General features: G+C 41.1%; 4 protein-coding genes and 1 long non-coding RNA gene across 6 annotated transcripts; 3 read left to right on the top strand and 2 right to left on the bottom strand.

Annotated features, from left to right (window-relative positions):
* The first annotated feature begins 7936 nt into the window (after nucleotides 1-7936).
* Nucleotides 7937-10139, top strand: LOC146700461 (general transcription factor II-I repeat domain-containing protein 2-like). Its single transcript, XM_085471412.1, has one exon. The coding sequence runs from the start codon at nucleotides 8154-8156 to the stop codon at nucleotides 9651-9653; it is 1500 nt and encodes a 499-aa protein (XP_085327538.1). The 5' UTR covers nucleotides 7937-8153; the 3' UTR covers nucleotides 9654-10139.
* Nucleotides 10140-11031: 892 nt separating this feature from the next.
* On the top strand, nucleotides 11032-13626 carry LOC146700462 (uncharacterized). Its single transcript, XM_085470680.1, has 3 exons — nucleotides 11032-11486; nucleotides 11734-12210; nucleotides 12292-13626. The coding sequence occupies exons 1-3, from the start codon at nucleotides 11082-11084 to the stop codon at nucleotides 13498-13500; spliced, it is 2091 nt and encodes a 696-aa protein (XP_085326806.1). The 5' UTR covers nucleotides 11032-11081; the 3' UTR covers nucleotides 13501-13626.
* Nucleotides 13627-22679: 9053 nt separating this feature from the next.
* LOC146700463 (uncharacterized) lies at nucleotides 22680-24696 on the bottom strand. The gene is made up of 2 exons (XM_085471413.1): nucleotides 22937-24696; nucleotides 22680-22847 (listed from the first exon to the last, which is right to left on the bottom strand). The coding sequence occupies exon 1, from the start codon at nucleotides 24631-24633 to the stop codon at nucleotides 23230-23232; it is 1404 nt and encodes a 467-aa protein (XP_085327539.1). The 5' UTR covers nucleotides 24634-24696; the 3' UTR covers nucleotides 22680-22847; nucleotides 22937-23229.
* An 875-nt stretch (nucleotides 24697-25571) lies between these two features.
* On the bottom strand, nucleotides 25572-26179 carry LOC146700464 (uncharacterized). Its single transcript, XR_014922675.1, has 2 exons — nucleotides 25829-26179; nucleotides 25572-25739 (listed from the first exon to the last, which is right to left on the bottom strand). It is a non-coding gene; the product is annotated as an uncharacterized LOC146700464 (long non-coding RNA).
* Nucleotides 26180-32662: 6483 nt separating this feature from the next.
* Nucleotides 32663-44086, top strand: grxcr2 (glutaredoxin and cysteine rich domain containing 2). Of its 2 annotated transcripts, XM_085470683.1 has the most exons (5): nucleotides 32663-33128; nucleotides 33617-33800; nucleotides 35661-35770; nucleotides 40861-41088; nucleotides 42789-44086. In XM_085470683.1, the coding sequence occupies exons 1-5, from the start codon at nucleotides 33072-33074 to the stop codon at nucleotides 42960-42962; spliced, it is 753 nt and encodes a 250-aa protein (XP_085326809.1). In that variant the 5' UTR covers nucleotides 32663-33071; the 3' UTR covers nucleotides 42963-44086. The 2 variants fall into 2 exon arrangements, with proteins under 2 accessions (XP_085326809.1, XP_085326808.1); XM_085470682.1 differs by lacking the exon at nucleotides 42789-44086 and having other exon boundaries at nucleotides 40861-42759.
* Nucleotides 44087-71716: the final 27630 nt, after the last annotated feature.

The following is a 71716-nucleotide window of genomic DNA, read 5'->3' on the forward strand; positions in this document are numbered from 1 at the left end:
GATAAATGTTTATACAAAGTTGTGTAAGCATCATGATAGTGTATTTGTGCCAAACCTTTCAGTCAGTGAAGACGAGTAAAATGAAATATGACACATAGCTTGGTGAGCTAGCTTCTGACAAACAGAAAAGAGAAAAGTGTGTGGAGTACATGTTGTTGTCTTCCGCTTCACATATAATTATAAAATTAAGGTGCTGTTTACTTACTACAATCAGGTAGATGCATCTTTGTAAACAAAAGGAAAAAAATCACAAATCACAGTGGAAAACTTCACAAATAACTGGAAAGTAGAGTTCCTGAAAAAGCGCATTTGGTGTTCAGCAATCAAAGCAGCAGTGTTAGCAAGGCCATCTGACATCTGAAGACATTTGGCTGTCTGTCCCCTGCCATCGCCACAAATTAGTGCAATGTCTCACAGACAGTAAAGAACTAAGGAAATTTAAAAATAAAGAGAAAAAAGACTGCTCATCACTTGAAATCATGTGTAGTCTGTAGTTATTAGATAATTACTCTCTGTGCCAAGTGCCATTAATTAAAAGATACTAGAAGCAAAAAGATGAGAAAGTGTTATTTGTCATGCAGGATGTTGACTGTTTTCTGCCTCCCTGACTGGAGGTCTGTACCTCCTGGGCTTGTTTTGGCAGGAATAACAAAGTATGTCCATTAGAACTGCACTGATGCAGATTTCTCTTGCTGTGTGTGTCATGTGAGAAACAACAGCTTTGACCAAGGTCCTGACCAGATTTTTACCCATTTTTCTTTAGAAATGTATGTGAGAAGAGCCTGAAGAACTTATCTTTTAGCTGAGTCAGATACTTAAAGAAAGACTGGAGAAAAACAGCAGTCACAGCACAGGTACAAGATTTTACACAAGATATTTCTTTGTCAAGGGCAGACTTGGGAAAAACCCAGGAAAAACCATCAGAAGATGGGTATGCTGTGGTCATAGGTGTGGACATGTCACCAACAAGGTTGCAACAATGTTGCCGACATGTCCATGACATGGGGTTTAAACAATGCTCACTTGGTACTGTGTCATGGGATTCCCCATGTTATTACCCAACAACCAGCAGGCTGAACCACTGATACAAGGCAGGCTTAATACTGCAAAGATCATGCTTTCATATTGTTTATGCCAAATTCTGACCCTGCCGTCTTAATGTAGTAGCAGATTTAAACTATTTAGAGCAGGCAACATTTTTCTAGTCCTCCACTGTCTAATTTTGTTGAAGCTTTTGTTAGCTGATAGCAGTGGTACCCAGTGTGGTCTTCTGCTATTGTAGGCTGCATTTGATTCAAGCTCACTGGATAGTTTCTCTTTTTTCCGATCATTCTTTGTAACCCTAGAGATTGTCGTGTCGGCAAATCCCAGTAGATCAACAACTTTTCGCTAACCCATCTGGCACCAACAATCATGCCATGTTCAGAGTCATTAAAATCACCTTTCTTCCAAATTCTGATGCTCAGTTTGAACCCCAGCAGGCCATTTTGATCATGTTTACATGCCTAAATGCATTGAGTTGCTTGAATGTGATTGGCTAATTAGATATTTGCAGTTTGACAGGTGTACTCAATAAAGTGTACAGTGAGTGCACATAGGTGTGTGGTGTATAGGAACCCCATTTCAAATGTTGTCAACTCACTAAATGGGTGTTCTTAGTTATCAGTCTCATGCATATTGTCTTTAAGCCGCTTCCACTGCCTTCTAGCGCATAGTTGTCACTTGACTGGTGCTGCCAGTATGTAATAGTAGCTTCATGTGTCTTTCATGGCTCATCTGTTTCAGCTACTTTTTTAAAGCACTGCTTACTTTTTCTTTAATGGGCTGTTTGATTAGTTTTAGCCACCCTAATTACTCGGTCAGGTTAGGTGCTTTTTAAGGGTATGAGGTCGGAGTTAACTGCTAACATCTAAGTTCAGCGACACAGACTCTTACAAACTGTACTCTGCTGATTCTGTAGGGTAACATCATCCACGAACATGTACAAATATGGAAAGGAGAAGGACTAGAGGTATTGACACAAGCCCCAATGATTTGTTCAGCATTATGCTGCAGAGGATTGGCACAGCTACACAGCAGAGAACCTGGAACCTCGACAGACTGTTTCTGTACAGCTACTATATTATTTATTACTTTTAGGTTTAGATACTCATCTTTTTTTCTTTAGCAGTGTATCACAGAATTCTGTTGAGCTCCATAAATATGAATACTGCCTTCCCAGTCCTGCTCCTGAGGGACAGGATGTTGGCAGAGATGCTAAAGGCACACTAATGGTATGATCTGTCAACGTAAAAGAAAAAAAGAGAGGATGTGAGGACGAATAAATCAAAACGTGCACAAAAACGGATCAAAACCCAAGAAGAAGTTTTAAGAACAGCAGCAATTTGTTGTCATGCAGGGATATTTTGTGGACTTGCTGGAAAAAATAATATACATGTGTAAATATGCACAATAATATCAAGATAATGTCGAGAGAATCAGGATGGGACATTAAATCATTTTTCTTTCACATGTAGCACACAGCAAGCGGTAGTCGAATTCAGACATGCTCTCGCTGCTGGAATTGAACATGTGGGAGGCAGGATTCTCACATTTGCACAAACTAACATCATTGAACAACATTGTTTGTACTAGGCAGCTGACAGGCTAAATACCATTTAGTGTTAAATCTGTCTGATGTGCACATTAGCCATCTCTCCTGCAGTTCCATCAGATGATCAGGGGTGGGTCTAGAGAAATTTTCTTAGGGTGGCGTGAGGGTGGCAAAGAAATCAAATGGGGTGGCAAAATCAAAGCCTTTCCCCCCCCAAATACATATGCAGGTGGTTACATATGATTAAAATGATTCAAATGCAGTAAGTATACACGTTTTTCATATAAATATAGTCTATAACTTAATTATTGTCTGTACTCCACATAATTACACACTTTAGTTACATAAAACATGTGAGTTGTGATGTTATGTACTGTATAGCCTGTATAATAAATAAATATGTAGCCCAATAAGTATAAAATCCAGAAACCTACACAACATGGGGTGGTTTATTTACAACGACAAGTCTAACTTAAGTTTCACACTGTTTTTTGTTAGAAAACAATCAAATTGTTACATGCTTAAATTACACAAAATGTCAGAAATCTGCACTGTCATGAACAAAAATTTAAACCTAATTTTCCATGATTTGTTGGATTAACCCACTGAGGTCTGAAATACAACCGTTTGTATTTCACCCTCAGATTGTTTCATTTTATTTTTTCCTCCTTGGCTTGTTTGGTATCATTCTTTTCAGCTCAACTGAATTCAGTTGTTTTTTTCACTGACATACTGCATTAGTACTACTATTACTATTAATAGTACTATTACTGATCTGAAATCACGCAAAGAACTTAAAATCCTTTTTACTGTAAAAAACAAAACAGACATGTTGAGTAAATTTTTATAACTTGAAATGCAAATATAAATTGTACATTTTGTAAACATATACAACTATTTATCTAAAAATGCAGCCAATACACCTGCCGTTTTTTTTTTTTTTTTTCATTTTGTACAACCATTTAAAAATATTACTGAAACTAAAATGAGAGAACAATCCGGTGTTGCAATAAGATGCCCCACAAATGACGTGTGGCAGTTAAAAAAAAAAAAAGTTTGTCCACCAAAAGACAGAGGAGAACAGCACAGGGATAAACCTGCAGGCCTGACAAGAGGAGGTGTATCACTCCGCTGGTTTTCTACGCAGTGACAGTGTTTACATTGCAATGTGCCTCTGTGACATTCATTAGTGCCCTCACTGACACACAAAACAAAACGACTACACAACAGAACAGCTACACAAGACAACACAACACACTAAGTATACACTCCACAGTAAACGTCACAAATCTCCCACACTTAAAAACTCTCTCTCTCTCTCACACACACACACTCGCTCGCTCTGTCTCGTCACTCCCAAAACTTTTCCCTCTTCCTGAACAACCAAATCCCACATGTTTACTTTTTTTCTAATTGGTCGACATGGTGCATTTTTCCACCGATAGGAAAGAGGTGGCTTTTTTTGCTTTCTTTACTGTTTTCGCGCTGTCCTTAGAAAAAGCTTAAAACAGGACAGTATTTAGAAAAAAGCGGGGCTTATTTATATTATCATAACTCTGGATTTACTGGCCTGTAATTAAAATTTAAAAACTTTGAAGTCCGAACTTTCAGTGTGGGTTGAAATAGAGACTCAGCGTGGCTGCAGCTTGTTGCTATGTCAAATTCAAATTCAAATTTTATTTGTCACGTACACAGTCATACACAGTACGATATGTAGTGAAATGCTTGGACAACTGCTCGTGACCTAAAGAGAACAAAAAAGGAAAAGGCTATGAATAAGATAGGAAATAAATATGAAAAATTAAAAAGGGTAAATTTAACTAGGAAATAAAATATAAATTAAGGTTAAAAATGAAATAACTGTACAACACAAATTAGAATGAAGGGTAAATTTAACTGGGAAGAATAAGATAAAGATAAATATATAAATTAAAGTTGAAAATAAAATAACTGTACAACAAAATAGAGATGGCACGATACCACTTTTTTATGTCCGATACCGATACCGATATCATAAATTTGGATATCTGCCGATACCGATATGAATCCGATATAGTGTTTTTTTAATCAACAAAGCTGTTTTTTAAAATATCTTGCTGCATTTTGCAAGTCTGCAAGTTCATACTCAAGTTTAAAACAACAACTACACTAAAGCTATTCTGTTATACCTGTATACAAAAAAAATATTTCATAGTTCAGCAATACTGATCAATCTAATAAACTTAGACCTACACCATCCTCCCTATTCTGGTATTTTAAAGAGTACTTAGCGTAAATATTAAGCAACCTAACTAATAGGGTTCCAACTCCCAGCAACAACAAAAATAAATAAATAAAAAATAGGGAACCACCCCTCACGCGCCACCTCATGATGCTTAATCGACGTAATCAACCTTAATTTGATGCAGTGTGAAAAAAAATGCACAGAAATCAATTATTTTTCAAGAAATATTAAATAGATTCAACATCTTTCTTCAACAAAATTGCAGACTGCACAGATGGTACCTTCCCAAAGGAAAAAGTACTATAGCTTACTAGGGTATATATATTAGACTTAATAGTCACTATATACAGTAATTGACTTCTATTCATTTTACATCAAATTAAAACTTTGTGTGTCAGATAATTATTTATTAAAAGCTAGACATTTTAAATGAGAATAAGAAAGAAAAGTATGTCTTTGTGCCCCCTTTTCCCAGTTAATGCCCTATCGGCCCCCCTGGCTAAACTTTGCTAGATCCGCCCCTGCACAGTTACCAGCGTCAGCTACGTAGAAAAAGATCCTCGAGTAGAAAGTAATATTAAATAAATGATAACAACAGCTGATCAAGCTTAAACGTGATGCTGTTGTTCAGCCGCTGGTTTCCTCTTTCTGGTGCAAAGTGGGCCAAAAACAAAGACGGACTCGCGACAGAAAAGCCGATCAGCTGATCATTTAAGCAGTTTCACGATTGAAGTAGCAGCCGGAGAGCGAGAGGCAGTCGCTCGTTAAGCTTAACGCAGGAATGCTTTACAAACATTCAGAGATGGACTTACACACTTGCTTTACTTCTCTCGGGGATAACTTTGTCGGAGATGAAATGCCAGGTTGCTAGCGAAGCTCCAAATGCTATCCAGACCACAGGTCCCGCATGCCACAGCCGCTCTATCACGTGATGCATACTGCTCCGACATGCTAACGTTCTGAGGTGAGTTATGGCGTGTTGCAAGTTTTGTGAGGTGCTTTCGTGATATTTAATGGATCGGATTACATTTTTTGTTTTTCTCCGATATCCGATCCAGTCATTTAGGTCAGTATCGGACCGATACCGATACGTAATATCGGATCGGTCCATCTCTACAACAAAATACACAATACACAATATAGAACTATATAAGAATGTATGAAGAAATCTAAATATAAATAAATATATACACAATAACAGCAGCTGTACAAGTATTAACCGGAAATGAAGAATATAGTGACCAGTGTTGTGCAAAACCAAAGTCCAGAAAGTCCAGTGTGTGTGTAAGAACCATATGTGTGGGTCAGTACTGTGTGGTGGTGTGATTGAGAGACCGTATCGCCTGCGGGAAGAAGCTCCTCCTCAGTCTCTCTGTGTTGGTCTTCAGGGAGCGGAATCGCTTTCCTGACCTCAACAGAGAGAACAGTCTGTTGTTGGGATGGCTGAGGTCCTTCACGATCTTCCTGGCCTTGGTCCAGCACCGCCTGCTGTAGATTGAGTGCAGGTCAGGGAGCTCGGAGCGGATGGTGCGCTCAGCTGACCGCACAACCCTCTGTAGAGCTCGTCTGTCCTGCATGGTGCTGTTCCCGAACCAGGTTAAGATGTTTCCCGCCAGGATGCTCTCTATGGTGCACGAGTAAAAGTTCCTGAGCACCATGGAGGGCAGTTGGAAGTCTCTCAAGTGTCTGAGGTGGTAGAGACGCTGTCGGGCCTTTCACCACGGTGTTGATGTGACAGGACCATGACAGGTCCTGCGTGATGTGAACTCCGAGGTATTTGAAGCAGTCCACTCTCTCCACTGGGCACTCGTTGATGACGGGGGTCTGGTAGTTCCTCTCCTGCTTAGTGCTGAAGTCCACTATCAGCTCCTTTGTCTTACTGACGTTTAGAAGGAGGTTGTTCCTCTGGCACCAGTTCTCCAGATTCCTAATCTCCTTCAGGTAGGCCGTCTCGTTGTTATCAGAGATCAGGCCCACCACGACGGTGTCGTCAGCAAACTTGATGATGGTGGTGGAGCTGGTAGTGGCCACACAGTCATATGTGTACAAAGAGTACAGCAGGGGGCTCAGAACACACCCCTGGGGGGCTCCAGTGCTGAGAGTGGTGGAGGCTGAGACATGTCCGCCCATCCTTACTGCCTGTGGTCTGCCAGTTAGGAAGTTGGAGATCCACTGACACATAGATGAGCTGAGTCCCAGATGCTCCAGCTTGGTGGTGAGTGTGGAGGGAATTATGGTGTTAAATGCAGAGCTGTAGTCTATGAAGAGCATTTTAACATAATTCCCCCTTCTAGTGTCCAAGTGAGTGAGTGATGTGTGGAGGAGATGAGAGATGGCATCGTCTGTGGAACGATTTGGACGGTAAGCGAACTGTAGTGGGTCCAGTGTGTCTGGTAGTGAAGAAATGATGAAGTCTCTGACCAGGCGTTCAAAGCACTTCATCACTACTGAGGTGAGGGCTACAGGGCGATAGTCATTGAGAGAAGCAGGGTGGGGTTTCTTCGGGACAGGAACAATGATGGACTCTTTGAAGCATGTGGGGATCACCGACTGAGATAAAGAGATGTTGAATATCTCAGTGAACACAGGAGCTAGCTGGTATGCGCAGTCTCTTAGGATACGACCTGGGATGCCGTCTGGTCCTGCTGCTTTCCTGGTGTTCACTCTTGAAGGCTCTCCTTACTTCATGCTCGGAGATGACGAGCACGTTTCCGGTGCTGGCAGTATCTTCCTGTCTGCAGCCGTTAGCGCCGCTAACACTAGCATTGTTGGAGACCTTAGCTCAGGCATGGGCGAACTACGGCCCGGGGGCCACGTGCGGCCCGTTAAACGTTTTGATCCGGCCCGCCAAACTTGAAAAAAAAATGTAATAAATTAACCTTGTTAATGTTTTATTTCCCCTGCAATTCTGATGTTTCCTCACTAGATGGCACACTCTAGATATATTGGCTTTGTTGAGGTGAAGCGGCGTAGGCCTATTACTCCACGTTTGCACTTTACCCTGTGACCTACCGCCCCTCTATGAAGATGAGCGGACCCAAGAAAAGGAAAGTGGACAGAGAATGTCGAGTGTTCAAAAAGGAGTGGACAACTAAATATTTTTTCACTGTACACCGATCATCTGCTGTTTGCCTGATATGCCAAGAAACTGTGGCGGTTTTTAAAGAGTATAATATTAGCCGTCACTTTGCCACAAAGCACACAAATTATGCTAGCAAGCTCTCAACAAAAGAACGGGAAGCTGCTGCTGAGAAGTTGGCAGCTAATTTGAAGGCTCAGCAAAGTTTTTTTCACCGTCAAACTGCCATTCAAGAATCAAGTACCAAGGCCAGTTTTATGCTTTCATTCAAAATAGCAAAGGCCAGCAAACCACTGTCAGAGGGCGAGTTTTTAAAAGAATGTATGGTAGAGACAGCAGGTATTTTGTGCCCGGAGACCAAAGACAAATTTGAGAAAATCAGTTTATCACGGCGGACAGTGACTCGCCGTGTAGAACTAATAGATGAAGATATCACCAGCATATTAAACAAAAAGGCGAAGTCATTCACTTTTTATTCTGTAGCACTGGATGAAAGCAATGATGTCAAAGACACTGCTCAGCTCCTCATTTTTATCCGAGGAATCAACGAAACCTTTGAAATAACGGAGGAGTTTTTGACAATGGAGTCTCTGAAAGGACAAACACGGGGAGAGGACTTGTTTGAACGGGTGTCTGCTGCCATCGAAAACATGAAGCTTCCCTGGAGTAAGCTTGTTAACGTCACCACAGATGGATCTCCAAATTTAACGGGAAAAAACGTTGGCCTGCTGAGGAGAATCCAGAATAAAGTGAAAGATGAAAACCCTGACCAGGATGTGATTTTCCTCCACTGCATCCTCCACCAGGAATCTCTATGTAAATCGGTGTTACAGCTGAATCATGTTGTGAATCCTGTGGTGAAACTTGTCAATTTCATACGCGCACGGGGACTTCAGCACCGTCAGTTCATTGCGTTCCTGGAGGAAACTGATGCGGATCACCAGGACCTGCTTTATCACTCCCGTGTCCGCTGGTTGAGTTTGGGCAAAGTGTTTCAACGAGTATGGGAGCTCAAAGAGGAGATTGGCATGTTTTTGGAGCGGCAGGGGAAGACTGATGAATTTCCTGAGCTGAGCAACAAGAGCTGGATGTGTGACTTCGCGTTTGCTACGGACATATTTTCACACTTGAATGAGCTCAACGTGAAACTGCAGGGGAAGGAGCAGTTTGTGCATGACATGCACACAAACGTGAAAGCCTTCAAATCCAAGCTGGCTTTATTCTCCAGGCAGATTTTGAACAAGTCATTCACTCATTTTCCTACACTAGCCACGCTGAAAGAGGCCGGAGCAAAAGTAAAGAAATACAGTGAGTCACTGGATGCACTGCACGGAGAATTCTGCCGTCGGTTTTTGGATTTCGATAAAATTGACAAGTCACTTCAATTGGTGGCCTTTCCTCTGTCACAAGACCCCGAAACAGCTCCAGAGGAGCTTCAGCTCGAACTCATCGACCTTCAGTCCGACCCTGCCTTAAAAGAGAAATTCAGCTCTCTGAAACTAAATGACTTCTATGCTTCACTCAATGATGCCGCGTTTCCAAATCTAAGGCGAAAAGCGCAGATGATGTTGGCTTTGTTCGGCTCTACCTTCGTGTGTGAACAGACATTCAGCGTCATGAACATCAACAAAGCCAGCCACAGATCCAAGTTAACAGACCTACACCTCAGATCAATCCTGAGAATCGCCACAACAAAACTAACTCCAGACTTTGATGCGCTGGCTAAAAAAGGAGACCAACAACACTGCTCCCATTAAAATGTGTGTCTCCGTGATACGCACGTTGTTAAAATGAACAGTGCGCGCAGATCAAATATAACGCTTCACAGACTGACTTGCTGCAACTGTTTCGAACTTGCACTGGTCGTTGTTGACTTTTGGCACCGGGGAAACAAATTGAATAAAAGGAACAGGACAAGTACATCTGCATCTCCTACCGTTTTTGGAAAAAAAAAAAAAAAAAAAGTTAGGAGGAGAGTGATGTGATATCCTGAAGGATAACAGAACTTTCAGTGCTTTAAAATAAAATGTTCATTTATTTGATTTTCAGTGTTTAAAGGCTCATTTCGAAGTCAGAGATTTTATTGTAATGCTTTTCTTCATTTAAAAAAAATGAAATTAAAGCACATGTTTTCTCCATATCCCAAGATGTGTATTTTTCCCCCAATGAGGTGATGTTTTCAAAGCATGCCATCTATCTACTCCTGTTCCGGCCCATTTGTCAAATGTTAGAACTCAATGTGGCCCACGAATCAAAAAGTTTGCCCACACCTGCCTTAGCTGCAGCCTCGAAGCGAGCATAGAAAGTGTTCAGCTCGTCTGCCAGAGTCACGGCCGCGTTCGTCATACCGGTTGTTGGTGCTTTATAGTCCGTTATTGTCCTTAGTCCCCGCCACAGGCTCCTAGAGTCACTCTGTTGGAGTTGTGACTCTAGTTTCCTCCCGTAGCGCTGCTTCGCCTCTTTCACCGCCCTCCGCACGTTATATGACGCGGCTTTGTACGGGTCCATGTCCCCCGTCTTGAGTCCCGTGTTGTAGGCAGCGGTGCGGGATCTCAGAGCGTCGCGGATGGTTTTATCCACCCACGGCTTCTGGTTGGGAAACGTTGTGATTGTCATGGTCCTGGGTCGTTGACCCAGCATTTTGTGATTATTTCCCTCTGTTCTAGTTATTCTGTGTCCTCCCCCCTTGTGTCCGGTTCGGGTTCTAGATTTCCTGTTTTGTTCTGAAAGTCTGTGTCTGTTGTCATTGTGTTCAGCTTGTGTCCTCCAGTCATCATGTGTATTCAGATCAGCTGTTCTTCCCTCCTGTGTGCGATTACCCGATTACCTTGTGTGTGTGTGTGTGTGTGTGTGTGTGTGTGTGTGTGTGTGTGTGTGTGTATATATAGTGGGTGTCGGTCTGTGTTCGTTGTCGGCTCGTCTGTGTTTCTTGGTATCCTGGTCCTTGGTCTGCGTCTCTCTGCTCCGCTCCGCTCTCCGTTTTGTAAGATTTCAGGTTTGCTCTTTAGTTTCTCCCAGTTTAGGTTTCCGTTTGTAATTACTCGTGCTTCATTGCCTGTTTTTGCCACTACCACCCTGTAAATAAAACGTCATTCGTATCATCAGTTTGCTGCATTTTGGGTCCTCCTTTTCCTCCACACCACACGGCTCCCTCCCCCAGCCGTGACAGTACGAGCCGACCAAACATGGACCCAGCGGCATCCGCACCTCCCGAGGAGCTTCGGGAGGAACTAATTGACTCTGTTTCCAGGTTGGTTAACCTATGGCTCGAGCATGAGGGGGAAGAGTGTCTCCGCGCTGTAGAAGCCAGGCTACAGCAGCTCATCTCTGCTCACTCCTGGCTGCTGGACTCTCTTCACCCGCTCGCACAGGACTTCATACTCAACGAACTGCACCTTCACCCACCAGCCGCTACCGCTTCCCAACTCAGCCCGGCGGCGAAGATTTTGCCCGGCCCGCCGGAGGTTTTGCCCGGCCCGCCGGAGGTTTTGCCCGGCCCGCCGGAGGTTTTGCCCGGGAGGAAGCGACGATCGCGCCGTCGGCGCATCACCCCACAGCCGAAGACTAGGACTTTGGAACTGCCAGCTGTGGTGAGTGAAAAGGACCCTTTTTCTGTTTTGGACTGTGTGTCTGTTTATTCCGGGGCTGTGTTTTTTTGAGTCGGCTGCCCTGCCGGTAGCTCAGTTAGCTGCCCAGCAGCCACTAGCTCAGTTAGCCACTCAACCGTCACCCCCATTACAGTCACAGCCAGACCTATTAGACACTTGGTTACAATCCATAGCTCAGTCAATAGCTCAGTTGACAAGAGACTCATCCGCCTTATTATCACCTATTCAGCCATCGTTGTCACCAACTCCTCCTGCACAACAAGTTAAGTCCATCCAACCCGGAAAGAACTATTTTTCACCTGTTCATGTCAAGCAGAGAGACACACCACATAATATTGTAATCAGTCCTCAAAAGCTGGCCAGCCCAGAGACTGTGACACACTCCAGGGCCTCCCCAGAGGCTGGGTCCCAGCCCCCGGCCGACTCTGGACCCCTGGAGATTAAGAAGCCAGCTGAGGACTGTATCCGGCTGTCGCTGCCCGAGCTGGGTCAATGCTCTGTGCAGCTGCAGTCTGCCTTGTGTCTGCCAGAGGCCCGTGCGCCTGCTGGTTCTGAACTGTGCCTGCCAGAGGCCCGTGCGCCTGCTGGTTCTGACCTGTGTGTTCCAGGGGCCCCGGTGCCCACTGGTCCAGAGACTGTTTTCGCTGGGGGGCCCGAGGAGCCCGTCCAGCCTCCTGCTTCGCCTGCTGGGGGGCCCGAGGAGCCCGTCCAGCCTCCTGCTTCGCCTGCTGGGGGGCCCGAGGAGCCCGTCCAGCCTCCTGCCTCGTCAGCTGGGGGGCCCGAGGAGCCCGTCCAGCCTCAAGACTCGTCAGCTGGAGGTTCAGGAGAACCTAGCCAGCCTCCTGCCTCGTCAGCTGGAGGGCCCGAGGAGCCCGTCCAGCTGCCAACTGCAGCCTCATCATCCTCGCCAGCTGCAGCTTCATCCACGCCACGGGCAGCAGCAGCTTCTTCCACGCCTGCAGCGCTACAGTCTCCGGCTTCCACGCCGTCGCCTGCTGCAGCCTCATCATCCTCGCCAGCTGCAGCCTCCGAGCCTTCATCCTCGCCCGGTGCAGCATCGTCATCTGCCTCGCCTGGCCCGGCTGCAGCCTCGTCATCTGCCTCGCCTGGTCCGGCCTCTGCTTCAGCCTCGTCATCTGCCTCGCCTGGTCCGGCCTCTGCTTCAGCCTCGTCTGGTCCGGCCTCTGCTTCAGCCTCGTCTGGTCCGGCCTCCGCTTCAGCTTCAGCCGCGCCTGGTCCGGCCTCCGCTTCAGCTTCAGCCGCGCCTGGACCAGCCGCTGCTTCGGTCTCGTCTGGTGCTGCGACGGCCACGCCACCTTCGGGTCCCGAACTGCCGCCTCGACATCGGCGGTCATCTACCAGGCCGCTGGTGGAGCGTCATCGTCAATATGGACGACCTCCTAGACGCCGCCGCTGCCTTCCGCGCGGTCGGCCTCCAGACTTGTGTCATCGTCGCCGTTGCTGTCCGCACGGTCGGCCGCCTGAACGGTTTCCTCGTCGCCGCCGTTGCTGTCCGCACGGTCGGCCGCCTGAACGGTTTCCCCGTCGCCGCCGCTGCCGTGTGCACGGTCGGCCCCCTGAACTGCCTCCACTCCGCCACCGCTGCCTTCCGCTCGGTCGGCTTATGGATCTACGTCGCCGACGTGGCCGGCCTCAGAAGATGAACTGTCCTGGACTTCTGAGTTGTCAGCCTCCGGGCCGGCCTCCTGAACTGTGTTTTGTTCTCGTGCTCCAGCATGTGTGTTTTTGTTTTGGACAATTCTCTCGGTTCGCTGGAGCTTGTGTTGGTCCCTCCGTCCTGGGCCCCCGCCGCCCGCCCTGGGTTGGTCGTCTGTTTTTGTTTTGGGCTGTCTGGAGCCAGCCCTTGGAGGGGGGGTACTGTCATGGTCCTGGGTCGTTGACCCAGCGTTTTGTGATTATTTCCCTCTGTTCTAGTTATTCTGTGTCCTCCCCCCTTGTGTCCGGTTCGGGTTCTAGATTTCCTGTTTTGTTCTGAAAGTCTGTGTCTGTTGTCATTGTGTTCAGCTTGTGTCCTCCAGTCATCATGTGTATTCAGATCAGCTGTTCTTCCCTCCTGTGTGCGATTACCCGATTACCTTGTGTGTGTGTGTGTGTGTGTGTGTGTGTGTGTGTGTATATATAGTGGGTGTCGGTCTGTGTTCGTTGTCGGCTCGTCTGTGTTTCTTGGTATCCTGGTCCTTGGTCTGCGTCTCTCTGCTCCGCTCCACTCTCCGTTTTGTAAGATTTCAGGTTTGCTCTTTAGTTTCTCCCAGTTTAGGTTTCCGTTTGTAATTACTCGTGCTTCATTGCCTGTTTTTGCCACTACCACCCTGTAAATAAAACGTCATTCGTATCATCAGTTTGCTGCATTTTGGGTCCTCCTTTTCCTCCACACCACACGGCTCCCTCCCCCAGCCGTGACAGTGATAGTCTTTGTCTCCACGGTATCATCCGCTAGTTTCCCGATGAATCCCACAACCGCTTCCGTAAACACGTTGACGTCATCGTCGGAGCTGTTTCTGAACATGCCCCAGTCTGCGTCATCGAGTCAGCTGAAAATAGTCATGTGACTTGGAGGTGCAGCCTGTCGGTGGACCACAGAGGGTTAATAACACTCACCTTCCTTCCATTTCCAGAGTGTAACATCCAACCACCTGTGTAAAAAGCAAAATTCCCAAGGTGTTGTTCAAAATGTGCTCTGACACAGTCATAAGCATGGCTTGCTACTGAAAACAAGAAAAAAGACGGTCATGCTATGGGCTGAACCATTTGTTAATGGTGCAGGGGGAACACTATCCAATATATTCAGTTTTAGCATTTATATTCACTGTTGCAAAGATCATGAAGTCTTTGTCACAATCCATACTGTCACCAGTGTTGGTGAAAAAAGTGATCAGTTACTAATTACTGATTACTTCCGCAAAAAAGTAATACTTATTTTCAAAAGTAATTAATTACTTAGTTACTTAGTTACTTTTTAAAAACACGATTTACAACCTGAATAGGTGATAAAGCAATAGATCTTTCAGCCCAATTCTACTTTTTCTGCATAATCCATCATACAAAATGTAATCAAATGGAAAAGTCTCTTTTTAAAACTTGTTTTATTAGTTTTAATCTTTTAACTTTATGCATCAAGCAAACATTAAATTATATGCAACATTCACTCACCAGAAGAAATTTGTTTAACATTTAAACCTATTTTCTGCACATTCCAGCACATAAAATAAAAGATTTTTTTGTGTTTACACTCAGTCTTTCAAATAAATGCAAGTAAAACACAGCAGAAAATAAATAAAGTCAAAGACTAGCAGTCCTGTTGCTCTATTTTCAACTGTAAAGCAGGAGTGGGGCAGGCGGAGGTTTGCCCTGGTGCAGGTGTGCCGCAGCTGTCAGTTGAAGAATCTGCGAGTTTGTCTGTGAATTTCCCATTACGTCGTAGCGTACTGTCGGTACTTGCTTGGAAGCTAAGGGGTTCTAAACTTAGACTAAAGAAGTTTTTTTCCCACGCACAACGGACGCTAATGTTTTTGTCACTTTTTATGGAATCAAACTTAAAGTAAGGTCAGTACTTCCACGCTTTAAACGCTGCACGCTCATACTCTCTCCCGCACTCGATATATGATCCATTCTTGATCTGCACACAGCTGTTGTCACGAACGTGGCACTCGCTTACATCATTGTCATGAGACACTCTCGCAAAAAAATCATGGTTTTAGTAACGCAGTAACGCAGCGTGCTTACGGGAAAGTAACAGTAATCTAATTACCGTTTTTGCAATAGTAATAAAGTTTTACTTACTTACTTAGTAATCCCTTACTTTACTCCTTACTTGAAAAAAGTAATCGGATTACAGTAATGCGTTACTGCCCATCTCTGACTGTCACACACAGGAAGTAAAACACAAACACAGTGAAAATTATGTTTAATATGAAGGTTTCCATAAAAGTATGTCTTCTGCTACTTTTTCCTGCCAAAAGAAAAGCAGAGCAAAGCAAAACAACAAAGTAAATGCAGCTGTTTCCTGCTACAATAGACAAATGCTGTGTTTTCCTTTTTATTTCCAGACACCAGTCTACCTGCTCCGCCATGATGTGCTAAAAATTGAATGCCAGTAATTGACAGAATCAATATATTCTCATTAATTCAAATAACTTTATCTGGTTAGGGTGATATTAATGTCTGCCATGATTAGAGCATTGTCTCAGTCTGCTGAGAGTGGCTGTCAATGCAGTTTTAGAGACATAAATATCCTCAACTGCTGAGCAGGTGTGCCAAACCCTGTATATTGTTTTGTGAAAATTGAAGTGATCCAAGATTACCTGATATTTCCATGTTGTTCCATCAGCCATCCTTTACTGCTTCTTTATTAGCTGTTCCCTTCCTCATTTCTCCCTCACCCTTCCCTCCTCCCGTCCTTATATATTCTGTCATTGTGGCTTTGTGTCATGCTCTATATGCACTCGGTCGTCGTGCAGACAGCCGTGTGCAATTAAAGCTGCTTGTGCAGGAGAGTTGTATGTGTAATGCTTAGCCTTGGTTCAGGAAGACTCTGCTTTGTAAAAGAATACTCATGGTATCAAATAAATCTGTTGGCTAAGTCAGAGGAAGGCAGAGTGGCTGTGTGTTACCGAGAGTTAAAAAGAGGTGGAATACGTTGGGGGAGGAAGGGAGGAAAGAGAGAGACCGGGGGGACGTGACAGTGTGACAGACAAATCAGGCTTAGAGGGAGGAGAAGAGAGGAAGATCAGGGACTGAAGGGAGAGGGGGAGCAGAGATGGAGGTCAATGCGGGGGAGGAAGTGTGGAGCGGAAAAGAGTTAGGAGACGATGTCATCCGCCAGGGTGCTACATGAGTGTGTTCAGCTCAGCGCTGTCAAAATTCATCAGTGGCCTGGAAAGATGATAAACAGCAGCATTTTGTAATCAGCTTCAAGAAATGTAAGCAGACAGGTGTCAATTTTAACATATATTCTTAGTAGTATAAGCATTTGTTTTTAAATCTTAAGAAATTTTGACTCTTTTGGCTCTTGGTAGGCTTGTCATTACTTACTATTTAATATTGGCTATTTAACCTAGCGGTGTGGAGGGGATGGAGCCTATTATAGCTGATATGAGGGTATACTCTCCCTGGGTCAAAGCTCCACGGAGTCAAAGAGAATTATGTATAATAATTACATCATAATTACTTATAACGGAGCTTGAAGGATTTTAGAATGCATACTCTGCATTATGTTTTTCATATATTATTAACTGGAAATAACATTACAATACAACTTAATCTAAAAAAGAAGAAGTTAATAACTGAACGCCAGCCCACCCTTTCATTGACAGAGTTTAAGAGGCTTGGAGTTTTGTTGGGAGTGAGTAGGATTGACATGATGAGGAGAAGAACAGGCCGACTGCTTTGGAAAAAAATAAAGTTAGAGTGGTAAGTTGGAGATGTTTTGGTTATGTGCCCAGAAGGGATCGTGAATATAGAGGACAAAGGATGTTGAATATGAAGAGAGGGAGACCCCAGAGAAGATTCATGGATGCAGTTAGAGAGGTTATGCAGCAAGTGAATATACTAGGGTCAGATAATATGCTATGATGACCCCTAAGGAGATGAAGAAGAAATAGAAGGAGAAGAAGGATTTTCACAAAGTTTTCCAGAAGGAAAGAAGCCAGGATTTTGATTTTAGAAGCAGGATCCAATCAAGACTTACTGAATTACTGAATGTCTATTAAAACTGAGTTTGAGCTTTATATAAGTTATTTGACAGAATTCATTTTTTTCAGTGTAAGTGACATTAATATGCAAGTGAAATAAATGCCGTACATATATTTTGTGAATTCGAGACTGTTAAAGACTGCTTTGATGCCAAAGTCGCTGACAGAATTGCAATATGATGCCTGAAGCATAAACATTTGCTCAAAGGCCATTGGTGACTAAATCAATTCATTTGTCATGGAAAAATGACCAAATGCACACAAGCACGTGCAAATGGATACGCACGAGGTAAAAACTGCATCATGGCTGTTCTCAAACTCCCTTGTTAGCATGTCTTAGCATGTTTTGTCAGTTTTCTACAAAACGAAGATCACGACTCCTCTGATATGTGTTTATTTCTTTCACATTCATATTGACTGTTTTCAAATTTACACTGCACTGTCTTCAGGTTTCATTGCTTGGTGTTCTAGTCTCTGAGGTCCTTGTACATTTTCTTGTTACTATTAGAAGCAGAACTACTACATGTATGTCAGCAGCAGCATTGTTTGCTCTGTTAAGCAGTAGCTTTTGATTGCAGATGCACCAATTTGTTTTTGGCATGTCAAAATTGTTATTTTCCAGTGGTTGTATTGTTGTGGGACTCTGAATTATTTCATTCAAATGTTCTTTTGTGCATGTGTATTTGCGTTTGTTTGGCAATGTTTCTCTTGTTTTGTGCTTATCATACAGGATTCAGGAGGAGATGGACAGGCTAAGTAGACCAGACTGTGCAGGCAGACAACAGAGCCAGCCATGATGTTAAGCTGCTTTTTGTTATGCAGAAAAAAAAGATAGATAGCAGAACACACATACGGGAACACACACACAGATTGAGAGAGAGAGCACAAGTGAGAGAGACACAGAGTACAAAAAGCAGTAAACTGCTTGCCTCACTGCTCGCTCTGCAAACCAGTCAAGCATCCTGGTTCAGGGCTTCAGCAGCGCTTCTCTATTGCTGCCTCTCTGCTGTACCGATCAAGCATAGAATTTTATGCTATATATCATACATAATATAACATTAGACAATGCATGGCCGTCTATCCTGCTCCATTAAGTAACTGAGTTTACCTTGGTGTACTTTTTTATTGTTGGCTATTTTGCAGTGGGCTTTGGAAAAGTTTTTGTGGAGGTTTTAATTTCTAACATCTGTAGCTATAATATTCAACAGTGACAGCTATAATAAATATGAGGAGAGGAATATTTTGACATTTCTCTGGCCTTATCCTATGTGCCTATTTTATAAATGTACAGTGATATCCCTCTAAAGGTCACCATTAGATTTGCTGCGTCATACAGGAGTCACCAGAATCTAGGTGCTCGTGTGGCATAGAAGAGTATTCAGATTACATTTTCTTCTCAGTCGCTGTGAGATCCATGATCACATTTTGCCTTTTTTTCCTCAGAAGAAAACTAATCCAAAATTTTACCACTCACCAATATTTTCAAGGAGTAGAAGAAGAGAGTGAATTTCATGAGTTTTATGTCAGTGAACTCACACAGAGAGAAGTAATATCTGAACAAAGGGGCATGCACAGAGAGCACTATGAGTTCTGCCTATAGGAATATGGAAATCTATGACAGGTTGAAGCACCGAGTTAGAGTGAATACACCGAGTGCAGAGTCACAGCCACAGGCTGTCTACGCCATTATTAGTCCAATTATCATGCTGGATGGGAAAGGGGGAAGAGAGATTGGGGAAGACAGCAAAGATGAAAAACAAATGTGACACCTCGGGGAATTCATTTGCAAAAATTGCATAATCATAACTACATTTCCAGAACTTTGCAGACTTGTTATGGTACATTATGCACAACAATAGGAAGAGAAATGTAAAAAGGTATGAGGAGTTCATGACTAAGTTAATTATTTTCTGACATTTAATTTCCCATTCATTGTGCAACGCTTCCTTGTACATGGATCTCTTCATCAGGAGCCAGTTGCACCATGTGCTCACTTAACTTAACCTACTGCACCTACTCTGGAGGCATGGTAACAGGTTTTGTAATGAAAACATGGTACATTTGATGGGTTCTTATTTAATTAAACTAACACAGAAAACATCAAATTCCTATAAGCATTAATTAAAAACTGAACAGCATTTTCTTTTTAAAGATGTGAGGAGTTGCAGTTGCGTTTATGTCTATATATGAGCATTTGAGACTTAAAAATGTAAGCCTGAAAAAAGAGTCTCTTTCAGTCATGAATCTGATTTTAGAAATCATTTTACACACAGCTTTAGTGATGGGTTAATAAACAGTGGATGCAGCCAATCCGTGTGTGTCACTTGTCTAAAAATATCTCAAAAATACACTTCAACACATGGGTGTGAGCTTATTCACCACCTGCCATGCCTGCCGTGATGGAAACTGGAAACTGATGAGACATACTAAAAAAAAGTTATTTTAGAATTTGCACAACACATTTTTTTTTAAAGTTTCCTGATAATGTATAACACGGTTCTGGTTTTTCAAAGCCTCCATTTGGTGGTGCACAGCCTCGTTTTAATTCTTAGCTTTTTGTGAAGCCATTGTGTTTATATTGGATTAATAATTGTCTGTTTACTTGATTTCACTCCAAAGTAAATTCCCTCTACTCAAGTGACATCTGCCATGGCCATCTCTCTCTTTGCTGTACAGCCAGATCCTCTTGAAATGAAGGGCTGCTCCAAAGTAGTGACAAGTATTAGATGGAGCCTGATGCAGTCACATGCTGCCTCAATTTCCTTTGCTCCTTTAGTTATTTTTGGAACCAAGGGAATAAACAACAAAACTCTTGTATCTCTGCACAGCATCTATCTATCTATCTATCTATCTATCTATCTATCTATCTATCTATCTATCTATCTATCTATCTATCTATCTATCTATCTATCTATCTATCTATCTATCTATCTATCTATCTATCTAAAAAAATGGGGGGAAAAAGGGGGAATGAAAGTGTATTACAGTTTTTCTCAGTTGCTTTGGTGATTTTCTCACATAACTATTAACATTTCCACAGCAGTTAGTGTATTTCGCAAAACAATTGGTGCAAACTGCAAAACCTACTGGATAACCTGCAAAAGCAGGTCACTTGCTCAAAATCGATAATCCATTCTTCAAAAGCAAGTATTTATGTCAATGAAACTGCCATTGTCATCAAAATGAGAAGTCTTGACATCATCTTGATAGTCAAGAAGATAGTCAAATGGCTTTGTCATGTTTCCATTATGACAGTTCACAGTATTCTCTCAGTGTTTTCCAACGCAAAAAAAGGTCAGAATTCGGTGACACTACCTGAAAATGCTCAAGACAGCACTATACACTTTTTGTACAGCCGTGTATAGTAAAATTACAGTAATGTACACTAAACATGAGATATTATGAGATGTTGGATTACTGTCCAATACTATGCATACCTGTTCTCCCTACGAAAAGTTTGAATGATTGAATTCACAGTGATTCTTCCAAGATTTGGTTGCACCCTCCGACCAGCATCATCCATTGTGAGGCCGTGATTGACAACATGGTCAACAAGTGTTGCCCTAATTTCATTATGGATCTGCCTATGTATTTGACGTCTTCTCTCCTCCCCCCCCCCCCCCCCCCCCCGCGCATCCTCACCCCTCTTCCACGATGCTGACCTACACACTATGTCCTGCTCGATTCATATATGCTTTCCAATTAAGGGTTCATGGGATTGATCGATGAGTGACTGTGAACAAGTGGCTTGTCATTGGTTACAACTAATACTTCACACACCTCCTTGTCAGTGAAAGCTGAAGTTGAAGAAATTGTTCAATTTCGGCGTCATTTCCAGGAAAAAATAATGATAAAAAAAGTTATAACATTTGCTAGACAGCATTTGAAAACGAATTCACCAATTTTGTATGTGATGCCTCAAGCAATGAAATAAAGACTATTAGTTTTATTGGGAATGACTATTCAGCATCCAAAAGTATAGTTCATTTTGACTGACATGACATAAGCAAATGATAATGCTGTCGACGCCAGATAATTGTATGAAAGCAAGTGATACATGTCCAAGAGCATTTGCAATTTGTTCAGAGGAAGGAGACATTGCTACTATGATGTGCAAAAACGACTAAATGTTTGGAGGTTGCACTAATGGTTTTGAGAATTTTTATTCTGATCTGAGAAAAGCACCAAGATGACTGAGAAAAACTGTATTTACTATGTAGATGGTTTAAAATCAAGTGATCTCAGTCAGTTTGAATTCATTCAGTCTCTGGTGTCCTTGTCATATTCTGCAGATTATATACAACTTCAACTTCAATCACAATGTCTGCCTTTCTATGGGATGTACCAACAACATTATGTCCAGGTTGTCTTGTGGGCTTTGGTATGAGGTCATTCTATATGACTTTACCAGATAAGTTTGTCTATTCTGTCTCATCATGATTTGGAAAAAGTCACCTATGCCAAAGTCACCTATTACAGTTTCTTAGACCTTGGTCTCCCCCGCAAATGGTGCAGAATACAAGCAAAAGACTACTCATTGGTACTAGAAAATAGAAGCACATCACTCGTATCCTGGCTTCTCTGCACTCAACTCAATATTCTCAATATTTTACTAATTGTTTTTAAGGCTCTTAACAGGCAGGTTCTAATATATACCACCAACCCCATTTGTTTACATTCTGCCTCCAGTCTCTCAGCTCCACTGGGAAAGTTACATGCCCCAAGGTCACGCATCAAATCAAAAGTTCCCTCCATGTTCCCTCAGTGCTGCCTCCATCTCTGCTTTTAAGTCTAGGCTCAACACTCACCGTTATTCCCTGTCCTTTCCAGCCCACTAATCTCCCATTTGTTGTTATGTCTGTAACTCTGCTTCTCCTTCGCTGTTCTCTGGTTGTTGCTGTCAGTATACTGGTGAAGGTCTCTTAATCTGTGTCTTATGTATTTATCTATAATATTTTCATGGATATCTGTCTGTCTGGTCTGTCTTATCAGTCAATGTAAGGTTTCTGTCACAGCTGCACTAAATCAACAGTGTTGCTAATAACCAAAATAATTTTGTTCATGTTTCTGTAATGTTAACTATATTAGCATTTGCAGTCACTTTAATCAAAATGATATTTTTAATACTGACATGTAATTATTGTCATTCATTAATTTTCAAATTTACTGCTTTACAAGCTGAAAAAAGCAGTAAAGCACATTAACATTTTTGATCAAGATGCCAAATTACAGTTATTTATTTGTATTCCTGAACAGAATAATTAGTTGGTTTTTTGTGGTTGAGTGTGATGCTTGAATAATTTCTCATTTCTCAGAGAAGTCCGGTGTGCCAAAACATCAATTTAATTATTAAGTTTTTGACAGATTTGTAAAATATTTGTGTTTTCTGTAAATGAGTTATTGTCACGGTCTCGCTGGCAGACCGTGGGGATGTGGGGAAAGGAGGACCCAAAATGCAGGACTCTACAGTGCAACAGTGTTTATTTACAGTGGTGACAATCCGAACAACAATAAATCCCCCCGTGCGATCCCAACTCCCGTTCCGTGTCTTCTCCTTTATCCCGTGCTCCGTGCTCTGTCTCCGTTCCCTGTGTACTCTCCGTGTGCTGCCTCCTGGTTGCCACAATTCCTCCTGAGGAAACACGCATACCAAAGGCAGCCGTGAGTACAAAACCTAACAGTAGACTTGCACTAACCTTGCACAATACACTTAAGACTGACGGGAAGTCACTCAACGATCCAGCGTCGAGGAGCTCTCAGCCACACTGTTTTGAAGCTCCTCTGACGAGGCTTGATCGGCGCCAGGTGTGTGTGGATTCCTGGGTGGGACCGGTCAGCTGGCAGGGCCATACCCACCAGGCCTAAAAGTGCCTGCCACGACCGCACCCTCACATACACAAGCACACACCCCTAAACACCTGACAGTACACCAACACGGAAAAACAGGACAGCAGACACAACCATGATAACAACAACCACAATAATGATAATAATAATAATAATAATAATAATAACTACAATAGTAGTCCACACTGCTCACGGACCCCGAATCCCTGGAACTGGGTCCGTGACAGTACCCCCCCTCTAAGGGTCGGCACCCGACGACCCAAAAACAAAAACAAAACAAAAACCACAGTACAACCAACCCCGGGCGGGCGGCGGGGGGTCCCGGACGGAGGGCCCCAAAACCCCAGTTCAAATGTCCAACCACTGCCATGGTGGGAACAACAGTTCTTGCGGCCGACCCAGTGGACCGCAAGCAGGCAAAACTCGCTACGGGTCAGGCAGTGGTGGGAAAACAGTTCGGGCGGCCTACCTCCAACCCCATGATGAAAGCGGAACGCTTCAGGCGGCCTGCCACGGATCCGGTGGCGGCGGCGCTGCTCCTCCGGCGGCCTGCCACGGGTCCGGTGGCGGCGGAACGGTTCTGGTGGCCTGCCACGGGTCCGGTGGCGGCGGCGCTGCTCCTCCGGCGGCCTGCCACGGGTCCGGTGGCGGCGGAACGGTTCTGGTGGCCTGCCACAGGTCCGATGGCAACGTCGCTGCTCTGGTGAGCAACAGCGAGGCGTGGCACATGGTCTATGATGCGCCGGTCGCTGACGTGGACGCACTGGACGTGGAGGTCCCTCCGGTTCGCTGACCTCCGGCTGAGCGGGTCCCTCCTCGGCTGGCAGCGAGAGCCCCTCCGCGGCTGGCAGCGCTGGTTGTTCCTTCCGCTTGCCGAGCTCCTCTGCTGGTGGCTCGCCGAGCTCCTCCGGCTCGGGCATGCTGAGCTCCACAGCTGGCGACGCGGGCTCCTCCCGCTCGCTGAGCTCCCGCTCGGGCATGCTGAGCTCCTCCGGCTCGCTGAGCTGCTCCTGCTCGGGCATGCTGAGCTCCTCCGGCTCGCTGAGCTCCACAGCTGGCGATGCGGGCTCCTCCGGCTCGCTGAGCTCCTGCTCGGGCATGCTGAGCTCCTCCGGCTCGCTGAGCTGCTCCTGCTCGCTGAGCTGCTCCTGCTCGCTGAGCTGCTCCGGCTCGCTGAGCTCCACAGCTGGCGACGCGGGCTCCTCCCGCTCGCTGAGCTCCCGCTCGGGCATGCTGAGCTCCTCCGGCTCGCTGAGCTCCACAGCTGGCGACGCGGGCTCCTCCCGCTCGCTGAGCCGCTCCTCCGGCTGCGACGCGGGTATAGATGGTCGTTGATCCGGAGGTGAAGATGGCGATGCGGAAGCTGCAGGTGGCGAAGATGACGGTCGAGCGGGTGATGTGGATGGTGAAGTCGAGAGTTCTGCGGTCGCTGCAGTCTGATGGGACGCTGGTGGAGAAGTAGCTGCAAAGGGCGGAGGTGATAATGGTGCGGCAGCTACTCGTGGTAGACTGGACAGCGATGTAGAAACAACAGGCGGGTGACATAATGGCAGGGTAGTTCCAGCAGGCATATCAGCCTCCAACTGAGGATGAAGACGAGAGGCTGACTGGACTGGCTGTGCTACGGCTACAGGCTGGGCAGCTGGCTGTGTTACGGCTACAGGCTGGGCAGCTGGCTGTGTTACGGCTACAGGCTGGGCAGCTGGCTGTGTTACGGCTACAGGCTGGGCAGCTGGCTGTGTTACGGCTACAGGCTGGGCAGCTGGCTGTGCTACGAGGTTAGCTTTCACACAGTCCCGTGAATAAACAGATGAGGTGAATGAAGATGAATTGTCCATATGACTCACCACAGCCGGCTGTTGGAAAGTTTTAGAGTCTGACTGCGGTGAGGCACGCCGGCGGCGCAAGCGTCGCTTCTTTAACGATGCCGGGGCCAGCGTATCAGGCTGAGGTTCCACCAGCCGGCCGGACAGGAGAGCAGCTGTGTGATTTTGAGCTGCCGGTCCTTGGTCTGCTGACTCAGCAGGTGCCGCAGAGGTGAGTGGAGATGTGGTGAGGTGCAGAGGGCGTGTGAAACGTTTCCCCCGCAATGGAGGGTCCAACAAGCGACGGCGGGGAGGCTATCAGCCTATGAAAAAAGAAATAGGCAGCAAGGGCTCCCAGGGAGGTTGCCATATCCTCCACGCCCGGACAGCCCAAACCAAACAGCTCAAAACAGGAACTTTCCCTCAGCGTGGTTATAATCGAAATTAGTCTCTTAATGTCCAAAAAGCTCACAGATGAGGTGATTGATGATAAGAAGGAATCAAAAAATACGACCTGCATGTGTCTCTGATGTGGATCCGCCGCCTGGATAATGCTCCGACAGTATTTCCAGAGCTGGGCGAGCAATTCCTCCTGTGAGACGGTCCTTGAGTCCGCTGGGCCCATAATGGCTGGATCGTTCTGTCACGGTCTCACTGGCAGACCGTGGGGATGTGGGGAAAGGAGGACCCAAAATGCAGGACTCTACAGTGCAACAGTGTTTATTTACAGTGGTGACAATCCGAACAACAATAAATCCCCCCGTGCGATCCCAACTCCCGTTCCGTGTCTTCTCCTTTATCCCGTGCTCCGTGCTCTGTCTCCGTTCCCTGTGTACTCTCCGTGTGCTGCCTCCTGGTCGCCACAATTCCTCCTGAGGAAACAGGCATACCAAAGGCAGCCGTGAGTACAAAACCTAACAGTAGACTTGCACTAACCTTGCACAATACACTTAAGACTGACGGGAAGTCACTCAACGATCCAGCGTCGAGGAGCTCTCAGCCACACTGTTTTGAAGCTCCTCTGACGAGGCTTGATCGGCGCCAGGTGTGTGTGGATTCCTGGGTGGGACCGGTCAGCTGGCAGGGCCACACCCACCAGGCCTAAAAGTGCCTGCCACGACCGCACCCTCACATACACAAGCACACACCCCTAAACACCTGACAGTACACCAACACGGAAAAACAGGACAGCAGACACAACCATAATAACAACAACCACAATAATAATAATAATAATAATAATAATAATAATAATAATAACTACAATAGTAGTCCACACTGCTCACGGACCCCGAATCCCTGGAACTGGGTCCGTGACAGTTATTCCTAAGCACCGTATTTCCTACTACTATGTACCACATTTTGTTCAGTAAAAAGGTGTCTTGAATCGTGCTTTATGATAAATTTTGCTTACATACTTAACTTAGTTACTTAGGACTTTAGCTAGACAACCTGAAAAGGTCCCACTGGGCTGGTTCTGTCAGCCAAGGCTGATTTATCAGTGACACATAATTCTATTGGTGGATTCTTAGCCTTCACATCAATAGGTTTGCTTAAGAAAAACAACTTGTAACAATTACTCAAAATACTTCTGTATTTTTAGCCATGCTAGCGACAGTGTTCTGTCAGATGGATTGCTTGCTGTTACGTTGTTGCATCATTTGAGTGAGTTCATGCAGGTTAAGTAAAAAAGCCAGTATTTTATATTAATATTAAAAATAAAATAAAATAAAAAGTGCAAAATTAATCACAGCCCCATCTGTGCTTTTAACATTAACACACTAAACTGAGATGGTGACAAATAAATAGTGATGATTTATAATAAATCTTTGTTCGCAGCACTTCTCTCTTTAAGTATAGTGTAAAAGGCGTCTAAATATATTTGAACTTTTGTACTTTAATTCTTTCCCTCTTCCACTTGAACTAACTTGTCTTGCGAGACTAACTTGTCTTGCTTGTGGGCACCACCTCAAGCCACCTTCAATTATTTTCTGGACAATGTAATCAAATAGGCCTTGCAGCAAAATACAAAGCATAGTACGAGTGGAATGCTTATTCTTGGCCATGATTTCCCTGCCGCTGTCCTGAATCTCATTGTGGCTGGGATTGCAGTTGGCAGAGACAGCCATGCATCATTTCTGAGACTTTTTTTTTTTCTTCCTGAAGATGAAATTAGAGTGGGGTGGAGAGGTCACAGAAGGAGGCCTTTGAAACATCCCAGACATGCGTTTCTGCATGTGCATAAGCTTTTATGAAAGCTGCACACACCATCATCACCAGCGAACAGCTAATTAGAACGAGATAGAAAATCAGTCCCAGTGAAATATTAAATATTAATTTCAGTGTTACTTGCCACATTTATCATTTGATAGACACTGTAATTAAGATAATGAAGTTTAAATGCATAAGTAGTTCTATTTAAAGCATTGCTGCTGTGGAAGAGATTTTTTTTAAATAGCATCTTAATTAAATTAAGTGTTAAAGGTTTATGCGTTGTCATCAAGTCTTTTTGTAACCTTGGACCACTAGCTCTCATGTGTTTTAAAAAAAATGTGATTCTTATAATATACACTTGCCTTTATTACTGTTAGGCTAAAAATTGTGGTGTGAAGTTATCAACCAGGGTTTTTTCCTGATGTACTCAATGACATTCATCAAAAAAAAATGAAGAAAACAAGAAGTTGCTCACACAGTAATTTTGTCATGGTCCTGCGGCCATGACTCAGTGACTTTGTGTTTGTGTTCCTTATTGTTATTATTCTCTTTATTATTCTTGGGCTGTTTTGGGATGGTTTGTGTTTTGGGATTTTAGATACTGGGTTTTGGGTTTGTGCTCCCTCTATTGGTCCCTGGTGTTAGTGTTCCCCTGTCTCGTCAGGTTAATCAGGTCCAGCTGTGTCTCCCACCTGTGTGTGATTTCCCAGTGTCTCTCTGTGTACTTATAGTGTGTGTTTGCCTCTGTTCCTCGTCGCGTCGTCTGTGTTCATACCCGGTGAATTTCCCTGCGTGCTCTCCCTGCTGTTCTCCCTTCATGTTCAGGTTTGCCACTCCTTTGTGTAGTTTCTCCCAGTTTAGTTCGTCCTTAGTTCTGTTTGCCATCTCCACTTTATGTTCAGTATTGTCAATAAATCACCCTTCACATCTGAAATTGTGCTGCGTTTGAGTCCTCCTTCCACTCTTCACACGGCTGCTGCCCCGAGCCGTGACAAATTTTAGTTATACTATTTCATGTGTCTAGACAACATGTTATATCATCTGCAAATCGTAAATGTGATCTCTTTCTACAGTGAACATATGATAATTGTATTCCATTCAGTTAACACAGAAGAAACTGTCCCAGTCTATTGTCTGGGGTCCATTTTTTCTTTCTTTTTGTCTGTAACCTTCAGGAAAGATGTGACATTAGTGTGTTGGGAAATGTCTGAAGATAAATACAGTCTTTCAAATTCATCTGTAGCTTCATCACTCCTCCTTTATCTCTTCTTGGGTACCACCCTCATAGTCCCATCCATCTCTAATTTCAGCCTTTCAATTCTTTAAATTTCTGTCTTTTTCTCTTCCTCCTCCAATGCTCCTGCCTGTTAGTCTGCTAAGGGCAGAGCAGTAGAGTTAAAATGTGAGGTTGGTACTGAAACGGGTAGATAAAGAGAGCGAGGCTGTAGAATATGTGGTTTCATTAAAAATGGCAAAGCGCCTGTCCTTTTTTTTTCATAGTTATATACTCCTTAAATGTCACTAATTCCACCTTGCCCTAACCATTTGCCTTCACGATCACGACCAGGGTGGAGAAATTCTATTGTTGCTTGAAAATAGGCAGCTCGTGTGAGAGTCAGTCAATAACATCCCCCTTGGGAGGGTGTCAGAAAAAGAAAAAATAATGAGTATGTCTCCTGTGAGTGAGTTTTTCACCTCTCTCTCTCTCTCTCTTTTTTTTTTTTTTTCCATTTTATTGTTGCACTTACATCTGGAGAGACAAAGATGAGGAAACTTTGAGGGTATACAAAAAAGGGTTGCAAGGACATATGCTGCCCTCAGGCCCTGAAAGTGAGACTTGTCTAGTAAAACACACCAAGTTCCTTTGAGTGCGCTTGGATTCTTTGGGTTTGGGGGTGTGGATAATCGAACTTAGCCCACACACGATAACTTAAATACAAAGTGTCTATGATTGATGTAGCATAAGGTAAGATGTGGTATAGCTGCGCAGGGTTTGAGGCATAAACAACTGAGACGAGGCCATTAAATGTACACGGGGTGTAACAGACCAGAATTAGATTAAAAGATCTGCAGAGGAACAACATGCATTCATCTTAATAATTACTGATTTGTTGGTGCAATACAAGTTATAGTTGTAGTTCTAATTTACAAATCCAAATTTAGTACATAGATGTTGCATCAGGCCATCTGGGTGGCTGGTCCTCTATTTGGATTTCAATTGAAGCTTCTTTTATTCACCTGAGTCAAAGGGCATTATCACCAGTACAGTAAAAACAAAACTGTTATTTCCCAGTTTTGATCACTGTCTTTAGAGCACTAAAATGAATTAGGTGATTTATAGATAGACACCATGCATTGCACCTGAGTGATGAAGCTCATACTGAATATTGTATTGGGGGAGCTTTAATGGGGATAATAGAATATACATGAACTGTTAATGTGGAGACACAGAGATACGCATTTACAGTGGCAATCATTTAAACCGAAAGCAGCAAGAATCCTGGCACATTAAATGATTCCTTCATTGCGATGCACCCAAAACAATTTCTCGCCTGAGTAGGCATACTTGCTTGTTCTGCAGTCTGATTAAGCTGACTCTCGGTCACGGAAGAGACAAGGGAGGCTCTCTGTGTGATCTGAATGCTCTCACCCCCTACTTTAAGACCATCCATTCCCTCTCGATTTAATAACAGTCATCTGTAAGGATAATTGTGAGATTGATCTCGATATGCATGGAGTAAATGAGATCCATTTGTTAGATTAGTGTTTGTTCTGTAAAATCGCTTCTTGAAGATGCAGGGAAAAAGTTGTCACTGCCGTCAGCAGTTTCAAACTTTGAATAAGAAAACTGTGTAAACAGAGCAATTCAAATAGCTATCGGTATATTCCAGATCCATTGTTTACATAGGATTTACACAGGTTTTTGGAAAATAGATGCACATACTCACTGACACACAGATACACACAAGGTCCCACAGAGGGGATGCAGAATTTTCTTTTAGTACATCCCCATTAAAAATTGTGGCTGAAATCTTAAATTACTCTTTATATTTGTGGATAAAGCTTAAATGAATGCTGATCACACTCAGTTAGTCCTAATAATAGTCTGATGGGCCAATTCTGGAAAAGATGAAGAACACAATTAGAGATATGAGTGACCCCTTTATATGATGGGATCATTTGAAAAACAGAAAAACATTGCTTATCAAAGGCATTAGAGAGGCATCAAATATCAGTCTTGTACATAGTGTAAAATTCAGTTTCTCCTGGAAAGCAGTGTATTCCTTTGCTCATATCAAAGACCCTCTTAGAAAGGCTTAAACTTGAGAAAGTGTGTGGCTCCATTTGGTGGACAGTGTAACATAATGTACTGTTTTGGATTTGATATAATATCTATTAAAAGGAAAACTTCCACAGCACTGCTTAATTGGGCAAGTTGTGAACATTTTTTAGGGCTCTGTGCTGTTCTGTGAAAAACTAACTCAACCCATGGTTCAGTAGCTTGTAGAACAATCTTTAGTGGCAATAACCTGAAGCAATCTTTTTCTGTATGACCTCATCACTCTGCCACATCGTTGTAGAGGAATTCTGGCCCTCTATTCTTTACAATGTTGTTTGAATTCACTGAAATTTGCAGACATTTGTTTATTCACAACTCTAAGGTCTCACTAATGCTTATCAATCTTGTTGATTAAATGCAGTTTAATTGGGTTGAGGTCTGCACCTTCCCTGGGCCTTTTTCAGCCATTCTATTATAGATGTTTTGTTAATAATGGGGTCATCGTACTGTCACATGACTCTGGCTATTGGACAGATGGCATCACATATGACTCTGGAACATAAACTGAAGAGTTCATGGTTGACTCGATGACCTCAAGGTTCCCAGGTCCTATGGCAGTACTTGACAGTTGGTATGAGGTATTTGTGCTGATATACTGTGCAGTGGATTATGGCCAAACATTCCCACTTTGCTCTGGTTTGCAAAAGGACATTATACCAGAAGTCTTGTGGTTTGTTCAGATGCAACTTTGCAAACCTAAGTTATGTTGCCATGTTCTTTTTAAAGAAAAGGGACTGTAGAGTTTGTGATGTAGTTCATTGATTGTGACATTGTTTTATCATACACTCAAAAAAGATGTATGTTCATACTTGCAGATGACCAATTAATCAAGTTCATTTGTTTAGCAGCAGGGTTAGCTTTCACTGGACTTCACAGAGTTCTATGAAAACTTTTTTCCACTATACTATACTATAACTATAGGTAGCAAAAAGATCTCTGCATCAATAAAGCAAAACATTTGAATCCCATATTACTTTATCAATAAAATGTTCATATAAAAAATCGTTGTGGTCATTTTTCTGTACCATTTGAACTTACTCATGCTTGACGTTTGTCCAGAAAAGGCACAGAGGAGTGCTCTAAGTTAGCGGTCCCCAACCCCTGGGCCATGGACTGGTACCGGTCCGTGTCCCATGAGTCGCTTGGTACCAGGCCACGAGTGTTGAGGCTCGCATGTGAAATTTATGGTTTTCAGAGTTTTTATCGTTATTTTTTAAATCATTTTTATCGTTAACTCGGTTTCCCTGGGTTTTTTCCTGTGTGTTATGAAAACAAATCTGTTTTTTTGGTACCGGTACTGGGTTTTATTTTGTTGTATTTATCCGCGACACTTTAAAGACCGGTCAGTGAAAATATTGTTGGATATAAACCGGTCCGTTGTGCAAAAAAGGTTGGGGACCGCTGCTCTAAGTTCATGTCTGTAAATCACAATGTTGAAGCCTAAACCAATGTTTAGTAATATTTATTTCATGTCTGCATTGAAGTAACCTTCAATTTTTTGTGAAGGACTAACATTTGGGATATTTGATATTTCCATCCATCCATCTTTATCCGAGGCCGGGTCGCGGGGGCAGCAGCCTAAGCTGATATTTCTGTATCCAAAATCTTCTGGAATGTCTGTGAAGTCTTAACTCATGGAGCAAAGGTGATTTTGAGGTTGTGGTGATTCTGGGCACATCATGCCAGAATTCCCTCAATTTGCAGACATGGATAACAGATATAATGGGAAAGTTCTTATAATCCTATTGCATAGTCCACTTGAAAGACTCATATGTAGAAGGTGCCTTCATATTGCAGGTAGCACAGACTCACACTGAGAGGTCACACAGAGGTCTTCTTGGAGCCTTGTGTTCACTCTTTGTTGATGAAATTTCCATCAATCAGACCCAAGCACATATAAATTAGAACACTAGTGTTTCACTTCCAGGGCACTTCAGATTAGACTTTCAGGGATGAGCCACTCAATTTGTTAATAATGTGAAGACACATTACAAAAGTAATATGTTATTTCAGTCAGATGCCACTTGAAGCTCGCTAATTATAGAGATATTTTGATAAGGCTAAATGTTTTCTTTATGACAGCAACAGACATCAAATGCCATGTTTACTTTCCACCACAGATACTCTCGGCTCCTGTCCAATGACAGGCTGCAGCTACAACTATCTAACAACTCCCACATGTATCCATACTCACTGCCTTACTCTCTCTTTCTCTCCATTTTGCACACAAACACACAGAGCAACACGCAGGCTCCAAATGCTTTCTATTTTTGTGATCATAATTATTTGATGACAGGGCTTCTGGTTTCGCAACCACCCTTTTGTACACTCGATCTATCTGTGAATAATTTAGCACTGAGAGCTAGAAAGGTGGGTCCCTTAAAACAGCAGGTACAGGCAAACTCTGGAAGCAGGACACAGAGAGAGAGCATTGCCATCCTATCTTTGTCATCCGCCCACTCCTTACTTACAGCTCTTTAGTCCGGCTGCTGTGCTTCCATCGAGCTGTATATTAATCCAAGTTTGAATTTATCCATCCTTACAAACAACCCTTCAGCACAGCAGGCTCCACGCTGTCCAGCTAGAAGAAGGTAAGGAGCTCATTGGATGGAGTGACCCCCTTTCTGCATCCACTCTTCAATCAGCCATCATGGAGGAACTCCAGAGAAAACTGAATCAGCGCTACGAAGACACCAAACCAAGAAAGGTGAGTTCTTATGACACCACTTTATTTTGAAATTATAGGTTTCACCGTTATAAATGTTTCAGAGGAAAAGACTTGTTAAGGTCGTTTCAATTATCAAGCCTCCTCTTTCTCTCTTTTTTCTAAACAATTGCAAAACTATTAGCAGGTGATTCTAAGCACATAGTTAAAGAGTTCTCTGTTTGCAGCTCATGTTGTGAAGCTGCAAATAGAGAATGACACAGGACTGTTGATGTGTGTATTAACATTCTGCAAATATTTGCACACATGGTCAGATACCATATTTTTCTGCTTATGAACCTACCTATATTCTATTTATTTATATAGCCCCACTCACAGCAACAATCACCTCAATGTGCTTTGTACTATAAGATAAAAGAAACTCTACAGTTACTTATTAATCACTCATTAGTTACTAATTAATGTTTTTGGTGTGACAAGCAACAACAAGCAGTGGAATCAAAGATGTTACCTTCCACTCCAAACTACAGGTGAGGTTCAAGCTGGCATCATCCTACAGTGGCCGAGTGCTGAAGCACGTGTACGAGGACGGTCAAGAGCTGGACAGCCCCGAGGAGAAATACCCTCACAGCTTTATCCACCGCAAAATCCCTCCCAGCCACCTCGAGATGGAGCAGCTCTGCGGATTTGAGGACACTCATGGAGACCAACAGAGTGGGTTTTTACTTTATATGCATGGTTGCCCTTAGGATTATTTGTTTGGGCAGTACTGCATGTAAACTGGGAGCAGGCAAGGCAAGCAAGGTGTAGTAGTTTGCATAAAGTGATCTTTTTTTCCCCATTAAAGTAAAAACATGCACAGTTAATCCAGTAGCATGAATCCAGTAGCATAAAATGAATTTAAAGCCCATTTTGATGTTGGTGACCGAGATGATTATTTGACTGCCTAATCAATGTATTTAAAGGTACTGTGTGTAAAATTTCCCCACTAGATGTCAGTAGTTTCAGTCAGCTGAATTCTCTTTTCTTACCCTCCCAGTTCAAATGCATAGTCCTAACTATAGCGGCTGCTGTAGTGCAGAATTCTCTGGCTGCTGTTCATCTGTAGTGATCGTAAGGTGTCAGTGTTACCTCACCTGCAAATATGCCAGGTTTCCACTTCTATTTGTGCTGGAGGAGGCTGTAAAACTTTATGAAAGGTGTACAATACAAGTAGATGAAGCTCATTTCTGTCTCATGACAGTGATACTGAAGTGAGTTGTTGAGAATATCCTGAACGTTTATGTCGGTTAGCATTGTTGGTTTTGCTGCTATTAGCTGGCGTTAGTAAAACTCTTTTTGAAGTGGAGCTAACAATGTGGGACTCAAACACTTAACAAATAAACTTATGATCTGAGAATGTAATCACACTATTTATCAGAGGAAAAGTGTGATTATTTTTAGGACACTTAAGTTTAAGATTAGCTGGTATAATGGGAGTTTATAACCAGCTAACTAAATGGACTGATTCTTATATAGCGGTTTTCTACTCAAAGTGCTCTATACAACATGCCTCATTCACCCAATCACACAAGCACTTTATCTATACGTAGTGCTTTCTAAGTACATTCACACACATTCATACTCCGATGGATGCTTCAGAGAGCAAGTTGGGGTTAGTATCTTGCCCAAGTATACTTAACATGCAGACTGGAGGAGCCAGGGATTGAACCACCAACCTTCCGATCAGTAGGTGACCAGCTCTACCTCCTGAGCTACAGCCACCCCCTAACTTTGCTGATTAGTCAGCTGTTAGTCATCTGTTTCTTGCTTGATGATCTTGAAGCTTTATGCAGATCAACTGTACACTTCTCTAAGTAGTTTTTATGGTCATTGATTAAATGAAGTATCTTCATCTTTGATTGTACTTTACATAAATTTAGATATTCTAAATTTATAAATTGTATTGTCCTATTTCCATCTGTCTCAGTCTGTGGCTGAGAGAGTTGTGAATTCTGCATGGTCTACTGGTTGCCATCTACATCAGAGGGCAAAAGAATTGCAACAGATGGCAACAAATGCATTATTTGTCACAGCCGATTGCTGTATTATCACAAATAGATTGGGGAAATCAGATAGCAATCTGAACCCATCTTATTGCCACTTTATCACCATTTTATCACTGTTTTGATGCAACAGAGTTGGTTTGAAGAGGGCAACTGACTAGAGTGGCCTCGAGCCTCGTCTCCCTCTTCAAAGCGACCATTTCAAAGGCAGAGCGATTGCAAGTTGATTGGACACGGTCGCAATATTTTAAGTGTTCCACAACTTATCCACACCCAATAAGAAAAACAGCTCTAAGGAAATGGACTCTACCACTTTGGATGTCTTTTGCTGGTCCACACTCCCACCAGCCACTTTGGATACCACTGTTTATAGGCTTGGTTTCAGTAGTTGGCTCTATGTGATCACTGCACATCGATGTGTTAGAAATAGAGCACATGCTGTTGCTACAGATGAAAACTGCACTTGAGTCTGTAATACTGTATACAAGTTCTCACTCTAGCCTGACAACATGCTTTATTCTGTACCCAGGTGTCTATCCTCCAACAGGGCTCATAGCCCAGAGAATAAATGTATATAGAGGAATGGGCAGCTACAAACCTGCAGTTGGCCAGACTGAGGAAGGAGAGGGAGACAGCAAGGTAAAAATCCAGAATTTGATATTATATTTTAGTTGAGTTATTGTAGGTTTTTCACTAACAGTGCCAATTATATATGTCTGTTTTTCTCAAAATTTTAAACACATTGTTTTCAGACTACATTAATTTAAAGAACTCTATGTTTGGGCATGAATTGTGAGGCTAGGAATGTGCTTTATGCATAGGTCTAGGCTGAGGTGTCAGATTTCATGAAAGGTGCTTCATTTGTAACATAAGAAGATGTCATGAGAAAAAAAAGAAAGATTCTTTCAGCTGCTCCTTTTGCAAGGGGTTGCATATTTGATTTGCACAGATTTTTTATGCCGGATGCCCTTTCTGACGAAAGCCTCCCAGGCATTCGTGTCTTCTCCCTGATCCTGAGCTGGGAAACTTTTGTGAATTAAGCAAACGTGTTAACTGCTGAACTACAGATTATTTTCCAACTTACAAATAAATCATATATGACGGTCAAGATCAATGCTTTACTCGCATATACAAGTAAAACATTCACTTTTGACTCACTGACTTGTTGCATCTTACAGCATATGGTAAATAAGATAGTTATTCATCAGCGTCACATTTTTGAGCTAGAGAATACCAGAGAAAAGGCTTTGACCCCATCTTTGATCGTTCTAAGTTTGTGTTTTACACTTGCTTAATGAGTGCCCCCCCTTGAGTTGAAGGACAGCCAGAAAAAAGTTGAGGGGGTTGAGTGTGTCAAAGTACTTTCAGGACTGTACACATGTGTAAAAAATGTTAAAAAACATTGCTTGTTCCTGCAATAATCTACATAAGGACCTGAAATTTGGGTCTAAGTCCGTTTAAAGGGTTGAGAAAACACAGAAGTCAGTGTGACTGCTTTTAATCTTATGGACTACTGAAAGTCGTGAAACTGCAACTGTTTGGTTTTCACATTAATTTGGGTGCACTCCATGCTATGGCATGACAAGTTTTCAGTCAATGGCTCTATGGGAATCACATTGTTGGTGCAGAAATGCTATGAAACTTTGTTAGTTTTGTTTAAAAAGAGATGGTAACTATGCATGTTTTTTTGTACTAGCACATCAGTTATCTGTGATGTGTAGATACAACACCACTTAATCTCTTAAGCAGCATGCTCTTTTTAATGAATTAATATAAGTGTTTAGTGTCTTTTTATTTTCACTGCTGTCTGTGCACTGCAAACTGGTGTTTACTGGTTTTATCATGTCATTAGCAACAAATGTGAACAATTTTGTAGCATTTTTTAAATGCAATGGCATCTGTGCTGCATGTTTTCTGCCACCCATCATTGCTGTTATGACACACTGCAGTTAAAATGTGTTTATATGCAAACTGTATATAATTGTTCGAGGTTTTGCCAAAAAAAAGATTAATTTAGTAAATATGTTTTGGACACTGTCCATTTGGTTCTGATAATTCAGATTTTGTAAATTCTGAAAGATTCTAATTCCCTTGTCAGTTTAAATGAGCTGGAACCAAAACAGTCAGTCGCTATTAAGAGTTTCATGAACGATTTAGTTAACTTTTATTCTCAAAAAAACATACTGGCAACGAAATTGAGTCATTAGCATCTCAATGATGCTTTATGGAAAGCATAAAGTGTCATTGTTTCTCTCTGCATATAAAATGAAAGCACTGATATACAGACACCTAGGGTTACAGTGGAACAGTGTGTACATAAAAAAGAGGCTGGCCAGTATCAGCTGTACCAGGTGATATTCAGATTGGTCCAGATTGGTATATGAAACAGTATACAATGCACAAACAAATACTTTGGGTTCGTAAAAGTTTTCTCATCACATTGTTTTGCAATAACCATCCCTGTCTACAGCATGTACTGTATATCACAGCACATCACAGCTGACCAAATATCAAGGGTTGTCTCCATGGGCAGTTCGTAGCTACTTTGTGGCATATACTGTAGAGCAGTGGTCCCCAACCCCCGGGCCTCGGACCGGTACCGGTCCGTGAGTCGTTTGGTACCGGGCCGCGAGAGAAATGTATGTTTTTCAGGGTTTTTATCAGTTTTCAGCGTTATTTTGTTATTGTTTTTATCGTTAACTCAGTTTTCCCAGGCCTTTTCACGTGTGTTATGAATAAATCTTCTTTTTTTCTGTACCGGTACTAGTTTTATTTTGTTGTATTTATCCGCGACACCTTAAAGGCCGGTCCGTGAAAATATTGTCGGGCATAAACCGGTCCGTGGTGCAAAAAACTTACATGCATCAGTTGATTTAGAATAATACATTTATAGTTTTGGCAAATACACCATCTGGATTTAATGATAGCAATTATCTGTCTTCATTAATAGTTTTTTTATGTAAGAAAACTAAAAATAATTTTTGACAAGAATAAATACCAATCAAGACAAAAACTAATGTTTTATAAACTTAATAAACTCTTAAACTCATAAACTCTTAATCGCACTTTCCTTATATTTATGTGCCACCCAATTCTTGAACTTTTTTTTTTTTTGATTTTCTGTCATGTGAAAAAGAGTTTTCATTGTAGATGCTTGTGATTAACTGTGACCACCTCTGTGAAAGCAGAAGATTTCTGCTCTGGAGCATTCAGGTGTGTATAAAAACAATGCAGACTTCTCAACAAATTTAGCCCAAAGTCAGACCACGCGATGCTAAAAGAAATTGCAAACACCAACGAGCTATACCGCAGCTTTTACAGATTTGAGCTAGCAATTAACTGTAAATTTCTAATATATTTGGTTTAATGAATAATCTTGAGTTCTATATTATGCAGATCAAGATTTTTTTGTTTTGTTTTTACACTGTTTACATGATCTTCTCAATATGTTTTATGGCCAGTTGTCACACCTAAAAACTGATTTCAGTGATTTACACTTTACACTATACACATGCATAGTAAGAGTACATGTACTGAAAAGCAAGCAGACACACCACAGTAAAGCATTACACAATTATCAGTGAATGCAAAGTTATGTAATAATTAATTTATGGCTACACAAAAACAAAACATACAATCCAGATTTAAAATATTAAACAGGGATCTTAGGCAATTAGAACATCAGCTGCTCAATGAAATTTGTTCAACAAAAGCAATAAAATTGTTAATCTGACTGAAAAATGCATTTTTACTGAGCTACAACGGCAGCAGCTTCATTAGTGCAGCAGGTCAGCCACATTGCCTGCTGGCTTGATGTCAGTTTCATTCCTTTATCCTCCAAACAAAGGAATGCTTGGCCCTGGTCACCAAGTCAGTATTTAGCACATTTATCAGTAGAGAGCAGCAATCTGGAGTTAGCTTATCCTTTTAGGGCATTATTGAAAGGATGGCACAATGGTTCTACAGAGGTCCCTCACCTAACAAGGTTTAATGATAATTCTAGGCTGCATTGTTTTAGGGTTTCACTCTCAGTTTTAAAGTAAGAGAGATAAATTGCATCAATATGTTTCTTTTATTTTTCTTGTATATTTTTCATATTTTCATATATATATATATATATGTATTATTATTATTTTTTTTACATCATCCTGAATACTACAGAGAGTGTGAACATGAGTCTGGATTCAGCAAGACATCCCTGCATAATAAGATGAAGGTTGCCAATCTTCTCTGGTTGCTTTGTTCCCACAGAAAGCAGCCATCAAAATAACAAAGGGTTAAATGTAATGAAGAATTTCTTTTTTTAAAAAAAAAGCTCTAAAATAGACATGGTGAAGATGACCTCGAACCTTGAACCGGATGGTTTACAGCAGCAGAAGACCACACTGGGATCCAGTCATGTCAGCTGCAAACACAGAGTCTATTTGCGCGGTTCTCCAAAACTGTGCGATAAAAGATTGGTCTGATGGGTCTCGATTTCTGCTGCAGCATCCGGATTATAGGGGTCAGAATTTGGCATAACCAAACGGGGGTGGTATAATGGTATGTGGGATATTTTCTTGGCATAATTTGGGATCGTTAGTACCAACACCACAGCCTACCAGAGTATTCTTTCTAACCATGTCCATCAATGGCACAGTGTATCCATTTTCTGATGACTGCTTCCAGGAGTATAGCATAAAATGTCACACAGCTCAGATCAACTCAAACTGGAATCTTAAACGTACAGTAACAAGGAGTTTGATATATTCAAATGGCCTGCACAGACACTAGAGCCCAGTCCAACAGAGCGAATAGGATTTGCATCATGAATGTGCAGCTGACAAATCTGCAGCGACTCTGTGATGCTGTCAGATTAATATGGACCAAAATCTCAGGGGAGTGTTTCCAGCACTTTGTTGAATCCATGCCATGAAGAATAAAGGAGTTCAGAAGGTAAAAGGGGGTCCAAGCAGATACTAGTGGCCAGTGAATATAATGTATGTAAAAAGTATCAATATTCGTCATTATTACAGATAGGATAAGATAAGATAACTCTTTATTGTCATTGCACAGTCATACTTACAATAGTACAGTGAAACTGGAAAACTATCCCACGTCAGACACAACACAGTAAACTTTGAAGTGGATAAAAAGTACAAAAATGGTATGAATAATAGATTAAAGAATAAATATTTGCACATTATTGCCCCCAAAACAGTGCCGGTAGGTAGACAATTAGGTCAGCTGTTAGCATTGATTAGGGCTATTGCCCTGTTCAGATACACTGTTTCATTGTCTAGATAACCACTACGGATGTGCATGTTTTTCTAGACAAGCGATGACACTTTTCAACATGAAATCTTTTTTTCTTAATATCAGAGAGCAGTTGGAGTTGGGAAATGTAGATGACATCTAGCATATGTATAAGTTAATTAAAATTATTTGTCTGTTTGGGCCTAATTGTCATGAAACAGCTGTGTGGCAGACAGAATGCAGACTCAGATGCAGGACTGGGGAGATGTGAATGAATGAAATAAAATCAACTTTAATGTTGTAGCTTACAAGAATACACAAAAACTAAAAATCATAAATTCCTTCCTAAAAACCAAAAAGAAATCATGAACCAACAAAACTCATAATTCTGGAAGAGAGACATATGGACATAGACAGACACAGACAACAACATGGCACTGATGTTGTTAATAGAAAATGATGCAGGATTATCTGATATTTTACATTTCTTTCAGTCCCCAGTGTTGGACTTTGGTAAGATAATCATCTATACCAGCAATCTGCGCATTATTAAAGCACCGCAGAAGAAGCCTGAAATGTTTCGGCAGCACACAGTGCCTCTCATTGACTTGGAAGGATACCCAAAGGCCAAGGAAAGGGGGAGCAGGAGGAGGGCTAAAGCAGTTTTCACACAGGAGGAGGCGGAGAAGGAGGAGAAACAGATCTGCGACACTGATACCAAGGTAATGATCCTTGGTCAAATTATTCTCAGTGGTGTGGTAAGGTTTTATCACCCCATTTCTGTTTCTTGCTTTTCTCACTCTCGCCATGTCCTCCTCCCCATCCCACTTTCTCTGCATGTGTCTTCAGCCATCTTTTCTTCACTTTATCTTTGCTTTCAAGAAAACAACTGCAGGATCTTCTTCTGTTTCTGCCTCACACCAAAGTCTCCTCTGTTTCCTTGTAAATGCAAACTTGTTTGTATCCTTATTCGCTTTCTTTTCTACCGTCCTGCTGCAACAGCCACCAACCTATTGTCCTAGTGTTATCTGACAACTGTGAACAAATACTGATGAGTCCACAGTTTTACTCTGCCCTTGCAGCATCTGCCTGCTGCTTACCAGCCAGCAAGGATACCCAGGTCGCTATTATTCCCTCCCTCTCACCTCCTTGGATGATTACTGTTCTCTTCTCTCTTATCCCTCCATCATTTTCTCAGCTCTCTTGTTATTTTCGCATTTTCTCCGCCTCCATACAAGTTCATTCTCAGCCTGTTTTTTGTTTTATATTTCGTCATCTCACTCCTGTTTGTTCCGTTCTCTTCTTCACCATCTTTAGCAGCGGCAATTCATTATATTCACCGTCTTCATTTTTTTCCAAGAAGAGCTTAGATTCACACTTGATTTTATACATGAAAAATTTCTGCAACTGTTGGACAACAATCTGGACATGAACCTGATTGTGAAATAATAATGGCTGTATATACAAGCATCCTTATGTTTATCTTGGAGTCACCAAAGCTATAAGTGAGAACATAAACTGTAATTGAAAGACAAACCTTACCTGCCCCTTTGCCTTGTGAATTTCAGCACCATTTTATTTTTGTAGCTGCTTTCTGCTGCAAAATACCGTGTCCTGTTTTATACGACTCTGTTGTATTGCACTCATATAGAAGCAAATAATGGGCCCTACTAAAGCAGCACCTTTAGAGGGTTTTTTGTTGTTGTTGACTTTTTTTCTTTTGTGTTATAGACTTTTTTCTGGCTGACCCTTGCATACCAAGCTGTCTAGCTCTTCCTTTTACAACAATTTGGGACTCATGAAGGATCTAAGTGAATATGTTTTGTTTTCTTTAATTATCCTGTTTCAAATGTAACCTCACAGCTCAGCTTCTGTTTCTGTTCAGTCATCATTCGGTTGATAACATACAGAGCAGCTGCTCATTACTGTAAACTTTGCAATAATGACCAACTGGGTATAATAAATGACAGACTGGCTGGACATTATCCTGCAGCACAGCTACTTACCACAGCCATTTAATTAGAAATATTATTGGAAAAATTCTTTGTATCATTAAGGTTTCTAGTGTTTTGCCAGCAGGCACGTCAGTTATACATGATAGCGGCGTTAATGTTTGCTGATTATGACGCGGCCTTTGGTGGCACTGTAAATGTTTGTGTTAACTTTAAGTGGAAAAATGTGTTTTATTATCAGAAACAGATGTTTGTAATTCAAAAGCAACAAACATTTGCGCACATTTTTCATACAGGCCTTCAGATATGGGGGACGTGAGCCTTTCCTTCAAACTTGACCGACTCCCCTTTTCAGCTCAATCTTTATCCCTGCATCCCCTCTTCTTTTCACCCCTTCCTCCCTTTGTGACCCCTTTGCTCACCTCACAGGACCCCTCTTCCATCTCCTAATGTGTTTTTTCTGTCTCCAGGAGGCTGACAGCTGCCAGCATTGTGGTGGTTCAGGCTCCGCTCCCTGCTCTCTGTGTCACGGTAGCAAGCTGTCCATGCTGGCGAACCGCTTCAATGAGTCCATCAGTGATCTGCGTTGCCAAGCCTGCTACCCCTATGGTCTGGAGAAGTGCCAGTCCTGCTCCAATAAATAGCACCATTTGGCTGACACCCATATCTGGCAGTGAGAGAGCGAGCGTGTGAGTGAGTGAATGAGAGTGTGTGGCTGAGTGAGTGTAAGCCCAGTGTGCTACGGGTTTGTCAGAATTGTCTCAGTGGCAGTATTGCTCTAATCCAAAACGTTCTTGGTGGGGTGCACTACTAGGAAACATAAGCCATCATTGGACATTGGAGAGGGGGATTGTGACTGTGGGCACAAAATCATAAAATACAATTACTGTGTGCAGTGAACATGGCTTGCGATAACACAAATACATAATCGCTTTTTTTTGTTGTCACGTTACTTTGCATCTGCTGCCTTCATCCTGATAAAACCTGGTTCCACAACAGAGTTATCATTTTAATTAAAATGATGCAAACATTTCACAGTTTATTGTGTCTACTGGGAAGGGTTCCCTGTTCATAGCTCCCCTGTCTATTCACCAGAGACACTGAAACCTTTTTCACTTGAACATAATGGGTTGTACCGGGATAATTGATGCTATTATTTTTTAGAAAAATACAGAGAGGAATGAGACAAATGGGACTGTTTGATAAACGGCGACAGCAATAATCAGGAGATGATGTTTAATGTGAGTTCCCCCCAAATAACGTTGTTACTGCAACACAGATGTGCGTGCTTTTCTTGTTGGTGGGGGGTAAATATGCAAACTTTTTAAACCACTTTTCATCTCAACAGATAATAAATGTTTGACATTCTCAGTATTGATTTCAGATGGTGTGTTAATAATAAAAAGTCTAAGAGGTGTTATGGATGAAAATATGAATGAAAATAATGATTTAAATGACAGAAATGATTTATTGTAGACCAGCTCAGGAGATTGGGTTTGTTTTGTAACACTTTTAGATCATTTAAAGATATGTCTACACATTTTTTGGGGGGTGAATTAATTAAATAAAAATACCTGAATACCTTTTCAATGTTTTTTTATTTTATTTTATTCATTATTGTTTTAAAGTTTAGCTTTTGATGCAAAAAGGATTGTTGTATGGATCAGATTACTCTGTCCTCTGTATAATCCACATCCCAGGGTCCCCATGGAGACATGTTTTCATGGCAACATTTCAGATCTCATCTATTAAAACAGTGACGCTTGCAGTGAGCATATGTTTTATTGACTTTATTCCTAAAAGTCTCCTGCCTTTTAACTGAGCCTTATGCATCACTCTCTGTCTCCAATCATACATGTATGATTACCTTAAAGTCTTTCCTCAGATGGCTGTTTTTACTCTGAGTTAGTTGTTTATTGTTACAAATTTGAAAAATAGGAAACATGCAACACGCCACATAATCCCCAGTCTCTGCATCGTATTCATTGCACCTCAAATCAAAGGCAATCAACCATATTACTTTCTATCATGACATTTGAGGATGATTTAACAGAAAAGGAAAACAAAATTAAATCTTTTTGCCTCACTGGGAAAGGCTTTTAATAGCTCTGACACTGCTGTTGTCAGCTTTGAGTGATCACCTTCATGCATTTGATTTTTGCAAGGTTACATCAACTCATTGCAAGCGCTAATAAAATCTACCCATGAGGTTTTTTCAAGTCTTTAAAGTTTAACTTTAAAGTCCAAAATCAGAGGATTTCTCATGTCTGTGCATTTGACTATAGTTTCCAGTTCAAAACAGCAGGTTCCCCTTAGTATGCCTTTATAATCAAATCTGAACTGCAATGATCCCCAGGACATTTTCTAGTGGCTGCTGAAGTAGCATTTTTCACCACTACCTTTATTTGGCAAGGCAGAGATGATCAATCAAATTCTTTTTCAATAGCACTGACCACATCTTCTGGGATGTCAGTGGCAAAAAGTCATGCCAGACAAGCACCATTAGAGCCCTCTATCCCTGCCTCTGCACCTATATTTGTGCTTGGGCTTCAACTATTTTATTCTGTTTAAAAGGAAACTATAAGGGTTAGCAACAGCCTGGTCAAAAGCCCCATCAGCAATCAGATTCTGTCTATTTCTGGGATGACCACGGTAGCCCAAATCCACACTCTTATTCTTTTTTCACTCTATATTCTCTCTTTTTCTGTCTCACTCTCTTTCTCTACTTAAAAAATCTGCCACCCATGCAGAAGTTAAAATTGTGTTTTTCCAACGTTGTCATTTTAGCGCTTCTCACTCAGTATTCCACGGGGTAAACCAGAGTGAGGGGAAACTGGGTCACTGCCACTGTTCTTGGCCTCTATCCTGCAGGACCTACAGTGATAAGGGAGAAGGCAAAAACACTCAAGTGTAACACTAAATACCGTAAGTTTATAGGACTCCAGAAAGGGGAATTGAGACAGATGATATTCACTGGGGAATGGAAATCACACACTTTGTAAGTTCAAAAAGGGTAGCTGTGTGTACAAGTGTTACTTTTAATAAGTGTAGAAAAGTAAAGAAAAGTTTGGTAAAGAAAATGCCCTTGTACATTTGATTATATGTCCCAGGATGTATTAGTGAGGTAATATCAACACATATCCAAAAAATGTCATGTTTATCAGGTCTTATTGCAGTACAACTAAGGAAACTATAAAAGAAAAATCAAAAATAAAAATTAGCACTTCTTATTGAGTCTTAGACATAATTATTAAAAGATTTCTATAGGGATATAGATGAGCTGGACGCGTGCTCCAGCCAGTCACCGAGAATTAGTGATAACCTCCATGCACTGTAATTATGCATAGGTACCCAAAAACAGGAATACAGCCCATTAAGTCTGATAAATATCATCCCACTTCACCTGTCCCAATCACTCAAATTTCTGGCATCACTGAGCGCAGGAAATCAAAGTGTGTAAAAAATTATTTTTAGCGAAACAATCATAATTGTATGATTGAGTCTGATTAGGTTTGGGAACTTATTCAGTTCATGTACTCATAGACTGAATCACAGTGTTTTGTCTGTGATGCCTCATGACTACAGACTTTATGAAAAATAGGAGCAACTTCTGGGTATGAAAAAAGGACACCGATGCTGACTAGGGATGGGTACCGGTATCTGGCACCGGTTCTGACATAAACGGTAGTAACCAGACCGAAAAGCAGCGCACATTTCGGTGCTTTATTTTGGTGCTTTTTTTTTCCTGAGATGTGATACACTTCAGATTCTAGCCAATCATTTTACGTTTGTTAACGTAAAAGATAAAATTGTTATCTTTTTACAAAAAAACAGCTAAACATGAGAGGTTTTTGGACAAAGTTTGTGTTCTCCATTCTTTAAGCACAGGTTCGAGCACCGGCACCATTTCAAAAGTACCAGTTTGGCACCGGTATCGAATAAAACCTAAACGATACCCATCCCTAATGCTGACGTGACCTAACATACATTCTTCTTAATGGCCAGCAGGGAGCATCCTCACTGGCTGCCAATGGATGTCGGGTTATGCAGAACCCTCAGTAAACACTTTATGAATTTATTTTACTTTATTTTTCTAATTGAGCTTTTATTAAATCAAAAATAATAGGACTCATTATTAAACATCTCTGGGCTGGTAAAGACAAAAAAAAATCTTGCTTAGACTAGTAATACAAACACATAGAGTGTATGTGATGCATGTTGATAATGTTCCTGCATCATCATAATATTGTTGATCCAGGATCAACATTGCAACTGACCAATCATGTTTGGATGTAATGTTGTGATGTCATAGCTTTGTCATAGCTCCGGGAAAAAGGAAAAAACTGCCTAATTAAACTGTATAAACTCCTTTCTGGAACATTTCAAGCCTTCTGTTTTCTTTATTAACTAAACAGTTTAATAAACATCAAGTTAGGTTTGCTGTCAGCCAGATTTTAGGTTATTTGGGTTGGTTTTAGCTAACTTCTTGGCTAACTGAATGTTCAGGCAACATCTCTGGTCAGTTGCAGTATGGGCCCTGGGTCAACTTAATTATGACGATGGAGGAAACAACAATGACAACAACAGTGACACAGGGATATCAGATTGTATAACAAAACACACAGTGAAAATACAAAAAAATAAGTACACCACAGTACAAGTGATGAAGAGTAAAATGCAAAAACAGCCCAAGTGTATTAACAGTGAAGACTAAAATTTCATCAACATCTTAAGCTTATTCATCGAGAGCTGCTTCTTAAACTTTAGAAGGCGTTTTTCTTTTTTTCAAATTCAGTGCATACCTCATATGCTGGTTTTTGGTCAACATAAAAAAAAACCAGGAGCCAAAACTATAAAAACACCAAAATCATTGCAATCTGAGAAATGTGAAATTCATTGTGTTATCTATGGTTCAGAGAAGCTCAGAGAAGACTGATTTATCAATAAGAAGTCCACAGACACATCAAAAGACAGTAAAACCAACAGAGACTTACAAGAAAAATTAACCCAGTAAGACAGGAAATGAAAGCATGATTAACCAAAGGCCTGGGAAGCAGCTGAGATGCTGGGAACGTGGTCCTACAACATAAAAAAAACAGGAGCCAAAACTATAAAAACACCAAAACCACTGCAATCTGAGATAATGTCCTGTCTTCCCACGGCAGCTAGCAAACAATGGCTTTTAAATTGAGAAGAGCACAGTCCCCTCACTAGTGGATTCAACATTTCTGGTGTTTCATAGATAAAAATATCTGTGATTTCCTAAAGCCCATAACACAAAGGAAACAAGCCGGGAGCAGCCTGTGGGCATTAATCATAAGCACTCATACAATAACGTGTTGGTGAAAACCCTAACTTTTTCTCTTTGTTTAGTACTGAGGAGTTTTCATATAATTAGATACTTTCTGGGAGAAAAAAGAAGAAATCTTCTAGATTTTAGATTTACCAGCATAATGTCTTAACAGTAGCTAAATATTAGAATATTATCTGGCTACAGCCTCATTTTATTAGATCACAGCAGCAGGATAGTGATTGTGTAGTGATTAGAGAGAAGCTGATTAGAGAAGCTGTTGTGGCTTTAAACCTTCATCACAGCAAGTATGTACTCTGTCAGGCGAAATGCTACTCCAACCCACTCGCCCTGGCTTCAGTGTCTATTAGCTGTTCCCAACCTCTGACCTCTCTGCAGGGAGAGTAACAATCACATTTTCCTTTTAATTACAAAAAGTATTCAAATACAATTAACATTTAACAACACAACAATTAGTGATTATAAATCAAAGAAATAAACAAGTAAAAATTACCATCAGCAATAAGTATGATAGTCATATTTCTAGCAAAGTACAATAAAATTAAATCTATCTGGAAATATCTAATGCTACAACCATCTCAATTTAATCTGTTTCTTCGTATAAAAACTCCGATTTCGGCGAGCTTTTGGCAGCTGCAGTCTCAGATTTCTTTCCTTGGCTGACATGTGTGTAACCCAAAGTGAATTTCCACTTCTCTTGAAGCTCCATCTGCCTCAAGGATGTGTTGTGAATGCTGAGATGCTTTTCTGCTCACAACATTTATAAGACGAGGTTATCTGAGTTACCGTAGCTTTTCTTTAAGCTTCAGCCAGCCTTGCCATTCTCCTCTGGCCTCTCTCATCAACAGTGGCGTGTCTAGAAAATTTTTGTTGGGGGGGCCAGGTAGGGGCACAGATTTGGAGAAGGGTGGCAGATTTAATTGGCAGATAATGTTTAAAAAAAAAAATTCTACCAACCATTAACCATAATTCAATAATCCTATAAACCTAATAACCAAATGCACTTTTAACTCTTATTAGAATGAGATTTTAACCACTACGGTGCAAAGTTTTTAGATACTGCGTTGATAAAGTACAAGAGATACAATCAGTGCTTTGTCAGTGTTTACTCAGCATTCAAGGACATCAATATTTGCATAGTATTTTTACTGACATATAGTGCACATATGTTTTGGGCAAAAACATTTTTGAATATTAAAATACGAACATTTGTAACAAACAATTGACAAATTAGCCAGTTCCAATGTAAAACTTTCTCTGCCTGTTAAAAAAAGAAGATAATCTTCTCACAAACTGGTGTTTGATTTTGAAACAGGAAAAAAGTGGAGAAACAACTGAAAAGACTAACATTTGAATAAAACCTGAAAGCAAGTAAATACTTTCTATGCTGCCTTATGGTAAACTTTGGTAATATTGATAAAGAACAACACTGGCTGATGATGAAATACAGTCAGCTGGCATGGTGACACTGCCAGTATAACCTGCAGGGCTGGACTGGGACAGAAAATCGGGCATTTTGACTAGAGACCGGCCCACCAGGTAGTAAAGCCATAAAGACTTTGAATGAAAACAAACGCTGTGGTGACAGTGATGTACAGTCTTGTTGGTATATGTATGATTTCTATACATTTTACGTCAGATAAAAACTTTGGTTGTAAGATTTAGATAATTATTTAATAAAAGCTAGACATTTATGAGAATAAGAAAGAAAAGTATTTCTTTGTGCCCCCTTTCCCTGTTAATGCCCTACCTGGCCCCCTGGCAAAACTTTGCTAGACCCGCCCCTGCACAGTTACCAGCTCTCAGCTACATAAAAAAGGATCCTGGTGTTATTTGTCTCTCAGAAACAGTTCATAACTTCCCTTCAACTCATTCATGTCACCTAAAAGGTAAACCTGTTTCTCCATCACCTGTTCAGCTCTGATGATTCAGTAAGGACATCTCCTGGTTTCATGTTTCCCTCTCACCACATATACAAACAGACATCATGACCAGCAGCTTTACAGCTGTGGCTCCAGCAAACATCAGCTGATACTAGAAATTAATATTAAATAAATTCTAACAACAGCTGATCAAGCTTAAACGTGCTGCTGTTGTTTAGCGCAACATCTGCTGGTTTCCTGTTTCTGGCGCAAAGTGGGCGATAAATAAACAAGAGAGAAAAGCTGATCAGCTGATCATTGATCAGTTTCATGATTGAAGTAGCAACAGGAGAGGCAGGGGAGAGAATGAGAGAAGAGGCAGCTGTGCAGCGTAAAGACAGAATAAATCCAGCTTTATGTCTTTTTCCATCCTAGCTGAAGTTCGGGACAAACTGCGTCTCTTCTCAGCTCAATACGAAACGTGTAATATTTTCTCTGAATGAGGGACCATCCCATTTTTTTAAGGAGCCGTTTGCAACTCTACTAACTAACCTTATGAATAAAATAAAGTTCACTATCAGTAACATCATAGCAACCGAACAGCTGTATAAAAACTCCGTCAAACTGGCTAGAACGCAGTATGAGTTATTGCAACTGACAGTAAAAAGTCAGCACAACGAAAATAAACTCCACCTAAACTTAGTTTATATCTGACCCAGATAGACTGCAGGTCATGACTTCTTACCTGAAGTTCAGTTCACCTGACACTCGGACTGGTGGCTGCCTCGGGGCTCTCCTCCTGCCTCCCCTTCCCTCATCCACCTACTGCCTCTGTGGAAGCCCCGTCATAGTCACCACCAAACAACTGAGTTATTTCTACACATCGACCTGCATCTGGCCAATCCACCACCTCTCATTGTTCATGCCGTTACAAAAAAAATAAAAAATAAGTCAAATAAGCCCGATGGCCAGTCCAGCTATGTTAACCTGCAACCAAATCTGCAGCTCCATACAGCAATGTTACGACTTAGATTACATCTTATAACTCATAACTCTTATGTTAGCTGCCCTCTGTAGCATACTGTCTGAAATATTCCACGGCTGCAATAATTCTTTAAGTGTTATTTTTTCCTTGGTATTCTAATTTCACCGAAGTTTACTAAACTCAACAAACTTAATATTACTTACCGGGACATTTATTCTGTCCTCATTTTCTTTCACCGAAAAATTGTTTCCTGCAGTGACGTCTTTCGCGCTTGGCTCTCCTACCTTTGCTAACGTGATGCACATAGCGCAGAAGCCGATGCTGCATTCACTTACACTCGGATATCTGAGCGTCACCGTGAAAACATAATCGGACATTTGATATTTGATTGAATTTTATTGTTTTGCCTTTGGGGTGGCACCTGGGGTGGCCAGTCTGGTTGGGGGGGTGGCCTGTGCCCCCCCAGGCCACCCCGCTGGACACGCCATTGCTCATCAACAAAGTGTTTCTTTCTTTTTTCTTTCCAAACCTTTCTGAGTAAACCTTGTGGACTGTTAAAAATCCAAAAACGAAAGCATCAAAGAAGAGTGTCACACATCTTTGATCCAACACTAATGCCACGGTAAGTCACTGAGATCACGTTTTTGCCTCATGTTAATGTTTAATCCAAATACATTCATTTTGGTTCCATCTGACCAAAGCATGGGAGTGTCCAACAGGGTTCTTTCCCCTTCTGTGAGCAATGGTCTTCTTCTTGCACACCATCAAAACAGGATGACTTCATGCAATGCTCTTGGCACTGTCTGAGAACACCAGCATCCATGGATGATTCCTGCATCAAGTCAGAATCCCGTAGTTGTTTGTTTTTAGTGCTAGATCATGTAAATATATAACTATGTATTCCTGTGTGTCCTGCTGCAACTTAGTTTCAGTTTATGTGCAGTAGTCTACAGCACTCTCCCCCCCTCTTGTGTTAGCAAATGAGAAAAATAAAAATCTGTTTGTACAAACCCATCAAATGTCCAACACCCAAAGCCCTCTTTCGGTACTGCCTAAGGGTGAGAGTGCAGCTAAAACCCGAATTTATAAATCAGTCCCATAAAAATTTGTGTCATGTGATTTCCACCTGCCTTATCGGCTGGCCAGGCCTATTGCCACCCAAAGCAGTCTATATGGAAACATCCTGAATACTAAAAGCTTTCTTAGACTGTGGTGTCAAAGAGACAGTAAACGTGTGACGAATCTTTCGAATTACATCCCTGGAGTCCACCTCCAAGTTTGTGGAAACTTCTAATGACTCTATCCATTCCCAGCATGCGCACCTGCTCATGCATGTGTGGGAGAGATCCAGAAAGTTAGAGAACAAATTAAAGTCTTTTTGTGGCTTTTCAACGACAGTTGAGCATGGCTCTTTTTGCTGCCTCTAATTCCTCATTCTGGAGGCTTTGCTGGCAAATTTCGCGTTCACCGGAATTAGGAACAAAAGATTAAACTACCGCAAAACACAGAGGATGGGGAATTCTGCAGTTCATGGACTGAATTCCTAAAACTGTTGACCTATTCCATTACAAGCGCTGCAGCGCACTTTAAATTGCCTGATATCAGAGAGAATTTTCAGCTTATTACATAACATATCCATCAAAAAAAAAAGTCAATTCAGTAGAGTGGACTGATTTAAAAGTCTGCACTAAGGCAAATGTACCACAGCATTAGCCATACCTGCTTTCCTTTTTAGAGTTTTAGTGTGAGGTGAAGGTATTAGCCGCTGTACTACACTGCAGACCTGTGGCAATGGTCATTTGTGCAACAGCAAAATATGAACAGAAAGATAGAAATTACTTTAAAACCTAGAGTTTACTTATTGGAATGATTATGATTGTTGGGACGTCTCTCTAATATTGTAGTCTTTACCTTCCAATACTGTAAACTGATGCTATAAAAATGAAATTGAATTAAACTAAATCAAAAGTGTAATAATTTTTAATTCAGGAAGGTGGCACCTTTCAGGAAGGTGGCATCACAAATGAGAAGTACTAACACGTTATTGTGGTACATGCGTTTTGGTCTGTTTAAACCATGTGGCTGAAAGCTGAAGCCAGTGTGAGGCGCCAAAAAAAAGTTCCTCAAATGGCCAAAAATCATGTCAAACCCCTGTGGAGCAGGGAAATTATTTTACTGCTATTGTTAAATAATCATCATTATTACCATTGCATTAATAATATAATCTGGAGTTTATATTGCATTCAGGGGTTGAACAGTGTCTCTTTCAGAAAGACTGAGTTGCAGGCTGACAGGAAGTTGTATGCAGAAGTGAAAGCAGATAGTTATTTTGAGGAGCAGGCCAGACGAGGCCATTTGAATTACTAGGTTATTCAAAATGATCATTGCTGTAACAGAGGAACAGATAGCTTTAAGAAGGCCTTAAGCAGTTATGACTATTTTATACACAATGCATATCTGTGCTTATTAAAGAGTTGGAGCTCGGTCAATTAATTGGGGGTCGGAAGCTTTGTTCGGCGCGATGTTCGGACAATCTATTGTGCAAGTGACTTGGAGCCATAGAAGGAATTGCAATACATGCTTACAAAACACTTATATATCAGATCATTTTATATTAAGTTTTTAAGTAGAGGTTCTTGGTTAAAACATTTATTTAGTAGAAGACATACACATAGTCTCAGTGAGCTTCTGGTCTAGTGAAAGGTCAGAAGTGCAACAGGTGAATTGAGAAAGAGCATTTGAGGACGAGACACAGACAGTTAAGAGGTGACACAAAGAGCATGTGAGGTCAACACATACACACACATTAGTTAGATTTATTTAGAGGAGAGATTAGTTATGTCTCGACAAGAAAGAGGAACAATTCACTTTAAGATAACGGAAAGTACCAGCCATGAAAATAGAAGATGATCTTCTAGGTGAAAAGTCATTCTGGTGTTGATCTGATCTATGTATAAAATGTATCTGTGACGCATGAAGGGGCGTCAGTAAATCAAACCCTGATGCTATAAAATATCTGTTCATGCTTTGATTAAGTCGAGGACTACTGGCTGTCTGCGTACAGAGTGTCTTCCCACACGTGTGTTCATTAAAATCATTGTTTGACCAAGAGCTTCTGGACCAAGGGTGGTTTGTACTCTCCTTCCTCAATTTTGAACCTTAACATTTGGGGGCTCGTCCGGTGGTTGAGGAGGGAGGATTGGAGGTGTAGACGGTGATGTATGGTCCGTTGTGGTCAGACAGGCAGGCGTGACCCGGCAACCAAACTGAGGGGACAGGCGCCTTTAAAAAGAGGTAGGCACAGGCCTGTTGATTTTATCCGAAGTGTGCTGAATTGGATGATAAAATTAAATGTCTATTCAGTAAAAGTTGCCGGTAAATGTCTGCTTTGATTTTGATGAGAATCTCATGACAGTACTGAGGATTTAAAAGCAGTTGGACTGCTGGTAATGATTGAATGCGGTTGGACCGCTAAAAGGATTTAATACGGTTAGGACCGTGGTAAGCAGTTGGACTGCTCAAAGATTTTAGTATCTTAGGGAATTTGGTTATTTTTTGGTTATAAGGTTGGACCTGCTTCAGTCTTACACTTTGTTGGGTGTTTTACTGTTGTTCCAAAGTATTATAAATTATCTTAGAACGGAACCGTGGGGGTTCTAGGAAGCGCAGAGCCCGGAGGTTATGCTCCCTCCTTGTCGTGGACGCGCGACATTGACCTGTCGGCGAACAGGGTTAGTTCAGTTTGGCTTAACTGTGGGGTACAGGGCATCCTGGAATTAAGCTAGGAGTTAGAGTCTCCTTACCGTTTGGAACGGTACCTGCGCTTTTTTGGTCAGCAGAAGTTGGACTTTGGGCGTGTAACTTTAACCTAAAACTTCAGGGTAAGCCTTGGCTGGGAAACGCCAAAAAATAGAGCTTCAGGCAAAATTTGGGTTGGTTGACGCTTTTAAATTGTGTTAGGGACTTTAGAGATGAGGCCAGAAACTGTTGGACAGATACTGGTGAATTGGTCGCAAAAAACTCAGGGAGTTTATCCGCTGGGCGGTTATTTTAAATTTGTCGAAATTGTGTAGGCGCTAAAGCTGACAGATCTGACAGTGGTTGTAAATATAAGACGTCGTTGTAATATAGAATAAGAAAATTTGGTGTGAGAGATCTCTGTGTGTCGAGTCAGTAATGCACTGACTGCCTGCTGCTATTTTTAGACGGTGTGTGTGAGTGTGAAAATGCAAATGAGTAAGCAGTGAACTGTTTAAGCCACAGTTGGTTTTACAAATACTGCTGCAAACATTGTTGAGTGTGTGTTTAAAATGCCATTTATGTTTATTAGAGGACTATAAATAAAGTTTTGAGTTGCCGTAGGGGAGGTATAGTAATTGACTGAAGTTGGATGTAGATATATAAATATATTGAGTGCACTGTGTATACTTAAGATTAACATATTACTTTCAGTAGTAACTTCTCTCCAGCAATAGTTGCTGGTGTGTTTTATTTTTAATTTCTTGTGTGTGCGGTGAGAATTAATGGAGGTTTCAATTTTTTGTTTGTTTGTTTTTTACTTGCTCTTTTTGATTATGACAAGCATGTCTAAAATACTCTTAGGAAAGTGTGTTTTGAGTTATATTCCTCAACTCTGGTCACACTTTAAGTGTGTGAATGCGGTGACTAGAAGGTTTTGAATGATGAATAAAGGTGTGAGAGGTATTTCTTTGGTGATGTAAAGTAGGATGTTTTAAAGTTTGAAAGTGTTTTTAATTTAAGAGATGCATGAGTGATGTTATAAGAGTTTAGTTTATTTAAAAGGTGTGTGTGAGAGGATTATGAAATCATTGTGTGAATGATGCTACATTTTAGATCAAAAGTTAGTAGAATTACAGAGGGTTTGTAGATTGTAAATACAAAATAAGTTTGATTAGCCTGGAGAAACAGCAGAGCAGCTGCGTGCTGTGTGTGTGTAACAGGAAATGGTGTGGGTGACAGGAAGTTTGCATGCCCATATAAGGTGACGAGTGAGCACCCAGAGAGAGAAACAGATGAGCTAAACTCTAGGCAGATTAAGTATGGAGGTTTTGAGAAAAGAAATGAAAAGGATATTAATTGTATGTTTTAGTGTGTCAACACAGATTACAGATAAATAAAGGTGGACTTCTCTCAACCTGGAATTTTGAGTACGGCGCCAAAACCACTAGAGTAGCATAATTGCGAGAAAACAGGCCAGATTTTGGCTTAAAATTTTACAGCTTGACCTCGCACTTGTCCCCATCCTGAGAAGAAGCTCAAAGGACAGTTAATCTCCTGATGAAGACCGACAGAACATCGTGGACTTCAAGAATTAACAGCAGCCAAAAGACAGTGCAACTGAAACCACACTGACGACACCAGCAGCAGCATGTAAGGAACCACGAGGTGGAAACATGTACTGTAAATTACAGGCTGGGCAGTTGAACAGTGGGATAATGAACGGTGGTAAAGCACTGGACACTGATTGTCAGATTTGCCATGCTTGGAGTAATCTTGAAAGAGATGACTGAGAGGATCAACAGAAAAGAAGAAACCACGTGATGAAACATGCACGGTGGACAGCAGGCTGGTAAGAACAGTGTGACATGACTGTTTAAAGGCACTGAATGTAGTATTTTGCCAGGCTGGGACTTGATCCAAAAGGAAAATACTGAAGAGAAACAGAGAAGAAACAGACTGTGTTTGCTGGAATTCAAGACAACAAAAGGACACTGAGAGAAGAGGACAGTGACCAGTGAGAGGCGAAGCCGGACGAGTTCGACTGTGAGAATACAGGGTGTAATTGGACTGAAAGTGAAGCTTGAACTCATGATGGTTTAGAGATGTCCACCGTCACAAACAAAGAAGTAAACAAGAATAGAAAACACACATAGACAAAGTGTTACATGTGAAATTATTTCTGGAAAGAATCAGAAGTGAGATAGTTTTGAATTAAGAAATCAGGGAAAAGATGCATGAATTAAACCTGACTATAACATATAGAGGCAATGAAGAAAGCAGCTTACACTCACTGAACATTAACAAAATACATAGGAAAAGCAATGAAGACCTGCTTACACGTATATACATGACATAAGTTGGGATTTCTGACCAGAAAGAGGGAAACGGGTAGTTTAAGTACTTAAGATAATGATGAAAATGTCTCAGTTGTGTTTCTTTAGGGGCTAAACAGACCTGGATCAATTCTCCCCATGCAGCGGTCGGAAGAAACCTGTAGGTTAACTTGACTGGACATGCCAAGGCAAGTTTCTGGTTGAATTGTTCACAGCGCCATGCCTCCATAAACATGACAAGTGGGCCCTAACTTCTGGCTAAGGAGCAGGAATGGTGTTAATAAGGTGGGAACTTAGAATTTGGGTTAGCAGATTTGGGAAAGAAACTGACGGCTTAAGTGGAGAATTGTGCAGGAGTCTGACACACTGCAAAAGCAACATATGCAAATTCACACACACAAACAGAAAATGCATTAACCTTATAAAGACAAGACAAGCTCATGGAGTTTAATGCATAGACACTGATTAAACCTGGCCAAGAACACAGACATATGCAATGAAGAACAGCTTGCTATTTTGTATGAATGATACAATGGTGTGAAGGTTTAATAAAATGCATTTGAGTTTGTAATTGAGGAATAGAAGAAGCCATATGACAAAGGGAGTGAGTTATGTAAACAAAAAGTGATTAAAGTAGTTTTAAAAGAGTGACTTAGGAGTGCTCTCTCGTACTGAGTGATCAAAACCAGTGATCACTGTAGAAAGAAATAAAATGATTTAATGAGTTGGGAATGTTTAAACATATGTTTCTGTTGTTACAGCTTTTTGAGAGATGACTCAGTATGCACTTTAGCTGGAGTGAGTGGTGACGTAGGAGCTTCCTGTATGTGTGTGTGACTGAGGAAGTGACTTTCAGAAGAGGAAGCATGGCAGACAAGAGAAGTGCAGATTTGGGTAGGAAATTTATAGTTTAGTGATATGTTGTTGTAAGGGGGTTTTATGCTGAATGTAAGTATGTTACAGAGCATAAGGGGGTGATTTTTGTGTGCAAATTGTGTGGTTTTAATGAGACTTTCGGTGTATTGAGGAGGTGAAATCATGTGGTGGCAAAACTTTTGTGCGTTTAAGGTTGTTGAGGTTGTTGTGGTGATGGGTTGATTCTGTCAATTAGGTTTGGGTTGTTGTTTTTGTTTTTAATAGAGGGAGTTTTAGGAAACATGGACATGTCTAAAAATTGGGCCCATTATTTTGTAATAGTGCACTTAAAGAAAACCTGTCAGGTGATTTTGTTTTGTTTTTATGAGCTAACAATCAGCTCTATTTTTTCATTTCTGTTTTAAGCAGGCCTGCAACAGTGAATAACGGCGCTGAAAATTCTCGGGAAGAGCAAATATAAGGCGGCTTTCCAGATTACAATTGGCTGAGGAAAAAGCTACCTGGGGACAATTCAGGTCGTAAGTCCCTGTAAAAAGGATTTTATGCGAGTCAATCCAGTCCAAAAGCATAAAGAAATATTTTCCTATGGAAAATAAAAAATGACTGAGCTCATTTTGCTGAGGGTGGAGAATCTGACGCGGGAAGCTCCACTATTAGCAAATATATGGTGTGACTGCATGTGAATGTGTGACTGGATGAAGGAGGGGGATGAATAAATGTGGACGAACAATTGGCTTTTACCAGAGAAAATTTCTGTTTTGTAAACTGGGGTTAGATTATGGGATTATAGTATATTGTTGGGAGAATGCCAAATGCTAAAGGGGAAATATTTTTTGATGTAACTCAGTTACCATTAATTGAAGAAACACATGACTGATAACTGTTCTGTTTTAAGTTTATTTTTATGACATAGATTGGATCATGAGTGGGGAAAACTGAGCATTTTTAAGTTTTGTATAGTATCTTGACACATGAAATGTATCAAGATAAAGGGGGGTTTAGGGTTTATTAATTTAATTGTTTAATAATTTAGGATCATTTTAGGACCTTTTGGGTTTTTGATCATTTGGATATGGTAAAACTGAAACTGTTATTTTTAAGTTAAGGTTAAAGGATTAAAGTGAACTTGTCACGGTTTGCGGGGCAAGCCGTGTGGAGTTGTAGAAAAGGACCCAAAAGGCGGCAGCTCTGGTGCAGGTGAATATTTATTTACAACGGTGGGCACAAAACAGCACTGGTGGAAAAACAAGAAACCGGAAACCTAAACTGGGTAAGCTAATAACACAAACCAGAAACGAGGATGCAGGGAGGTTCGGGGAAATACACAAGAGACGCAGGGAGACCGAGGGGAAACAAAACAGATGAACCAGCAACTACCATAACAGAAGACACAACTTAAATACACCGAGAGAACACAGGGAGATTACACACAGGTGGGGAACACAGGTGATACTGATAAACATAACGAGACAGGGCAGGAGTGAACACAACATTACGCATACTGACGAGAGACTGTCAAAGTAAAACAGGAAGTACACAGAGGTTCAGACAGGAGGAGAGAGAGCACGGGGAGAACACAGACATAACAGGCTGGGGGAAAACATGGAATAAACACAAAGAGAGACGAGAGCTCATAAATACACAGAGGGGCACAAGGGGGTAAGAGTCACAAAGGGAAAAAACACTTAGGGAACACCACAATAGGACACCTCAGAAAACCTGGCCTAAATAAGGAGCGAAAATACAAGGAACCAAGAATACTGGGCCAACATGGCCCAGGACCATGACAGAACTGAATCCTGTTTAGAAGATACAATATCAGGGTTCAAAGCTGTGAATAAATCTTAGAGGGAAAATTAGTGAGGGTTGAAGGAGTAGAACAGCTTTGATTTCTTTTTGATTTCTAGAAGTAGTGGTTATAATGTAGGCTTACACATACAGATATTACATAGGAGGTATTTTTAGGATAAAGGGGAGAGCTTGTAAATAGAAATGATTTTTATACATATTGCATTTTTTGATATGAGTTATTGAAGTTATTGAAGGATTGCACACGCTTACAGACACAGAGTTAAGAAACACACATGACAGTATTGATTCCAGGCAAAAGGCCTCAAATTCATTTAGCTTTTTGACTGAACTTAAAGAAGGACCAAAGAGGAAGGAAAGCATATATTTTGGTTAAGTCTGATAAATTAGAATTAGAAGGTATTGTTACATTAAAGGGAGCAAATGAAATAAAAAGGCTATACCAAAAACGGGTTATAACATAGGAAATGTGAGGTTAAAATGAAGTTAACACATAGGAGTTGTTTTTAGGCAGCATTCAGCTATGATGAAATGTATACAGGAGTAATTGCTTATATGCTTAAACTGAATTGATTAAAGTGGTTGTTTTCTTTTGGATCTTTTAGAGTAGAGGAACTTGCAGCAGCAACAATTTGTGCACAGGATGTTGATGATCAGATAAGGGAAAAATAGAGCGAGCAACCGGACGTGAAAGCAGGGCTTAAAGAGTTTTAAAGTGATGAGGAACGTTGAAGAATATACATAAATACAAGTCAATAAGTTAGGAGCATAATTAGGATCATGCTTTTGATTTAAGAGTCCCAAATAGGATAAGTTAGGGAGATGCAGGAAAAGGTGTTTTGTTTCCTTTGCAGAAGATCGATCTCGGCATCCACAGGAGGGGCGAGGATCCTGGAGATCTCGAGGCCTGCAGAGAGGGACCGAGAAAACCTAAGCTTACACATGGAGTGTTCTCGAATGGGAGCTGGTTGAGCCAGAGGACGGCTAGAGAGGGTCTGAGCGAGGACACAATGTATTGCGACCTCTGGTGTTCCAGAGGTCGAGAGAGGGAGTGTGGAGCAGGGAAATTATTTTACTGCTATTGTTAAATAATCATCATTATTACCATTGCATTAATAATATAATCTGGAGTTTATATTGCATTCAGGGATTGAACAGTGTCTCTTTCAGAAAGACTGAGTTGCAGGCTGACAGGAAGTTGTATGCAGAAGTGAAAGCAGATAGTTATTTTGAGGAGCAGGCCAGACGAGGCCATTTGAATTACTAGGTTATTCAAAATGATCATTGCTGTAACAGAGGAACAGATAGCTTTAAGAAGGCCTTAAGCAGTTATGACTATTTTATACACAATGCATATCTGTGCTTATTAAAGAGTTGGAGCTCGGTCAATTAATTGGGGGTCGGAAGCTTTGTTCGGCGCGATGTTCGGACAATCTATTGTGCAAGTGACTTGGAGCCATAGAAGGAATTGCAATACATGCTTACAAAACACTTATATATCAGATCATTTTATATTAAGCTTTTAAGTAGAGGTTCTTGGTTAAAACATTTATTTAGTAGAAGACATACACATAGTCTCAGTGAGCTTCTGGTCTAGTGAAAGGTCAGAAGTGCAACAGGTGAATTGAGAAAGAGCATTTGAGGACGAGACACAGACAGTTAAGAGGTGACACAAAGAGCATGTGAGGTCAACACATACACACACATTAGTTAGATTTATTTAGAGGAGAGATTAGTTATGTCTCGACAAGAAAGAGGAACAATTCACTTTAAGATAACGGAAAGTACCAGCCATGAAAATAGAAGATGATCTTCTAGGTGAAAAGTCATTCTGGTGTTGATCTGATCTATGTATAAAATGTATCTGTGACGCATGAAGGGGCGTCAGTAAATCAAACCCTGATGCTATAAAATATCTGTTCATGCTTTGATTAAGTCGAGGACTACTGGCTGTCTGCGTACAGAGTGTCTTCCCACACGTGTGTTCATTAAAATCATTGTTTGACCAAGAGCTTCTGGACCAAGGGTGGTTTGTACTCTCCTTCCTCAATTTTGAACCTTAACACCCCATAGGTCTCCATGTCAAAATCCCCAAATTTAGATTTAAATTTAAAGAAACATAATGACAACCTTATAGCTCCTTGAGCTATAAGATTGAAACCTATATAAATCAAAAACAGGTGCACAGCCACTTTATGTGACAGCAATCTCTTAGGGCCCAGTCACACAGGCCTATAGCTCAGCTTGCAATAGGAAAGAGTGTATATCCTGAAATGTAAATGGTCACAAAGACTAAAAATGTCCCTGTGAATACTTTGGTCACAAACAAATTGTTGCAACAGCCTGTAGTTTGTATAGAAGATGGCAACGTGTCTACAAACACTTGCCTGCAACTCGCTGAGTGGTAGCAACACTTTTGAAACATGGAAAATAACGATATATACACATGACTGCAAGTTTATTCACTATTGTTTTTAATAAGTGACATTCTTGAAATGTATCCAAGTAGCATTTTTTGTATATGTCTGTGTAATGCTTGCTCATAAACCTGATAACACAGGTACCACTCCACCCTATTGGCCTTCAAGAAAAGAAAAGAAAAGAAAAGAAAAGAAAAGAAAAGAAAAGAAAAGAAAAGAGGGAAGCAGCCAACTTTCATATACAGTTAGGACTTTTAAAAAAGTTTCACTAGCTAGTCATCACCACATTTAGCTGCAGTTATTTAAAGGGATTGAAAAAAAAAAAGAAGTACTTCATCCATGTAGCAGATTCTCGAGGTTGCCGCTCAGAGCCTGTACATTTTCTTATATTAGCAAGCACACAAAAGTTTTTGCCATTAAAAACAAAGTGAGGATGCTTTTTAAAGTCACATCAAGAATATTCTTCTTATTTAACTTCATGTTAACTCCAGGAAATTTTGTTTCGGTGGTGACTGAGCTGTCTCGGTGGGTTCAGTGGCATCTTCATTTAGCTCCAGACTGGCTTTGTGGGGGCAATTCCACTGTCTGTGGGACACCTCGTCATCCTTTTGCTGTCTCTTTCTATATAGACAACAGATGTTTAGGGTCATTGTCATGCTGCAGACCGAATTTAGAATGACTCAAAAGCCTTTCAACATTTCAACATCCAAAGCATCGAAAACTTTTGCACCATCCAGTGCGTTTCCAACTAATTTCACAGCCATGATTTGATTAAAAAGAAATAATTCAGACACTGCAGGTTTTATGATGCAGCAAAGCGGTTAGAAGGGCAACTAAAACATGCAGAGTGTCTTGAATCCAAACAGTGGGTTTAATCGTTTCTCTTTAAAAAGCCAGACAGCAAAATATCTCCCTTAGGCAAATGCAGACCAGCATGATATCTCCCTGACTGAACTAGCTTTGCTGCTTCAGGGTGAAACAAATGCAAACATTTCATCATATACTGAATATTTATCAGTCAGAACAGAAATCAATTTATAGTCCTAAAGCATCTCCCAAGTGGAATTGAGAAGCTAGCAAGCAAACATTTATGCAACAGCAAACTAGAATTAATTCCTTTCTCGGTATGTAAACAATCCTTTAGTGTAAAGTGAACTGTGCCACATGTTGTTTCTGTCGATTTCCTGTTGTTTACAAACTACCTTGTGCAAATACCACTGAGCAACACAGTAAAGGCAAAGTTAAATCTACCAATTATAATTTAAGACAAAAATGGTCCTCACACAACCTTCTTGTTAGAGACAGAGAGGGAGATGTATATAGAGGAAAGGCGGGGCTTTTCATATCATGAAATAGGCTCTGCTCCTGAAGGCACTCCCCAGTGTGTTTAAACACAGAGTATGAATCGGCCAGGGCTGGAGCAATCTGCACTGTGCTGCGCGGAGCAGAGCCCAAAAGACTCAGTGTCACATGAGATATGTGATACACAAAATTCACAGAGTGAGAGAAATGATCACTCAGTGCAGTAATAAGAACTGAAACAGGCACACTGATGGACAGAGTAATCAGTCATGCCAATCAAAAAATAAATAAAAAATCACCAGAAGGGTTCCATTACCTGGGAGTGAAAGCTGATGATGAAGACTGGTTTTGTTTGAACGTGATTGACGACTGTGTTTCACCTGACGCTGATCAGCTTGAGGTGTGTGACTACAGTTCTCTTTCAGAATCACTGTCATGGCTCATATGTTATTAACTCTGATGCTGCCTTACTGGAAGAATTTTACATTTGTTTTATTACTAAACTGCAAATTATATGAGGTCCCACAACTATTTATCTCATTCAATGCAAATGAGTGAGATAGATAAGTGAGACGTCTTTGTTTTTGTGTTTCTGCCTGTAGCTCATGTCTTATATTGGTAAGTTGTACATTACCTGCTACTTCACTATAAATTTAATGTCAGCACACGTTTGTGCCCTCAAGAAATACTGCACACCTTTTTTGTGTTTCTCATGCCTTTTCACTGCGTCTTCCTGCTGAACCTTACTAGCTAACGGTAGCTATTGTTACCAGTGCTAATGTTAGCTCAGCATTCTGTATTCCCCAAATTCCACCAGCATGTTAAGTGACCTGCAGGGGGGCAGGAGACTGGACCATGTGTACAGTAACATCAAGCATACCTACAGAGCGACACCCCTCCCCCACCTATGACAACCTGACCAACTCTCTCTGCTTCTCATCCCTGGCCACACCCCTCTCAGGAAACAAACTCCTCCAAGCACTAGGGATGGGTATCGTTTAGGTTTTATCCGATACCGGTGCCAAACCGGTACTTTTGAAATGGTGCCGATGCTTAAACGGTGCTTAAACCGGTACTTAAAGAATGGAGAACACAAAATTGGTCCAAAACCCTCTCATGTTCAGCTGTTTTTTTTGTAAAAAGATAACAATGTTAGCCTTTTCTGCAGCTATAGGGCATATACTGTATGGTATCACTCTTGGCTGGAAGCAGTGCTTAAACAATGGAAAAAACACAAACTTTGTCCAAAAACCTCTCATGTTTAACTGCAAAGCTCTCCAGCGAGTAGTGCGGTGCTCTGAACGGATAATTGGAGGTGAGCTTCCCTCCCTCCAAGACATCTACAGGAACCGGTGCCTGAGGAAAGCGGGGAGGATCATCAAGGACTCCAGTCACCCCAGCCTTAAACTGTTCAGACTACTTCCATCAGGAAGAAGGTTCTGCAGCATCCGGTCCCGTACCAGCAGACTGAGAGACAGCTTCTTCCACCAGGCCATCAGACTGCTGAACACGTCATAGACACCTCAGCTTCACTACTGGAACTTTAACATTATGCACTCCATACTGTACAGTAATACCACTGTTTTGCACATGTCTCAACTCTGTATATTTTTATATATTTTATTTATTGTTGACTCTATTTAATTTGTAAAATATGTGTACACACACACACACACACACACACACACACACACACACACACACACACGTAGAAAAATATTTAGTATACACATCCAGAAATGCATATACTATTATATATTGTACATATATTTATTAGTTTCAGATGTAGCCATTCTTGTATTTTGCAACTCTGTTGCTTGTGAAGCTTGCACACAAGAATTTTACTCACATGTGCTGTACCAATGTACCTGCACATGTGATGTGACAATAAAAGTGATTTGATTTGATTTGATTTGTTTTCCACAAAAAGACAGCTGCATGTAACTACCATGGTGTTTGCTAGTTCACCTTACATGCATTAATGTAATAACGTGGTTAACCTACTCAACGTAAATTATACACAAACAACATTAAGCTACTCACGCAGAGAAGAACGGCTGCTGCTGCCATCATCATCCGTCATCATTTCTGCTACACTGGCAGGGCTAGGGGCCAGGACTCTCCTCTTCGGGTTTTTGGGGGATGCTGCTAACTCCGGGTCCGATAACAGGCACCACACCCGCAGTAGATGCGCTCGGTGTGAGGTCTCGCAGTAAGCTATCAAATACGGCGCATTTTTCGGCTTTTAAAAAAAACGCTATGCGTCGCCAGGTGTTTCATCGGATTTGAGGTGTTACCTCCTTTGACAGTATCACAGTATCAGCTTAAAGCACTTGTTGCAGGCTGCTGAGTTTGCATATTTTGCTGTGAAGTACAGCCAGACTTTTGACCGCTTCGCCTTGGCCATTTTTAATCTGTAGCTCTGCTCTAAAAGAACGTATGTACCTGGACCCGCCTACTATCCTCGGAAACGTAAAATGATTGCCTAGAATTCAAAGTGTATGACATCTCAGGAAAATAAAGCACCGAAATGTGCGCTGCTTTTCGGTCTGGTTACTACCGTTTATGTCAGAACCGTCATCATGGCACCGGATACCGGTACCCATCCCTACCAAGCACCCAGGTCAATAAAGCATGGGGCCAGATGATGCTCTCCTCCAGTAACAGGACTGTTTCAATCTGACAGACTGGTCCAGCTTTGAACAGCAGGACCTGAAGACCTTCACTCAGTCTGTCCTTTTTTACATTAAGTGCTCTGTAGAGGATTTGACACTGACTAAAACCTAACCGGAAACCTTGGATGATGAGTGAAGTACAAGCTCTGATCAAAACAAGTAACTCAGCCTTCAGGCAGAGGGACAGTTCTCTGTACAGCACTGCCAGAGCCAACCTGAGGAGGGGATTCAAACAAGGCAAGGAGAGCTACAGGAGGAGGATATAGGACTTTCTCTTCAACACCCAAGTTGAAGAGCCCAGAGCCCCCTAACCCCCTGAGAGTGGCGAACCCCAGGAGAGCTGCCTGCCCTGACCGAGGGGCTGTGGTTAAAGCCTGCCCAGACCAACTGGCAGGGATTCTCATCAGGCTGTTCAACTTCTCCCTGACTCATGCCACGGTTCCCACCTGTCTGAAGGCCTGAGGATGCTCTTCGTGGACTGCAGCTCAACATTCATTCTGTAGAACCTGTTAATACTGGAGGCCTGGACCCACTTACTAACAAACCTTCCATTGTTAACATTGTTCCCTATTGCTCTGTGAATAAACACACTGTAACTGATCCTTCCAAGTCCTGCATATTGAGTCCTACGGCTCTACTGACTATGACAAAAGTATTATTACTAACAATGACAGAAAAATCAGATCATTTGCAGATCTATCTGGCGTGTTCACTTGTTGGAATATTTTTTAAGCGCAAATCATAAAAATCACAAGAAACACACAATCTTCACCCTATCTTGTGAAAACAAATCTATTGTTCTTTCCTCTATACATTATATTATTTTTCTGTTCCTTCTGAGAATGTTACATTTGGCCTTCTTTACAATTTACTTAATATTACATTATGGTTAGAAATGTGTACAAATCCCAAAATAGGATCCGGAAAGCACAATGCATGGCTCTTATTTATTTATTTATTTTACATTACACACGTTTTGCTTGTATATATGGAAATGCATCTATCATAACAATAAATAATCTTCTTAAATTAAAAAAAAAACTATCACTGTTTTGGATTTGCATGAGCTTAGGATAATTGTATCAAAGATTGCCCAACTGTACTGTGTGTGTTCAAATGTGAGCCCTTTATAAGTGGACCTGCACATCTTCTACTGAAAGCAACAAAGAAGGCTACAGAAGAAAGGGATCACTGGCTTACAGCCAGCTTAAATAATTATAGTGTTTTGCTACATAAGCAGGTAATGCTAGCAAGTAATGGCTCTTCTGGACCCCCTTAATGCACTTAATGTATTTAAAATATGAACGTTTCATTCCTAACAAGAAGACAAGAGGCTGAAAAATCTATTTGGTCCTTAGTCAATCTATTTTATTGAGACAGTCAGTAAAGATGGTTGGTATAAAGTTGGTGTCACAGTGATATAAATGTGGCAAGACTTATAGATTATTAATGATGGTAGCAATATGGTGTAAAGTGTATTTCCGATAAAGACGAGTGGAAGGTAAAATCATTTATTTTTATTATCCTGTCATTTAATGTAGCATATAGGAGCGTGTTCACGTATTCTTTTTAGTTACTAATAATTGAGGGGTAAGTAAATATAGCTAACAGATACATAAAAAACTATTTTTTAAATAGTTTTGTGGCAAATTTGAAATGTAAGTACTATATCTCCTAATATTAAAGAGGTGAATGATTGATGTTTACTTAAATATGAAGCAGAAGACACCTTGATTGGTCATTAATTACACCGTCATTGAAACCTGCTGTGATAAGCAGGTTAGAAAGAGGAACAGATTTTCATTCTTTGAGGATTTCATTCTTTTGTTAAGTGATCAAGTGACCAAAGAAGAAGAAAAGAAGAAAAATAATGGCACTTTCTGCTGCCAATGTGAATAAACAGAAGCTAAATGTTTTTCTTTATTTTTCATGTTGTTGAAAATGGTGCACAGCTTGAAAAAATATAAAATATTTATAATAGAGGACAAGCTAATAACAGTATATCTCACCATGCAATTTCACCTACGTAATTTCAGTTGATTAGGCATGAGGTTAGTGCTTTTGTGTGGGTAGGTGCAAGGTTGCGAATTAAAGGTTCTATAAATAAGATTTTAAACTTTAATAAAGCAGCAACACACTTTGCTATTTAAAGAGAAATAGTATTAGAATACTGGCACTAATCTGAGCTCACCACACTTTTGAAGTGAGAACAACAGAAAACAACGTTCCCGTAGTCATGTTTGTTTTTTAAGACTGGATCACAAGGAAAAATGATAACATACATTTACAAATTAAACTTTTGTTACATCGTACCTGTAAAACAATTTTCTAAATGGCCACATACTGAACGACAGTCAGTCAACCGAGCTATTATTTGTCACTGGCTGCATGTGCCACACAATAATCACCATAATCCCATCACAGCAGCCTTGGCAGCTTCTGCCCGGCTGCTGAGAAGATGCTCATCTTTGAAGAGCTGGAGTCCAATCAGAAAAGGAGATGGGTATGAGGCATCAATTCACACCCTGTTGGGCCGCTCTCCAACATGTCTTGGACTGAGGCAGTGTGAGGCAGACTGGTGGAAACACAGAGACTGAGAGTTGCTGTGATGGTGGAAGCAGCTGTAGCAGTAGATTACCTTATGGGAGAAAAGCTGATTGATACAGAAAGATCGTTAGTTGGGAATTGCAGTGACTGTAACAAGAACAGTTTTGGGGGAGCTGTTGAGGGCACAAGTGTGTGGTGGTTTTGCGTGCAGACTTGCGCTATCATGATACAATCGATGGTTTGCTCACCCACTGGCATTCACTTATGCAAAGCACTCTTGAGGTCCCACCTCAGTATTTTAGCCTGGGCTGTTGACTGGGCCATTACAGTACTTATTTTCATCATGACTTTATGTAGTCTGAAACATCTTGCAGAGTGGGCATTTTGGCCCACCTTTCTTTATAATGTTGTTTCAGTTCATTGGAGTTTGTGGGTGTTTGTTTATGCTCAGCTCTCTTAGGTTCCTGCTACAGCATTTTAATCTGATTGCGATCTAGACTTTGACCTCATTGCAACAACTTTATTCCCTTTCTTTTACAGTCATTCTGTTGTAGACTTGCCGCTGTGCTAAGGATCATTGCTTTGCTGCATGAGCCAATTAGTACAAAGCTTTAGTGTTTGTACAGATTTCTTCACTCTAGAATATTTTGAAAATCATGACCATGAATGTCTTACCACCACTGCCACCACTGTAATTTTCAGTTGGTATGAGGCGTTTGTGCAGATATGCTATTGTGTTTTCACCAAACATGGCACTGTGAATTATGGCCACACTTCTCCACTTTGGTTTTGCTTGTCCAAAGAACATTGTTCCACAAGTCATGTGATTTGCTTAGATGTATTCTGGCATGTTCTTTTTAACTATACTGTCATGACGTTTACCATATACATGCAAAGTAAGAGAGTAAGTAAGATGCAGCTCTTGGGTTTGTTGCAATTTCTCTGATCATTCTGATCAGTTTGAACTTGTGGACTTCTTATGGAAGCAGTAAAAGTGTACTTAGTTTTTGTTTTTTATAAATTTCATTTTTAACAATTGTAAATGAAGTCAGACATAGATTTTAGGCTGTTTGTTTAATTTCCATTGCAGTGGGAAAATGTTGTTGTGGAAAATGTTTAGAGACTGTTTACCATCTTTAGATCTGTACTTGAAGAGCAGAAACAGCATTTTTCTTATTGATCAAAGTACCGTAAATTATCAACTGATTTTTGACAAGCTGTGGTATTTCAACTGGTGACAGAAAAATATACTTTTTGACTGAACAACTAGTTGGAAATGGAAAGACTTCACTAAAGGATGTTAATCTAGAATCGAGACAAACACACGAATCAGGTAATTGTTCAGTTTCTTTTAAATTTCTCCAAGTCCTTAACTTTCGAAAAACAAAATCAGTATGCTTGTCTGTGCTCCTGATCTCTTGGCCTTTTTCCTTTTCTACTTGTTCCTTTAGTGCCACCTCTTAAATATGTATTTATTTATTTCCTGCTATTCATTTTTTAAAATTAAAGGTGGTGCATCTTACTTTACATCTAAATTGCCTTCTGGTTCTGCATCGCCTTTATATCCAGGAAGACAAAGCGTGACCCCTGACATGAAAGTGCCGCAGTAAAGGATGTTACCAATTGTGTAGATTAAATTTCCAACTGTACGTCCTATGAAATCAGTTAGTGTAGTGATCATGTATTATAGTCTGAAAGCATTTATGTTGTTTTCTTCAATAACTATGAAATATGTGAGTTGTTAACCTTTTATTTATGAGAGATACACTCAAACTTTACTTCTGACACACACAGATTTCTCTCTTTAAAAATGTGCTATTGTGTTTTCCACATGGCTATTCGTACTCCTCTTCCTTTTTCCGTTTGTCAGGTCGCCCAGTTAAATAGCACTGAAGTGAATTTTCAAGCTCTTCTAGCTTGCCAATTTTATAGCCTGCAGACTCCTTTAGAGGACATCCTTGATAGAATAAAGAGAATTCTAAAGTAGACGTGAGAGTGACTTGTTTACACTCAAGCCCCACTAGTTATCCCTGAGACTGTTGACTTCATTATCTAACAACTCCTCAAGGAGGTAATGAAATAATGTGTGAATCACGATGTGTGTGTGTGTGTGTGTGTGTGTGTGTGTGTGTGTGTGTGTGTGTGTGTGTGTGTGTGTGTGTGTGTAAGAGAAAGAGAAGGAGATAAAAGGAAGGCCAGAGTGGACGCAAGCTTTGACTTCTCCAAATGTTTTACATGATGACAGGATGATCGATCGTATCATATAGATAGCCTGCATTTATGTTTTAAACCACACAAATGCAGCAGTTTTTTTCCTGTGGCTAGACTATATTGGCATTAAGTTCTACCTTGGTATCTGGAGAGTATGATCATTCCTATTTTTAGCAAATATGCTAAGATACCGATGAGGAGGAGCTAGCTGAGCCTAGAATATTTTGTGTTCAGATCTAATATCACTGAGTCAGTCAACACAAACAGACCACCTCTATCCAGGTTCAGTGCTGGATGGATGTAATTATTCAGTCTTTATTTATATTTATTATATATCCAAACTTCCACAATACCTCCCCATAAGTAAGTCTTATCTGCTAGCATAATGTGATGTCACGTTTGGCAATGTTTACTTTTTGAACAATAATCTGCATTCAAGTTTTTAATTACTGATGAAAGAGGAAACTTTGAATTCAATTAAGGTCTTTTTTTAAAATTTTAGATTACCCAAATCGGCAAAATGGCATTATTGTATGACATATTACCCGCTCATCTCCTGTCATAAACATTTTATTGTAAAGACACACGTTTTCTTGTACAGTGAAACTCTTAATTTGCTGTCCAGAACCAGTAACAGAAAATTCCATATATAAAATACATAAATAGAATAAATGATATTTATCATTTAATTTAAAAACAATAAAAACAGCAAATAAGAAATATAAGATCTTCACAAAATATAACTATACAAATAAAAAACTCTGAGCTGCAATAAGAGATGTACTTGTTTATGTAATTAACCACACTGAGTAGACAGGAGTGACTGCACAATTATGTGTGTGCAAACATAGAAACAGACAGTCGTAGATTGAGGTAGACCAAGGTTATCAACCCCTGTCAGGTGTTTAGGAATCTAATGACAGTGAGGAAGAATGAGTTCTTTAGTATACAGGTTCTAGATTTCACACTTCTATCCCTTCGGCCTGAGGATAGAAGTATACAGCCCATGTCAAGGTAGGTAGGGTCCTTGAGGATGGGGGTATCTATCCTCTGGGGTCTGCGATGTTAGTTGCTCTGCAGAGAAGGCTGTGGAGTGCTAATGATCTTTTAAGTGTCTTTATCTTTTCCCTGTCTTCAATAGTGACATCACCTTCATCTTCTTTTTCTCTTTTGGTATTTCTTATTGGCCATGAAAGCTGATCATAGGGGAACACTTCCTACTGTCTTTTCTGTTATGCCAACTACCTCAATGTACAAACCTCCTCAAGAGTCTTAATGATTAAAGCGAGGCAGGGAGCGAGTGTCACTTGAGTGGAGTCCACTGCA

This window comes from Copadichromis virginalis, linkage group LG10, assembly GCF_057382275.1.
Source record: "Copadichromis virginalis isolate Kocher_CV1m ecotype Utaka linkage group LG10, C_Virginalis_male_GT1.1, whole genome shotgun sequence".
Classification (NCBI taxonomy): Eukaryota; Metazoa; Chordata; class Actinopteri; order Cichliformes; family Cichlidae; genus Copadichromis; species Copadichromis virginalis.

Bases quoted from the DNA above. Each gene is read 5' to 3' on its own strand.
- LOC146700463 (XM_085471413.1), bottom strand. From the start codon at position 24,633: ATGCCTGCTGGAACTACCCTGCCATTATGTCACCCGCCTGTTGTTTCT.
- LOC146700461 (XM_085471412.1), top strand. From the start codon at position 8,154: ATGCTTTCATTCAAAATAGCAAAGGCCAGCAAACCACTGTCAGAGGGC.
- grxcr2 (XM_085470682.1), top strand. From the start codon at position 33,072: ATGGAGGAACTCCAGAGAAAACTGAATCAGCGCTACGAAGACACCAAA. The intron at 33,801-35,660 runs GTGGGTTTTTAC...TTCTGTACCCAG, and splicing joins CACTCATGGAGACCAACAGA to GTGTCTATCCTCCAACAGGG. The intron at 35,771-40,860 runs GTAAAAATCCAG...CATTTCTTTCAG, and splicing joins AAGGAGAGGGAGACAGCAAG to TCCCCAGTGTTGGACTTTGG.
- LOC146700462 (XM_085470680.1), top strand. From the start codon at position 11,082: ATGGACCCAGCGGCATCCGCACCTCCCGAGGAGCTTCGGGAGGAACTA. The intron at 11,487-11,733 runs GTGAGTGAAAAG...TCACCTATTCAG, and splicing joins CTTTGGAACTGCCAGCTGTG to CCATCGTTGTCACCAACTCC. The intron at 12,211-12,291 runs GTCCAGCCTCCT...GGGCCCGAGGAG, and splicing joins CTGGGGGGCCCGAGGAGCCC to CCCGTCCAGCCTCAAGACTC.